The sequence below is a fragment of the Drosophila eugracilis genome, unplaced genomic scaffold (assembly GCF_018153835.1).
Source record: "Drosophila eugracilis isolate 14026-0451.02 unplaced genomic scaffold, ASM1815383v1 contig_2147, whole genome shotgun sequence".
Taxonomy (NCBI): domain Eukaryota; kingdom Metazoa; phylum Arthropoda; class Insecta; order Diptera; family Drosophilidae; genus Drosophila; species Drosophila eugracilis.
Window position 1 is genome coordinate 1208828 of NW_024573030.1, and position 68710 is coordinate 1277537.

Consider the following 68710-nt stretch of genomic DNA (forward strand, 5'->3'; position numbering starts at 1 on the left):
GACAAGTTTCCAAGCCAAATTTCCCGCTTAGCTAAAGGTTTTCCCGCTGCGGAAATAGTCCCAAGTATATTAAAAAAATGCTATCTCGAACCGAAAACAGCAAACAAGAAAATACAAAAAGAAGAGCAAAAAACAAAAACAAAAAAAAAACAGCGAACAAACAGAAAATGGAGCAGGCAAAGGTAAAGGCAAACAAAAATAGATAGAAAGGAAAATATGTGAGGGGGCGGCTGGCGGCTGTTGGGTGGACGATTTACTACCTGTCGCTGGGTTCAGGACAACTGCCAACTGAGAGGACATGCTGGACAGCAGCAAGGACATCCAGCCAGGATTCCATTGCCACTACTCCCCCCCTACCCCCTCCCATCACCGTCACCATTACAACATCCATCCATGCCGTATATAAGGCCCATCCTATGTACAAGAATCACCGCCAGAGCCGCCGCTGCTGCCACCGACTCCTCCAAAAAAAGCACAGAAAAAATATATTTCACTAGGGGAGCGGCAGCAGACAGGTGAGCACAACAACACCTGAAGGATCCCAGTGGCAGAGAAGAAGGAGGACGAGCAGGATGATGAAGGAAGGACAGCAGATGACAGGACAACGGAAAAAAGACGACTTACCGTCGGGGCCAAAATGCACAGATAGAAAAATTCTACGCCAAAAAATTGAGAGGACAATGAAAAAATTTGGTAAAAACTTGAAGTTTTTCATTTATCAAATTTATAATTAAGTTTGTAATTAATGGGTTTTGAAACCTCTTAATTTATCTTTTGTTTTTAATAACAATTTTTAAAATAGTTTTATTATTATTTCAAAGATCTCCGAATTTTAGAATTTACTTTCTGAATCTGTCAAGTTTATCTACAAATTGCCATAAAGGTAATGAGTTTAAGAAATTGATAATCAAATTAGCTCTTTTAACATGATTATAAACCAACTTAAAGTTCTTAAAAACTAACATCCTTAAAAGTATCTTAAAACTTAAATATACAACCCAAAACTCGACCTACTTAAGATCTAAAAACCTAAAAAATCTCCTTAAAATTTAAACCATAAGTTCCATAGATAGACTTCTTGAAAATCTAAATCTGGCTCTCCCAGTGTCTCGAATTCCTGGCCTCCATGGCCATGGCCAAAAATCCGGGTCCAATGAAGCAGGGGCGTGGATAGCAGGAGGCAGGAGGCAGGAGGAAGAAGGCGGAATGGCAAACGGGATCTGAATTTTGGGAATGGGTATCAAACTGAGAAGGGGTGGTCCTTAGCCACCCCAGACACAGAGCCCATATATATAGCATTTACAGCCCTATGTGTACAGAGGGTTGCTATATATATCTATATATATATCTATATATATATCTATATATATGTAAGGGTATATATATAAGGGAGGGTTCCGCCGTTTCGTTTGGTTTTTGGAAAAAGCGAGGCAAAGTAAAGCGCTATAAGAGCAAATATGGCTGCCAACACCCGAATTCGACACGTAAAGTGACGCGTTAGCTGCGTTGCTATGACAACCCAAAAGGCCTCCTGACTTTCCACCATTTCCCGCTGCCCGGAAAATCTTCGCCACTATGCCACTCCCCACTCAGTTACCCCCCAAAAAAAAAACAAAAAAGAAAGGAAAAACGATGGAAAATTGGACAAAAAAAAAAAAGACGAGACGAACCCAAGATATAAGAGCAAAGGAAACGGCTTGGCTTTTCCAGGTTTTTTTTTTTGGGGGGGGGTGCTGGTTTTCCCTTTGAACTGCACGACGGCACGTAAATAAAGTTGATGCGGCGGTCTATATTGGTGGGTCATCGGATTTCGTTTAATGAGATTTTCCATACACGTTGTCGCCGCCAGTCAGTCAGGTGAAAAAAAAAAAAAAAATTTTAAGAAGAAGAAGTTCTATAGCAGCAAGAAAAGGATCCCCTGACCCCGGGGATTGGAAAAGTTCACCATGGTGATGCGGAATTCCCTCGTGGAAAAACAGTCGCCCCTTTTTTCCTTGCCATGGAAAAACCTCTCTCTGGGGAAATTCCCTTTTTGGAGTGCGAACAATTGAATGTATAAAACACAATGCTAGGGTCGGTCAGTTGAATGAAAGTTATTTTCCTTTAATTAGATGGATTTTTGCATGATTATTTGGTAAAAATGTAAATAATATTTGGGGAATTATAAAGTAAACCCTGTTTATGGATTGTTTGGTATTTAAGAAAGTTAAATTGTAGTTACTATGATACAGTTTGATAGTTAAATACTAGTAAAATCAGTAAGATGGGAGATAAAATGTGAACTGCTTCTGTTTATAAGACCAAGAGTAAGAGGGTATTAAGAATATATATTATTATCAGGCTGAAACCTTAACTAATTCTTAAAATAATAATAGCTATCAAAATGTAACAACCTTTAGTAGATTTCTTTGTTATTCTTAAATATTTTTCAAACTTTTAACAACCTAAAATAATACATTAGGGCTTTGTAATTTACATAATTGATTAGTCTCAGAGAATAGGCAAAAATAAAGCCACCCCATATTCTATGAAGTTACCAACCAAAATGGCCACCCTTCTATGCTAGATTATATAACTTAAACCATGCCAGAGAAGAGCTACCTTCACTTTTGACACGGTTTTTTATGTTTTCTTTTTTGTTCACAAAAACTTCCCTCCCTCCCCCTCGAGCGGGAATTAACCCAAATTGCTGATATGTACCAAGAACATATGAAATACAAAAACAAAAAAAAAATACAAAAGCAAAAACCCAACGCAGGGTGCAATCCATTCAAATGAAGCGAATCGGTTGGACGAGTTTAACAACAACAAAAATCCGGACGCATTTCAGGATGTTTTATTTTCCTTCTTTTTATGTGTGTTTCGGTTACCCATTTTGTACATATACATCTCCTATATATATGTCTGTATTTTATCGACAACGCTCATCTGTCTATCTGAATTGAGAATTTCCAACTGCAATCGCGGGACCCCTGGAAAAACAATTGTTTCGATTGCGCAAAACGTGAATTACGTTAGCGATCCGTTGGGATAATAGCTCAAGGCTGTATGGCTCTATTGTATTGCTGAGTAAAAGAGAGAGAGAGAGGGAGTTGAATAAACACTGTTTGTCGGCTAAGCAAACAAAGTAATTGGGTTGCCAAATATTGCGCAGGGATCCTTGATCTTCATCCTCCACATCCACATCCTCACCCTCTCTTCATACATTTAGTTTTCTTTTTCTTTTTTGGAGATCTCAAGACTTTGATAAAAACCAAAAAAACATTCGAAGAGGTGCAGCATCCTTCTTATTTTGAGTCGGCGGAAACAGACAATTGTCCTGGCTTTGTTAAGAATCTGAATCATTTACTAAGCAGAGATCTATGGCCCTAAGCCGAGAAGCTAAGTAGCGATGCGATCCCTGCTTTTAGATAGATCGACTTACGATACGAAAGAGTTGTTGTAAGGATTACATTCCCCAGGATTTGTGATCTGTCAAATTGTGCGTGGGTTAATTTGGGGATCTTTAAAAACGTTTCAAAAGACCGCAACAAGGTGTCAGCCGCCAGCTGTCGGCTCATTCAGAAAGTCGCCGACCAAAAGGATCCCTCACAAATCTTATTTTTAAGTTCTTTTTTTTTTCTTCTTGATTTTTGGGTTTATACGAGAAACGTCCGACGAAAACTTTTGACAAAAGCTCAGGGCCCAGGCATTTGAAGTGGCCGACAATGCTGGCTCACTATAAAGAACACTTTAAGAAAAAGATTAGTACTTTAGATGGCATTTATCATTAATACTAATACCAAAACCCAAAACTTCTCTTAATTTTTCCATAAATTTTAAGTTTTTCCCTTAGCTAAGCTGTCATTTCCCTTTTGCAAAGTGACTCCTCAGCCAAAGAACTCTACAAAATTAGCTCACTTCAAGCATTTCGAACATTTTCCCTTGGGCGTGGCGTGTATGTGATTTTCGGCAGGATTCTGTGGGCTCAAAATGCCGAATGGGAAAAAAGGGGGACGCCTGTCATAACTGCACAATGGGACGAGGGACGCGAATCACAGGGCTCGCAGGACTTCCTTCCTTTGTTTGAAACGCTCACGAACGGATGATTCCCCATATAGATTTCATTCCGCTCACAAGAGGTAACCGATACGGATACGCTTGTTCTTTTAATTGCTCGGGCGAAAACGATAGGCAATCATCATCATCATCATCGTCGTCGACGTCTGAATCTGAATTTGAATCGGAATCTGAATCTTAAGCTGAAACGGATCAGGAATCAGGAATCAGGATGCGGGGCAGCGGCGTCCATTTGGCGTCGACTGTTGGCGGTCGGCGGCATTTTGATTGTCGGCTTTTGCGGCCGGCACAAAACTATATCAAATTACATATCCAGCTAGTCCATTTGACTGACTGACTGACTGACTGGCTGAGGGTCTGGTGGACGAATGGACTGGGCAGAGCGGACAGAGTGTCAACCCAAAATCATGTATTAAAGGTAAGAAATAAAAGAGATTTCTTCTAGTGACATTTCATTTAAAAACTTAATAAAATTTAAAATGAGTTCTTAATGATTGGAAACTCAATAGGACTAACTTTGAATTTGATTTACCATAAAAAATTAATAAATTTTCAGCATGAAATCCTAAAAATGGTAAACTTAAAATATTAAAAGTCCTGTAATGGTTTTAACTCCTTAATTTTAAAGAATTTCCCGCACATTTTCAAATCATGCCCAAACTAACGACCCTGTCTTTCCCCCCTTACAGCACCACCTAGCGGAGCTCAGCATAAACTACACCTTAGCAAAGTTGCAGGCCAAAACGGAAATCCGAAACCGCAACCCAGCTATGAAAAAATGAACTTATCGATAGACAAACTTTTAGTCCTTATTTAAAGGACGATAAGTTATCGGCTGCATATTTTCCATCCTTTTTTAGCCGATTTAAACTTAATAAAAGCTGGCAACACTGTAACGAACGGTCCGAGAACATTGAAACATTGAAAATCAAAAAATCGCAGAAAACGCAGGCGAAAACGCGAAAATCGAGAAAGGCGTAGAATTCAACGCCTTCGCCAGCTAAAAATCGCAAAATCGCGAAATTAAAAACCAAAAAACGAAACAAAATCCAAATCAAAAATATCCTTCAAGCTCAAAAAGAAGAAACATACAAAAATCCAGGACTTCGAGTGTGTCAAAATCGAACAAAGGCGAAAAGTCGGATTACGGATTATATATATATAAATACGTATATACATAGATATATTGCTTGTATATAACGCTTGATAACGGGACACTCGATTTGCCTTTTATCCTTGGCGGCTCGCCCTTTGTTGTTATTGTATTATTATGTAAGCTTTTTTGGAGTGTTGTGTGTTGTTGTCGTCGCAATGAACTCTTTATTGTCAAAGGCAATTGAACGGCCGCAGCTGCCGCACCCCACGCTCCCCCAACCCCCCGTTTTCGTCCTGCTCACCATCCATCCATCCATCCATTTATCCACCCACCGCCCACTTTCCATCCCCCACATAAAAACACACACAAACCCAAACACACACAGGCATAGTAGTAGACACACTCAAACAAATAGAAGCGCACACGCAGGACACGAAGGACCTTTGTCTAAAAAAGCCAAGTTGTTGCTGTTGCACTTATTTGATTTGATGACTAAGTGTGTTGTTTTTTTTCCTTTTTTTGGTTTCGTTTTTGGTTTTTTTTTTTTTAGTTTTTCAACGGACGACAACAAGACGATATCGATCGCCAGGTTGCCAATTATCGATAAGTCGCATGACGTGTTTTCCTGCGAAATTCAGTTCAAGGCAACGCCTCGAGTCCTGTGTGTCTCTGCTTTATGCTCATCCTTCGCCACCCATCACCCATCGCCGCTATCCCCTCGTTTCTCTTAATAACAAACATCTATTTAGACACCCCAACTATAATTGCATTTGCAAAACCGATAACTTGAACGGTCTTTCATCGATTATTTCGATATAACACCTTAATTGAGATTAAGAGCTTTTATGGCTTTGTTAAGTACAAACTATCATTTCGGTTTGATAAATGATAATTGTAGCTTAATATGTATATCAACTTCCTCTTTTTCGAAACTAAATTTAAAGTCATAACCAACAATGCCTTTCAGAATTCACTGCAGGATGTTGTCGCTGTCGTCGCCGCCGTGGCTATTGCTGCTCCTTGTCCTTTTCTTCTTCGCAAATGGCTCGGCAACGGTGATTTCCCTAGCAGAGAATGTGACACTGGCGACGATTCCTTCTTCCTCCCCAGTTTCTGTGAGCTTTAGCACAGCCTCCTCTTCGTTGGCGGTAGCCCCCATTTCCAGTGAATTGGAGAATCAAACAGTCAGCAGTAGCAGCAACCTTAATACAAACAACGAAGCCAGCGATGAACAAACTGGCAATACCAACAGCAACATCAGCAGTCACAGCAGCAACATTAGTTTGCTTAGCAGCAATATCAACACTAGCAATGCCAACAGCAATTTAAGTTCAGTTTCCACTTTGAGTACAACGACAGCTGCCAATTCTGGTGGAGATCAACAACAACAGCAGGATGCATTGATCCTGGCCACGCCCACAGCTCTGAATGGCAGTAGTACGCCCCATGAACATCAGACAATTGGCCAGGCTCCACCCACAAAGGGCGAACAGGAGGCAATTCTGCGAGCTTTGGATTGGTTAAAGGAAAAGCGAGCATCCGATTATGGCTGGGGCAATGATACCCATGTCGTTATCCTGGCCAAAGAGCTATCAGGCGGTCGAGATCCCAACGACAGTGTAGATGGACATGTTCAGGTCATTCAAGACTTGGAGGATACACTATCCGTTAAGGAAATGGAGATCGAGATATTGGCCATGCTGGATCGTCATCATACTTTACCGAAACCCTTGGATCTCGATAAACTGGCTAGATATGTTCTAGCCTTGGGTTCGCTTTGTAAAGATCCAAAACATTTCCATGGCCACGACCTGGTCGCCACACTGCAGCATCATGAACCGGCCCAGGATATTGAATTCGCTCTCACCACTCTGTCGGCCTGCAGTTCGGCTGCTCATGTAAGGAAACGTCAGATCCGAAGACTTCTGGACATTGCCAGTGGTGTTACGGATCAGAGCGTTGATGCCATTGCCATGGTGATCCTGGCTTTGAGATGCATCGTAACCGATCATCGCCATCGACATTTACAGCACTTTGTCCGTCGACCGGCGAGGGGATTGGCCAGTCTGCAGGATCAACGTGGAAGCTTTGGATCGCTAAGGAGTACAGCGTTGGCTATGCAGGCTCTGCAAGATCTGGAATATGATCCGGCAGGACATTGGAATCGCACGGCCGCATCGCGTTACATCCTCAGTCGTCAACGGGCGGATGGCGGCTGGAGCGAGGAACCGCTGCAGGATGGTCAAGAACCCGATATCGGAGTAGGCCTTACAGCGGACATTATCCTTGCTCTGGGCTGGAAGGGATTGGGTGCTGTACGAGCACTACAGTGCGACCATGTGATAAGAGAAAGCAGCGATCCCACGGGTAAGTAAATCTTCTCGATATAGATTTGGGTTACCTTAGACTTATGGTAATTCTACCTTTTTTCTACAGAGAACGGTGAACCCAAATTGGCGGTACCCTTTGGGCTAAGTTCCTCCGCCGAAGAATCGGATGCCAAGAACATCTCCTACACATACACACTATGGGTGGGATCCAATGTGACCGAGGCCTTCTCCCTGTCACTAATCTCACCCAAGAACACAAGCTTCTTTAAGGCCATGACCCAAGCGGCCGAAATGGATCCCAGGTAAGTTGAAAAAATAGCTTAATGAAAAGGCTTCCTAATACCAACTGATATCCTATAACCTTTTAGATTTATTTTCGAGGCGCGGGAATGGCCAAATGGTCACTATGTACACACCCTGTATGGCAAGAAGGAGGAGCCCCGAGGGTGAGTTCTTATTATCTAATTCTTATTAGATTTCAAAATAATAATGAGATGTTTATAAAATCAATCGATTAGGTATCACTACTGGCTGCTTTATAGATTGCCAGAGCTGCCCGATCCCAATAATACGCCCGGGAATCAGCTTATTGCGCCTGTTGGTAAGTTCAATTTAGATTTAAGATCAATGTTAAGACTTCTCTGACTTCAACAAAGATCTCAAGCTATTTATAAGAGTTAGAAAATATAGGAGAATATGTAGAAGTATCACTGTAACATCTGATTATTACGATGTGTGAACTATTGCAGGTGTGGACGAGCTAATGGTCGAGGATGGGGAGCACTATCTGTACTGGTACAAGAAGCTCTAAGCACGCGGCCTTAGACGGAGCTGCAGTTTAACCCACTAAGCAAAGTCGATATAACACCCGGTGCTATTGGACTATATCTAATTATATATATGGCCATAGTAACGTCTCACACACACACACAACACACACGCAACAAGCAACAAAAAAAAAAAAAAAAAAGGCAAACCCACTCGCCCAGGAATAGCTGTATGTATGTAAGTCTTTGGTATGTGTAGATATTCCTGAGTGGGTGTATTGCTTTCTCTATATATATTGCATATATAACTGCATAATAATGGCGTAATCAAAAAACAAAGAGAAAACAAAGAAAAAAAGATATGAAAAAAATAAGACACCTAAAAAAAAAAAAGAAAACCAAACAATACACAGAAAATCACATAAAAGAGAGTGAAAGATCGGTGAAAGGAGGTAGCTGTGGAAGCCCAGATTTCTAACGGATAACTAGGATATAACACCCTAATAGTTAATTGCTCTAGACCTCACAACTGATCTCGATTCGGAGCACCTCAGGCTAATACTTATGCATAACGATAACGATAACGATAACGATAACTAAAAAACAAACGATAACAAACCAAAAAGGGAAGAGAGACAGAGAGTGTGTGATGAAAACCAAAATGTAACGACTTATATGCACTAACAGCAGGCATCGAACGGTTAGCCGTTGACTAACGGTAGCAATCCGTCCGTTTTAGGCCCTCTCAAATGCTTCGCTTCGCAGCTATCGATGCTTATCGATTGTCCGTTATCGGTGGCATATTCGGGCGAATCGTTTGTGCGATAAGCGATAACTACTATTTCGTTGCTCGTTTAAAACACCCAAAACAAAAAAAAAACCAAAAATCCAAAACAGAAAACCAAAAATGCTTTATATGTTATTGAAGTAAGAGAGTAGGGGAAGAAGAAGATAAAGAAGAAGGAACGATCTGAATCGGATCTGAATCGATCTGAAGATAGACAAAAAACGGAAGTGGTGAAGAGAGAACAGATGAAGAGGCCATCGAGCTAGTCCAAGCGAAGCATGTTATACCAAACACCGTACGTAACAATAAGTGATTGAAAATCATCCTTAGACATACACACATACTGCATAAATCGATATATACATCTTGCATATACATTTAAAAAGAAAAAAAAACAAAATGAAATATATAAAAACAAAAAAAAACTAGTTTTATATGAAGTTAAGCGAACGAAGGCCGTGGCATATATTATATAACGAGTATACAGGATAGCGAAAAGGAGGAGAGAACGATTCTACCCCAGCCCAGGACAACACTATATACAAAACGCTCTACTTATATGCCTGTCAAAAACTATTCACTCCCCATTATTACATACATACCATACCCATACATACCCATATACCCATACTACCCGATATATTAAATTAACACATATTATACGTACATGCTATCTATCCCCGCCCTTAAAGAAAAAAAACATACCTACTCATTATACAAACTTATTACTCATCGCCTGATCACACCACTGATTCACCACCTCATCAACATCCAACATATTTCTTCACTTATCAATCGGAAACTTCAAGCCGTGTTGATCTTAAAGCCTAGCCTAACCGAAAACTACAACTACTAAAAACTAACTACTTGAGATCTTTAAGTGCAGCAGCGAATCCAAAACTAAACTAAACATTACTAACCTAGCGATCTAACTAACTCGTTTATATTTATAAGCATGAAATTGAGCTTTTTAATTGTGCAGAACCCAAAATTAGAACACGAAAAACTACAAAAACTACAACAACTACAAATACACCGACACCGACACCTAGAACACTGATAGAAAAAACGAAGAAAGCAGCGTAGGATTTGAAGAATGTGTTATATTGTATGTTTTTGAAACCCCCCAGTATGGTCTAACCCATCTATGATAAAACATAGATTTATTTTTAAATCCCAGAAAATTTCAAGCGACAGCAACAGAAAATACATTTGCAGAACTTTCGAATTTAGTAGATTTTCAATTTGCTTTTCAACTTTGATCCAATAGATCAGATATATTGATTTTACAAATTTCAAACCTTCTAAAGTTTTGAAAGTTTATCTGCATTTCGTATTCACTGTTGCTGACTCCTTATATTCTGTTTGGTGAGTGGAGAAAGTAACAAGAACAAGCGTGAATAAACATCAAAATAATTGAAAACTACTTGAAAAAAGCATTTTTACTTCAAATCAGTGATCAGAAACAGAAAGTTAATCCATTTGTTTGGATTGTCTGTGGTATAACAGGTAAGGCGGCGTCTTTCTCAATTTCAAATTTAAGCTTTTATTTCAGCTTATCAAAGCGGAGATTTAGCTTAGTTCAGGCAGATTAACAGATTTTGGTATATTTATTATTATTTTCTTTCATTTTTTTCTCTCTTTAGTTTGCCAGATTTTATGTTTTCTTTGCGCTGTATATTTTATGAATATAATATATAATATATATATATAGATTCGATATTCGTTTGTCTTTGCTACGATTTGAAGAAGGCCGCATAGAGCACGAAGGCAACAGATTTACAACATCAAACACTTTACAAATACATTTCGATTACTCATGCACACACACATTACATTATACACGCCTAGCTAACTAGGATGGATAGGATTGGATTTGGATTTGGATTTGGATTGGCAACAATTCGAGTTTTAATAAATAATCCAACTCGTTTCATTATCTGGAATTTGTGGTTGCAATTTGTATATAGGAATATTAAAAGCGATAGATTCATGATTTCATGTGTATAATTGGGCGGGGCGTCAAGTAATCCTTGAACGATTTAACAAGTTGATTTTGTTTTTTTTTTTTGTTTTTTGTAAACTAATACTAATCTCAAAGTTGTTGAGTTTAACCATTTGTAAAAGGGAAATGGCAACTCGTTAGTGCAAAATATTTCAGCTGAGTTAAGAATATATATAGAAAATATTTAAATTTAACAATTTCATTTAAGGTTTCCAATAGGAATTTAGCAAAAATCAATAACAATAAATATAGTTTTGAGGGCTTGTGGCTGTGATTACATTTCATCAGTTTTTAACAGTTTTAAAAAAATATAGCAAATAGGTTTGAATTCCAAATTTGAAAATTCGTTCGGAATTTAATTTGACATTATATGATATATGATAAACCTATTGCACTTCCAAAAGTTACATTGCACATTTGATTGAATTTTTTTTAGTTTAGGAATTATTGCAGTAGAGATAGTTTGGAACTAATTCAAAGATTACGTTCGCCCACGCCCTTTACAGTATATATATATATATATAGCTAAATATGAATGCTTAGATTTACGTAGTGAGGCGGCGGCGCTTTGCTTTGTTCTCAGTTGAGTAGCCCTGCTCCCAGGTTATTTCCCTGCTGTCTCGCTTTCTTTCATGTCCAACGATCGATCGCTTACATTGCGAAGCTTAACTGGAGGGCATTCCGTAGTTCGTTGAGCACCATGGATCCAATGACCATCTTTTCACAATTCACCAGCAACGTGAGTGCCTCCTCCGTTTGCCAGTGCAGGGTGAGAAGCACTAGGCTCTTGGAGCTTAGGGTTTGACCCGCAAAACAATGCAGTTGGCCATTGGAAGAGCTGTGCGTATGCGCCACATTGATGGATTCGAAAACCTTTTGCCGCAGGGCAGCCACATCGATTAGATCCCGACGCAGTCCCCGTAACTCGCACTGATGCTCGTTCATGCCACGCAGCTTGGCTCGCTCCTCGCGATGACAGCTTTCGCCAATTTGGACGGATCTAACTAGCTCGCCCACTGGCGGCTTTAACTGCAGCCGTGAACTGCCCGCACTGGAGATTAGCTCCAGATCCACAGCATGCGTGGAATCATTGAAATCCACGCCCAGTACACCACTGGCTGTTTGTTGCGGCTGAAGAATGGTTATAGGAGCAAACTCGTTCAATTGCATGCCCGCCGGCAGAGTTGTTTGGCCCAAACGTATGGCCGTAATCTCTTTCTCGCCACGATTCTGGAATTGCAGCTCAATGGAGCACATGCTTGAGGAGTAGAGATGCGGCGAGCGGGTGAAGCGGTAGGCCAACTGCAGCCCATGGCCACTGACCTTATTAAGCAGCTCCTTGTGCTTGAACTCAATGTGCGAGGGACCCACTAGTTCGACTCGATTACGGGCATGCTGTGGCTGCAGTGGTGCCGCCTGTCCAGCCATCAATGGAGTCCCTGTTACAAAATCACAATAGTAGATGTAATCTATATAACAGTAAGATAATCATTTCATTTACCAGGCGTTAGGAATCCTCCTAGTGAGGGCGTCATCACAGGACCAATGGGCGGAATGTCATCCAGATCGAGCAACAGATCCAGATTACTTTTCGAGGCCGGCTGTTCAGGCTTTTTCTCTAGCTTTTCTTTGATCTTTTCCGGCTTAATTTCTGGCTGCCTCTTTTCCACTTCATTGTCGCTATCGGAATCACTATCATCACTACTACTGCCACTGTACGCCGATGAGTCTTCGCTGTCCGAGGTTCCGGAGAAACCAGCCGCATTATTATTATTGTTCGTCGTTGCTTTTACTGTCGTAGAATCCACTGTCACTTCACTGCTCCCAGCATCAATGAGCTGCTCCTTTTTCGAAGAAACCTTTACGGGCGGCTGCTGTTGCTGTTGCTGCTGCTTCTGTTCCTCCTCCTCATCGCTGCTCCCGCTATCATCGCTATCAGAACCGCTGTCGCTGGTGCCACTGCCACTGCTGCTCCCTGATTCTGAATACGCTGACGATTTGTCCTCAGATTCGGATAGGAAACTCTTCTCGCCACCCGCACCTTTTTCCTTTCCACCACTTCCACCGGCGGATTTTTCCTTAGAGCGCCCCGATGGCGAATCCTCGCCCGGCAGCTTTTCCTGCATAAAACCAGCTATATTACGAACCGAAGAATCCGGTGGAATAACCGGAAATGCAGGCAGTTCCTTATAGCCTGTTGCAGGCATATTCAAATAGTGGGACAATGATCCCAATTGGAAGTTATTGCCATCCCTGTACTTGCTCTCTGGCACCGGAGCCGGTTTACTGGCCAGGAAAACTTGGCGGGCATGCTGACTGAGCACCGAACTCGTTCCACTGGCCGGGAAGATGATCTGACGCAGGAAACGAGCGCGATCACGGACATCGTAATTGGGATCATAGCGGGCCAACGTAAAGACATACTGACACAATAGCGACGTCTGGTCTGGATTGGTCAGATAGAGCTTAACGCCTAGGTTCAAGACCTGTAGCTTAACCACATCCTGTTCGTCGACAAACGACTTGGCCATCTTACGCAGCACATCCGGGGCAATCAGTGGCACCTTCTCGTTGTACTCGCCTATAAGCCATATAATGGCCGCCCTTGCTGCCGGCACATTAATGTAATCAATAAGCTTGGCCATCTGGGTGATGATCTCAAAGTGCTCGGCTGCTTTCGTTTGAAGAAGACGCTTAATCACCACCACGCTCTCGGCCACCACATGTTCTGAAGGGAATATGACATGGTTAAATAACAGATTTAAGAGGAAATCTAGCTAAACCCACCATCGTGGTTGGACAGCAGATGTACCAGGCCACTCAAACAGGTCTCGGTAACCTCCTTAATGCTGGATGCACATCGTCCAATGGCCTGAATAGTAGCCGCCACAAACGAACGATCGCTGCTGGAGATGTAGGTCTGAAATTCACGCAGGATAAGCGAAATACTGCCCGCCGAAGCCAAATTGGTAAGAATATCCAGCTTGAGCAGTTTCAAGTGCGTGGGATCACTGGTCCGTACAAAGAAGGACTTCAGATGCGGTTCAAAGATCGCCTTTCGCTTGGTGGACATCGAGGCAATGCAATTGAGAACCACACTTTGGACTTCCTTATGCGATCTAAGCAGTCGTATAAGCGCCTTGGCAATCAATTGGACTTCATTCTTGGGCGCCACATGATGATATAGCTGTGCCACTGCCATCACCACAGAGGCATTTCGCGATTGAAGCAGCGGTTTCGTTTGCCTCAACAACAGACGATGATCCACATCGATGTGGTAGCTATTGCTTGGAGAACTTGGTGTCCTACTGCCATTGCCACCGCCATTATTGTTATTATTATTAGTACGCGATTTGTTCTTCTCATCATCGCTACTACCATCATCGCTGTTGGAAGATGAGTGCGAGGATTCATCATAGAAGCGTTCGTTAACAGGCGTTTCACCAAGACCATCATTCACCAAGTCCTCGTCATCCGCATTGGGATCGACAAACTGAGTGCGTGCATAGCGGGTAAGCATATTGATGATAATCACCTGACCCCATTCATCCACATCTACGAGAAGATTGCACAGTTTGCGGTAGTTCTTATGGATCAAATCCACGCGTTCCGGGCAAACCTATGAATACAGATCCTTAGTAGTAGATAAAGAAGATTAGCCGAGCTTGTAGACCCACCTCATCGAAGGCCATCACTGCAGATCCCACTACCAGCGTAGTGCGATCCGATAGCAACTTCTCTATGACCATGACCAGTTCATCTTTTTGATCCGCATCCAGAGAATACAACTTGGGAATAGCATGGGCCGCTGTCTTCCTCACATACGGACTCAAGTCGGCAGCACTATCTCGAATTGCCAGCATTACGATCGGCACAATCATGCTGACCCTTATGGAGGATAATACCCGCAAGGCCGAAGCACGGATAAGTTGATTTGGATCCTTGAGTGCCCTTTGAAATGTGGAAATGGAAAGCAGGGCCAAATCCTGTTGCTCCTCGGCATATCTCACTAAATAGACATATACCAACTTCTTAACCTCGATATTCTTTGATACCACATTTTTGACAACAGCCGGGAAAAGATCACTGGCATCTCTTCCGCGGGCAATCATCCCAATGATCCTTTTCATGGCCTCTAGTTTAAGTCCATCCTTGTTGCTGTCCAACATTAGCTTAAGATCATCATGTTTCCGTCCATCGGATTGAAAGAATGCTGCACCGCTGGCAGGGTCCGCACCAAATTCCACATCCAAACCCATTTGGGGTCGCTCCACATATGTGGACATGGCGAACGGATTGCTAGCCGTATTCTGCTGCATTTTCGAGGAGATTACCCTTGATTCTGATGACCACTTGACCTTTTCCTTTTCTTTTTAATTTTTTTTTTTTGTGTGGGAGTTGGCAGTTTTTCCTTTTTCTATTTTTGCAAAAGCGTCCGCTGTGAAACCTTCGATCTGGCTGCCACCTATATATGAATCTCCAATCCACGTGAGGATCGGGGTGGTCAGCTGGTCGTCCTGCCACGCAGTTTGCGAATTTCTCAAGGGAAAACTATTATTTATGTCGAAAATTTGGCCAATTTTGCATTTTTTTTTTAGCTTTCTGTTTTCTAGTGGTGAGCAACTATCGATGGTCACGCCAAAAAAAATACCACAATACACTGTTTAACTTAAAATACCGAAAGTTTACAGTGTTGGAAAATTCGTGAATAAGTTTAAATTTGTACGTTCGCGAATAAATGTTATATTATATTTTTAAACCGGAAGAAATATAACATAAAATATATTATAATATTATAATAACACTAAAATAAGAGAGGTTTTTCGGCAAAATGGTAAACTGTTGGCCGAGCTGCCCCCACTAACAGTATGACCATCGCAATGTATTTTCATGATTTTTAACAGCTTAACCATCTGGCCTTACTGTTTCGCGAACAACTCGACAACTACGTGGCTGCCGTACGTTTTAAAGTGATTAAAACTAAGCCAAAAGTACCCAGAACAACGATGGAAGGAACGGTAGCCAAGGTTCTGCTTGTTATGGGCAGTCTGCTGGTCCTGTGCAGCACTAGCCAGGCCTTCATCGTCAGCGTGGACGCCCACAACGAGGAGTGCTTCTTCGAGAATATCGAAGGCGGCACGAAATTCGGTATGTGGTGATATGGATATTAGTAGTCCATATAGAAAGTATTTAACTGATAAAACTATCATTATCTTTACAGGCGTCACGTTTGAAGTGATTGACGGTGGCTTCTTGGACGTGGACATCAAAATCAGCGGACCCGACAACCATATCATGCACGAAAGTGAAAAGGAGTCATCCGGCAAGTACACCTTCGTGACCCCCGCCAAGGGAACCTACACTGTTTGCTTCAACAACGAACGTAGCAGCATGACACCTAAGCTGGTTATGTTCTCGATCGACGTGGGCGAGTCACCACAACGTGCTCCCGGAGCACCTGGCGAAGAGGAGGTGGGACACACCAAGCTGGAGGATATGATCCGGGAACTCTCCGGCACTCTGACCAGCGTCAAGCACGAACAGGAGTACATGCATGTGAGTGAAATGGGGAAACTAGAGACCAGCAATCAGTTGCCACATACATTCCATACAAAGGCGTGTGGATCTTTTAAGTTATTGAAAGATTAGTATTGCCTTGCAAGAAGTCTAGTAGTTGATCTATCCTTTCCACTTCCTAGATCAAAGACCACACAAAGCAATGCTAGAGTACTGAGATAGTTAAGTAAATATCTATAGTATCATAGATACACGTCAAGAGTGGAGAAGGCGTGTGGCTTGCCACATAAACAATAGTAAAGGTTTTTAATGGTCTTTTTATGTGAACGATGATGAGAGATGATGTCAAGACACCATTAAACACAACCCTGCCATTAATCACAACAAAATCTGTATCAAAGATTATAGAGATCTAGTTCTTTGGTTAATCGTATGCTAATCCCCCAACTTATCGACTCTTTCAGGTGCGCGACAAGATCCATCGCTCGGTAAACGAGAGCACTAACTCGCGGGTGGTCCTGTGGTCCACTTTCGAAGCCCTAGTACTGGTCCTCATGACTGTGGGCCAGGTCTACTACCTAAAGCGCTTCTTTGAGGTCAAGCGCGTCGTGTAATCCCGTCAAGAAGAAACCAGGATTGAGAGGAGCGAAGAAGCGAAGGAGGAAAGCAAGCGCCACACTGAACTGGGGGAAATGTGTGTGTGTGGGCAAAGCGTGTTGCAGTCTCAGAATTAATTTAAACGATTAACATCCTTTTTGTAATTAAAATAAAATACCATGTAAAAAGTAACTAGTGGATGGAAATATTTGTAACTGTCTTGTCTTCGTTTAGAAATACCTTTTAAAGAGATTTATATATATATATATATATATATGTATCTATTAGAGAAATCAATTTTTTTTTTTGTTCAAAAAGACCAAATCTCCTAATAGAAACGGGACAGAAAATATTTTCAGACACACATTCGTTAGGGGGGAAAATGCCACATAGTGTATGTTTCAATTAAATATTATAAAAATCTTTTATGTTATAAAATAAATGAAAATTAACACGAGCCGTGGCCACAACAAAATCAAAATGATATTCGAATTTTCGCAAGTTACGGAGTAGAAAAGATCATAGATGATTGGGTTCCTAATGGAAACTTAAAAAACTTGATTGAGAGAGATTCAAAGAGTTTTGGTAGGTCGACAGTAACCATTTCCATCATTTCAAATAGAAGAGCATATATCTTTAGTTAGAAGTTTCAAATATTGTATATGGTATTTCGAGTGATCTTTTTTAAAAAGACTATATAATATATAGAATATTTCTTCTATCAAATTGTTTTTCGGCTTATAACCATAAGCATCGAAATCAATTTTTAGCTTCCATTAGAAAAGCCAGTGGAAACATAATATAACAAATTTATCAAACACTTTACAGCACTGACCCAAAGCTTTATTTTGTTTTTTTTTCCTTATTCCTTATCAATGGCAAATTTTGGAGCCCGGGGAAGTCTACTGAGATCATTTATTCATCTGCTTTCAATGAGTCGCATGATGGGTGATATTTGTGGAAAATCTGCAGCCTTCTGGCCTGGACAATATCCCATTCTTCCAGAAAGTGATTTTGGCCAACGAATGCTACAACAATGTCGCCAGTTGGAAAAACCCAAAGTGCCGGTGGATTTGAATAAATTTAAAGCGTTATCAGAGAAGTTTCCCGCCAAGGTAAAACTCAGTAGATATCCTAGAACATTCCTTGATAATCCCCTTGGTCAACCCCAATTGAAGTTTAGCATCGATACTTGTCGGGTGAAGTCCCAACCGGTGGATCGGTATAATCAAATCCGTAAACAAATTGCATCCGCCTATCCGGTGATTCATGAACGAACCCTTCTGCTCTACATTAGTTTTCTGGAGCACAAGCTCAAGTTTGGTGGGTAGTAAACCACATTATTTTGCAGTTATAGGTCAAATTTGTAAACCCCAATACCTACAGGAAGCAAACAGGAGAAGGCCATCTATAGGGACATGTCTGTGGTGGACTTTGTGCAGCGCCTTTTGACAAAAAGATGCGTGTGTTTCTATGGCGCTAATGATTACTATCACACCATAGACGGAAAAGTCGGGGACGAAGGCTTCGAACAGGTGGGCACTCCGGCGGAAAAAGATCCTCTAAACATAACCTCAGTGCTAAGCTATGATGAGATCAAATTGTCCGCCCTACTCTACGTTTCCACACACTCTGAATTCATCAACAATGGAAGTAGATCGAATGCTGGGGTGGTGACTCAGGATAAGACTACAATTGAACGCGAAGGCGTGATAATTGGTCTAATTGGTGCCCGTTTCGAGCGTCCCGATGTAATGGAGTATCAAGATATTATGATTACCGAGACCCAAAATACCCAAACTAAAGGTTATGGACCATTAAATGCCTCCAGTGCGACCAATACTCCAACTTCAGATTTACGTAGAATCTGGCGAGAATTTTACGAGGAACCCACGGACTTTATTTATGGTGAGGTACCCTCGGATAAAGACCGTTTTGAAGAGGTCCCTGAGGGCATATTCGATCACAAAGTGATGTGCAAACGATATGCCATCAGTTTTGATACCCTACTCTTGGAGGCACAGGATAGAGCCCGTAAGGTTGGCAAACCCGCCTTTATCCATGTCGTGGGCATCGGTTTGGGCGTTTGGAAAGCCGCTTTAAAACAGGATCGCACCTTTTTTCAATCCTTTGAGGAAAGGTTAAAGGCACTTGGCGATCGACTCACACACATCGGTGTAGTGCACTTTTCTTGGTTTCATTCCCCAGGATTTGGCAGCTTGTACGATGGAGCCATGCTTCCCGTAGCGAAACATCCACAGGGTGGCATTCGTATCCGAATTTCAGCACGTAATCCTGCCGATAAACTAACAGAGGACATGCTGCCCGTAGTTACATATGCCTGGGATGGCAATGCCCTGCCTGGCAATGAATTTTGGTCGGTGAGTGACTAATAGGGTATAAAACTGTATGATTTTTTGAAGACTCATATTATTAATTTAGGGTATGCTTGTCAGCACTGGAGATCCCGCAGCAGCCTGCTCTACTTTAATTGCAGAACTTCAAAATGCCCACATCAATGTGGACTACATGAGTGGATCTAATTTGCATATTGCATCCGTGGAACACGGATTGTTACATGTCGGTGATTACGCCAAACGAGTGATCGTCTAAAACTATGATGTACAATGGATACTTAAAGTGCAATGTTAGCATTTAATAATATTTATATTGTCTTTTGATATGCGATGTTTAATAACTTTAAAGGCTTGTGGATTTCGAAATATATATGTATATTACTCGCTAAATGTGTTATTAAAACTTAAAGAAGAGAGTCATATGGAAAATGACAAATCTGGGGGGGGTCTTAAAATATACAAAGTGAATCAAAATACAAAGTGAATAAGGAACAGCTCTCTTTTTTGCATTGATAAGAATATGATCTTTGTTTTTTCAAGCTGTTTTGTGACTCAATGAGTATGATAGCAAAACCAACAAATGGCAGCTGTAAAAATAAGCCACCATATTCGTCGACAGATGATTCCAAAAAATTGCCCGCATTCTAACAAAAATATGTTTACCATTGAATAAGAAATTGATCGCGTATGTGTGTGTGTGTTAACCATTACTGAGTTCGTTTATTGAAATTGAATAGAATTATTAGCTGCTGTCAAATGACAGAAATGTGATATTATTGTAATGTACTGTATATAGATAGCAACAAGTAACACAAGATCCCATTTGTATTTTGTTTATGTTTTTGTTGTTTTCGTCTATGGGTCAGGTCAAACAATGCGATTCCCTATTCGTACCCTCTCTTACAATCCCAAAATCTTAGTGTTTTTGTGTGTGTGTTTTTTTTGGTTTTTGTTTTTGTTTTGGCATTATCGTTAAATATTACAAATTATTCGTATTTAAAACATTTTGTTCTGTATACTTCTGAAACAGCATCATCGTATATCGAAAACAGTGATATAACATTCACAACAAGTTTATGCTCAAATATAATAATATTATTCTTTATCAACAATAGCCTTCTTCTTCTGTTTTTGTTTTTTTCTTTAACTGTAACGGTGCACACGCCCCCGATGAAGAGTGCGGCATTATATAGCCGCATCTCTCTCGATTTCCCACTTTTGTCTTATCGATTGCACTACGTATGTACAATTTTCTATAGATATATATATATATATAATATATATACGATATAACTAGATATAATATATAATTTCTTTACGTTATTTTAGGTAATTAGTGCGAGAAACAGTACAATAAAATCGAAAAATCAAGCACATTCATGCTCCAAATATGATTTAGTTCAAGGTATATATGCAAGTAGGTAGGTATCGTTAACGTTTTTTTAGGTTTAGTTTTTGTTTACTTCTAGGTAATATATAATATATATATATATAGGTATATAATGATGGCAAACTTCATGAGGATCTAAGTGCTCTTCATTAAAAAAAAAAAAAAAAAAACACCTGACAAACTATACAATCGAACTTTTGTTACTCAAGCTCACCGCAGCAGACTTAAAACTAAATTCTTGCTATTTCAGTACTTACTTTCACTTTCAGTTGGAAATTTGATATTATTATTTTTGTTATTTAATTTTTAACTACTTGACTTTTTGAAAAAAATATATATATATTATATTTTTATATTTTTAGACATTTAAATCTCCGATTGAAAGTGAAAATAGTAACCGAAAAAGCTTACCTTAAATGAACACAGAGAACTACTAGTTTAGAACATGGCTTAACTATAGATTTGCTGTGCAAATCAAAAACAATAATATATATTTAAAATATAATTAACATAATAATAGGTATATAAAAAATAAAGAATACATAGAAAAACCGGAAAATGCCTTAAAGCTTCTTATATCAACAATATTATTTTGTGATCTTCTATCCCAGAACCATAAATATGAAAACATAAAAATGAACCAGCGCAGTTATGGGAAAAATCTTAATCATATTCCCATTTACAAATTCGTTTGAGAGTTTTTTGGAGGGGGGAGTTCATTATTGGGTAGGATGGAGGGAGGGCAGAAATAATACCAATACCAAATATATATAGCATACAAAAGCAGCTGTTAATTAAACTCAATTGAGAACAGAAAAAGTTCAGTTTCCATTTTCAGAAGCTGTTAGGCCAACAAGTTGGCTTGAGTCACCCAAGTTCGACTGCATATTCATATGTATATAGATAGATATATACATATATGTAATATGCTTCTCTTATATAACATATAACAGAGCGGCGATAACAAGAAATCACTCGTCATGTCCGTTTATTGTACTGCGTGTGTTGCGTTGCGTGTACGTTGCACGTCATTCTTTGGTGGATGGGCGTATATATCTATGGAGGCGCCAGCGCTTGTCCATCCGCCTCCGTTTTTTTTCCTCCCTTTTTTATTCTTTTTTGTTGTTGTTTTTTCCGTAACCCGTAACCACATTATCATCATCATCATCATCATCCACCACCCATCTTTACTCATCGTAATCACTGATGAGCAGGCCACGCTTGCCGAAACCCAGCGATGAGACGGCGGCCAGGTTGGGCGTCGTATCGATACCCTCGAAAAGATCACTGGTCGCCGAGCTATTCAGCGAATTAAGAGTCACATTGAAGGTCGATCTGCCGCTGGCTGTGTGAAAACGTTCTTGAAGCTGTTGTTGACGCTTCAGGCGATCCAATTCCTCTCGCAAAGCCTGGTTGCTAGCCCTCAGGCCATCCGCTTCCCTCAGACAGTCGCGTAGCCTTTTGTAGGATAAACATAAAATTGAGTAGTTTTTTTATACATTCCCGATGATCACTGGGGGGGAATATTTTATTTATTTTAGGGAGAAAACCGCAGACGTAGTTTATGGAAATCTCTTGTTCAAGCCTTGCCTTGAATCATACTGGGATACTCGAGAATTCAGCTCATATTGCATGAGATAATCACAAAATAACCTCGACGGGTTTTTTGTTACAAAGATAATACCAGCTTTATCAGCACTTTCAATGCGTATACCTAATAAAAAATGTGAAGAAGATCAAGTTCGCAACTTGATTTCCCAATAAATCTGATACATTATGTAAATAGAAACGAAAGTTATGTTTAAACACAGACAAAAAGCAAACAATTTCTTGGATATCAAATTCCAGACTCGGTTTTTAAATGATTTCGAAGAAGGCATATGGTTTTAAAAGAAGATTTAGTTTGAAAATGTGATTTCCCAAGAAGGATTTACAGATCTAAGTATAAACTAAGATTTCCATTCTAGAATGCGGTGTTCCCCCTGGAATGACGACCCCACTCACGTGTCAATCTCGCCCTGCATGCTTTTGATGTACTCGCACGCCTTGATCAGAATCTGCGACTTGGAATCGTTGGGCGGCGTCCGTCCACTGGAACTGCTGGGATTCCCTTTGGGGTTGTTGCTGCTACTAGTAGTACTTCCACTGGTACTCGTACTTCCACTAGTACTGGGACTCGTGCTGGCCTCACTGAAACTAGAACTGGAGCTCAGACTGGGCAGCATTTCCTTGAGCTTAAAGATCCAGCTATTGATCTTGTCACGTCGCCGGCGTTCCACTTCGTTGTGCGTGGCACGACGTTTATCATCGCGTTTCTTGTACGCCTCCAGTTTACTGTTTGCCGTTTGGCCTGCTGTTTCTGGCTGGGATCTGGCCTGGGCGTGGCCATGGGAGCCATAGAGGACACTGGTTGTGGTGCTAGTTGTTGTGATTTTATTACTTAAAGGAGGAGCAGCAGGATTCACAGGTTGACTTGTTACTAACAAGGGTTTCGTGCAGGATGTTGTTATTGTGGGACGACACGGCTTTTCACTCAACGTATCCAGTTCCAATTTAATGGCTGCCTTGGTCGGTGGCTCACCAATCAAACTGGCTGTATCCTTAACCAGATAAATTTCACAGCCTGTTGGCAACTGCAAATTTGTGGGCAGCAGCGAATGGACATCTAAATCGGAGCCGGGTTCCTGTTTAATGGCATAGTACTCCTGAGAATCATCCGAGTTCTCATCACCGCATATGGTGAGGAATATTTGGGCACCCTGGCTATTCATTAGGGCATTACTCGTGGCGCTGGTTAATATTAAACTCTGATGGCCATTGGCAAAGGAACTGCTGACCAGGGCTTCTGATAAATCGGCCGTGTGATGATTGCCAATGATATTGGTCATGAGGTTATTAGATGAAGCAGAAGGATTGGGATTACTGCTGGTTACAGAGGAAGAAGAGGAGGTGGTGGTGGTGGTAGTGGCGGAACCAAGTTCCATTTCCAGACGTGGCCGCTTTCTCACATTCATCGTGGGGCATCGATGGTAATCTACAGATAACAATCCACTAATTCCAATGCCAAACTCAATCCCAGCCAGATTCGAATCCGTATCACCCGGAATCACGTAACGTTGGATCTACCCGGAATCTCCTCCTCTATGTATACTCCTCCGATCTTTCGTTGGATGATGGTATTCTACTTGGATATGGATGGTATATATCCTTCGATCTGGCCGATTTGCGGTATTATTAACTACCGACTGCCACGAGGATTTGGCTTGGAATCGAGCGCTGCGGCGGATTTTTGTGTTGTCGTGTTCGCACGGCCATTTAACAATACAATTTGTTGATTTTTTTTTTGTAACAAAATTATTTTCGTTTGGTTTAGTGTGCCCGCCGGCGGGCAGCAAATTAATGCCGACAAATACACACAGCAGGTGTTGCGAAACGTAAAAATACTGAATTTGGTATTTTTTGGTTGATAAATTTTAAACTTATATTTTATTTATTATGTTTAAATTTTTGAAATTTATGTGGAATTTTTGCAGATATACAGTAAGAAGATCTATTGCTGGTTAATATAATATTAATAATAATTAATATTAAAAATCAAAAATGAAAACTACACGATGTTAGTCGTAATATCAAGTTTTTTAAACGTATTGAAGAAAACCTAAAAGTTAGAAACTTAATAAAAATATAAGAAAAATAATAAATAAATCATGAATTTTTGTATTATAAACGTAAACCCAAACTAACTGAAAAATTTTCCAATTTCCAAAATACCAAATACGTATACGTAATACCCGGCAGTTCACAGTACCACACTGGTGACTAAAATGTCGTTGACTTCGCAATTTGTTGCGAATTTGAAACGCTTTCGCCTGGTGACCTTCGATGTGACGGACACACTTCTCCGCCTGAATGATCCCCTTCGGCAGTACCAGCAAACGGCAGAGGAGTTCGGGGTCACCGGAGTGGATCGCCGTAAGTTAGAGCAATGTTTTCGCCAGCAGTTCAAGGCAATGAGCAGCGAACATCCAAACTTTGGCCGTTTTTCACCGGAAATGGATTGGCAGCAGTGGTGGCTAAAGTTTGTTGCTCAAACTTTTATCTGTGTTGATCAGGGATTGTCACACGAAAAGCTGGAGAAGATTGGCCATAGGTTAATTACTCATTTTCGTACAAGCACCTGCTGGAATCATGTTGAAGGCGGTCAAGAATTGGTACAAAGCGTCCGTAATGCCGGTAAATGTGTGGGCATAATCTCCAATTTTGATCCTTCATTACCGCAAGTCCTTGACACCATGGGCTATGCCGGAAAATTTGATTTCATTTTGACTTCGTACGAGGCGGGTTTTATGAAACCTGATCGGCGAATTTTTGAAATCCCCTTGAAAAGATTGGATATCCCAGCGGATCAGGCTCTTCATATTGGCAACAAACTGGATTTGGATTACGAAGGTGCTAGGAATTGTGGGTGGAGTGGATTGCTGGTAAATGATAATAGTAACCAGCACTCCTTTGCCAATTTATCTGATCTTCTGGAGACATTGAAAACCAAAGAAATAAAATGGTGATTCACCAAAGGAAATCGACTCAGGAAACCATTGATCTTTGATTAGCTCATGGCTGTTGTTATTTTTATAGATTTCTTTACGATTAAGAAACAGAACAGGATGTAAAACTAGTGTTAAATATATAGTCGCGATTCTATGTACTTTTTGGGACATTCGAGGGAGGTTCTAGAGTCTAGACGAATGCAAAACAAAGTTGTATAAAAACTAACCTATCGGAACCCTTAATGGGTTTCATTATAATAAAAATCAAAGGAATTCAAAGACTTTAACTTAACTCTTATCGAATGTGTCAAAATGTTTTACTTAATGTAACTTAAATCAAATTTTATATGGCCGAAAGAGCAGGTTTGTTTTGTTTAAAATATTTCTTAATTAAAAACATAATCTTACGTAAACAAACAGTTTAAAAATCTAAGAAATGTAATTGTGATCAGCCAAAGAAAGTGAAAAATATATTATTTTTAAAACTTATTGGAATAAAATGCGTAAAAAGTTAGTAATCTATTTCAAACTATAGATTCGTGAAACCTCCGCTCGAAGATCCCTTGCTTATATGCCTAGTCCGTTTAAACTATACCTGAAGACTTATCCAGTATCTTGATTAATATATATAATATATATATATATACACTCACGATTCTCGCACACATACCTAAATACTATATGAACAGATTAAAAGTAAAAGCTAGTTTGTGACCCGAAGTGTTTGGTAGTTTTGTGGGGAATGTGCCAGTCCATCTGGTTTGCTATTTATACTATTTACTATGTAGCCTTGGTGGCCTTAGCGGGCATTTGTGCCTTGGCCGCCTTTAACTGCTCTAGATTGAACTGTTTCCGAATCTCGGTGGACACCTGACGTATAACAGCATCCGTATTGGCCTTGAGATCCCGCTCCAGCACATCAATATCAACATCCTTGCTCTCCAAACGCATTTGCATGTCCGAATAGAAGTCACAAAAGAGGACTGGTTCATCGGAACCATTTGGTGTCCGTGTACTGCAATATTGACCCCTTCGATGGAGATCATCGTTGTTCGTTTGAGGATCCAAACCAAGCAGACGTCTCGCTCCCAATGGCAATTGCTGTTGGATCAATCTCTCGTGATTCTGTGAGATGTGATGCTTTAGCTTTTTAAACTCTTTCACCTCGTTCTTCATGTATTTCACATAGCTATACATTTTGGAAGTTTTCTTGGTCAGATTCTCCAGACAACTTATGAAATTTCGAACCTGTTGGGTTCGTGGCAATGTGCTGGGATCCAATCGCTCGGCCTCATCGAAATGTTGCAGTGATCTATTGAAATCATGCTTCATGGCCAGCGCCGAGGCCAAAACCACATGATTTTCGGCAACATGTGGTGCATGCTCCACCGCTGCGGTAAGTATTAAGTCAGCATCAGCTAATCTGCCCATACGGAAGAGTATGGTTCCCAGACTAAGTAGCGGTATATCCTTAAATATCGGCGGAGCTAGCAAAGTGGCTAATCTGGCGCAGGGCAACGCTTCACGGGCATTTCCTCGCATCCGCCAGTAGTATGAGCTCAAAGTGTGAAACTTCCAGGAGGCCGGATGATGCTGCAGTCCATCAACGGCGAAACGACGAGTTAATTCCACCGTAGCCATGCCCACATTGGTGTCATGTTCACGTTCCAGGAAGGCAGCGGCCAGAACCTCGGGCCGAAAACTCTCTAGATGATCATAGGTAGCTGGACCCACACTTAAACGATGGTAATCACTGCATACTGGTTCCATTCCCATGGCGGAGGCACTCTTCTGTATATGCAATTGCCTCTGATCCGGCAAATTAATCCTTTTCAACTGCTCTGGAGTGATTTTCAAATAGGACATCCTCTTCTCCAGCATATAGTAGTCCATGGCGCACTTGGCCTGCTCAGCCAAATCCTCACCAAAACGCATCGAAAATCTCAGATGCTCTACAATCTGTTCACGTTTTCGTAACAAATCTAAATATGATTTCTCCACATATTCACTGTATCTAATCTGCTCGAGAAATGCCGCCAAATTCTGTGGTTCCCGCATGTGAAAGGGTGAATCCAGTTTGGGAACGATCTGCTCCTCGCGTAGTACCCAGTGATTGCAGGCCAGTAGCAGGTGGAAAATGCCAAGAAGCACAGTAAATGCCAGCGGGAACAGGCGCATCTTGGCGGTTTGAAGGATCAGGACTAGGACGTGGATTCCAGATCCGGAGATCCAAAACCAAAATATTGCGTTCGGTTCGGCAAATCCAAACAAACTTGCCGGCGTGTGCCCAGAGAGGGATACCATGGATATACAAAAACTGACTATGGTCACATTATTTACATATTTTGTTCTTGAAATTGTTCATAACTTTGCCAAATCTTGACCGATTTGGCTGCGGTTTCTTTTTAAATTCGTTATTTTTAAATTAAATAATTTCTGCATTCAAGGAATTAAAATATTTGGAAAAAAATATTTTTTCATTTTTTTGGTCATTTTGATGATGCTACCCATTACAAAAATTTCAAAAATTCGAAAAAATGAAATTTTGTTAGATTTCAAAAATTCAAATCCACATTTTACAATCTTAAAAGTAGCTGTCGAAATGTGTAATTGATTTTTGACTGCGACGTTATATGGCTGAGATATGAGCTGAAGAGTCCCTAAAATATACACAAATTTAGTGGCCCTAAGAAAGTTAAAAAAAAAATAATATTTTATAAATTAACTGCATAAAGTTAGTCCCTATACTTGATAAAAACAGATAAACAAATTCAAAATTTAAATTTCTAGTATTTTTCAGCCTGCTATTTTCGTTGGTATATTTTAAGTAAGGTATTTGAAAGAACCCGCCTTAAGGTCATACTGAACTTGTGTATTTCGAAAAAACGTGCGGATTTCTTGAAGATATTTTGATAATCAAATCGTTTCTCCTTGTCAACTCCAAATCCTCAACAAAATGGGTGGCCAAGGAAAGGCGATCAACAGGAAGCGCAAGTTTGTGGGCCGCAAGGCGGATGATCCAGAATTCGATCTGGACAAGAAACAATTCAAGGTGCTCCATTTGAATGCCACCGAGAAGCGGCTAATAATCGTTTTGGAAGGTGCCCAGCTGGAGACAGTCAAGGTAGGTCATTATAACTAATATAGAGCCCAAGAAAAACCTAACAGTATTCCTATCCTATTCCCCAAAGGTACACAACACCTTCGAGTTGCTGAATTGCGATGATCATGCTGGTATTATGCGTAAAAACCAAAGGGATCCGGGATCATGTCGTCCGGATATCACCCATCAGTGCCTATTGATGCTCTTCGATTCTCCACTAAATCGTGCTGGTCTTCTCCAGGTTTTCGTACGAACGGAACACAATGTCCTGATCGAAATCAATCCACAGACCCGTATTCCTAGGACATTTAAACGTTTTGCTGGTTTAATGGTCCAATTACTGCACAAGTTCCAAATCCGTGCCAATGACTCGTCTCGACGATTGATGAGTGTGATCAAAAATCCCGTCACAGATCATGTCCCGGTCGGTTGCAAAAAATACGCCATGAGTTTCTCTGGTAAACTTTTGCCCAATTGCCGGGATTTGGTGCCACATGGCGAGGAAGGCACCGCCAGTTATGATGAACCCGTGGTCATTGTCATCGGAGCCTTCGCACATGGCGTTCTAAAGACGGACTACACAGAGGAATTGTTCTCCATCAGCAACTATCCACTTTCGGCGGCCATCGCGTGCTCTAAAATATGCTCTGCCTTCGAGGAGGTATGGGGCGTCGTCTAGGTTGTGTTTATAGTTAAGTCATAGCTAGTAGTTAGTCCATATATCTATTTTTTTGATTGGTTCCCATTAAATTTGGAGGAATTTCAAGAACTACAAGCCTGTTGTTTTATCTTCAATATACACTTGGCATGCAAAGTTATTCTTTCCTTTCGCCAAGAGTGAATCTATTTAGTAATACGTTCAGATATAACTTTTTTCTGTAGTAAAGATAATCCATCAATACAGAAACCTTTGTAAAGATCATAGAAACACCACTGATTAAAATTCAATTGAAAACAAAGAAAACCATTAAATATATATACCCCGCAAACCCATTTACACGATTACGCCTGGATGATTATCTCCGATTCCAGATTGTGGGTCATAACCTCAGCGGCAGACAGGGAGCGGTTATTCCTTTTTCGATTTTTACAATAAGTTGTGTTTATTTTGTGTAATTTGCAGTTACAAAAGATAGGCTTAGAAAATTTGATTAATTTTGAATGTATTTAAGTTCAGTGTCCTCGATTTACGTTAATTTTATGCTTAACTAATTGCCATGTAGCCCTGTCGTATTTTTCTCATAACGGGGAATTTCTTTTTATTGCATATGATGAGTGCTCTATTTCCGGGGGAAAGGTATATATATAGGATGGATTCTCTACTTGGCACCTGGCTTTTTGGTGCCCACATCGGCTGCCTTCTTTTCTGCCTCCCTCTTGGCGGCCGCCTCTTCGCGCTGCTGCCGAATTAAGGCCAATCTGGCCAAATCGGCCTTAGCCTCGGTGGTCTTGCCAGCGGCATGGAGTTTCTCATAACGCTGGCGCGCTTTTTGTTTCTCAATTTGTTCACGTTCCCGGCGAGATAATTCCGGTTTGGCACTGCCCTTGCCATCAGTACCGGGTCCGTCATCCAATTTAATGGCCGATAGCTTTTGTGTTGCCTTCTTGGTCACCCGATTGGGATTCTCGATTTCGATGAGCGAGGCCACACCCTTTTTGGCATCGCGGGCTTCAGATTCGGAATCATCTTCGGAATCTTCACCAGACTCCGATTCCGAAGAGCTAGCTGCGCCTGCCGCTGATCTAGCTTTCTGATTGCGATTCACTGGAGGTTTTCGTGGTGCGGGCGCCTTGGCTTTGGATGAACTTGCTCCGGCACTGCCACCAGCCTTATCCTCACTTTCGGAACCCGAGCCGCTAGTTTGATCGCTATCCTCCTCTGATTCCTGTTGCAATTCCTCGGGCGATGTGAAATGGCGACTGCGACCCTTGTGATTGACGAACTTTCCTCGTGGCATGATGATCTCTACGGTGATCCTCTGCTATTCCTGTGTCTCTCAAGATTTCCTCCTTTGTGTTTTCTTAGCCGACTATTGCCGGCTGCTGATAATATTCTCTTGACGGCCTTTTCCGGCTCGTTTATCCCACGAAAATAGGCTAAATTTTATCACGTTGGCTATAAAAATCTTTTTTGCACTTATTTACAGTGTTGCACAGTACCGGTGAAAAGTGTGAACGAACTTTTAATAAGCTTTAAATACCGCAGTCTAATAGGAATGGTATTACCATATCCCCTAAGCGCCCTCTGGCGTTCAAGTTGCGGTTAACCGGTTTTAATAACCGTTTCAACCAAAGTGGGAAATTCGAAAAGGCAACGACTTCATTAAGTTTGAATTTGATACTTAATATGACGTTGGTTTTGGTTTTGAGATTTTACACGATGCCTGCTGTTTGTTGAAGGTTTGAATATTAAACTAGAATTTTTGTTATAATTTATAAAAGGCAAATCTTCAAAATATTTCCTTTTTTAAATTCTTTAACCTATATTTTCCATTAGAAAGTCATTTCAAATTCATTTCAACCCCACATATTTTACATAAAATATTAAAATCTCTTGATCTATAAAAATCAAAACTTGATTTTTCGAATTCATTTTGGGGCGTGTGTTCTTTAAGTCTTGTAAGAAGAAAAAAAAAAGATCTCCAAACTGACTAAAATTCAAATAAATAAGACCCACGTGTTTGGAATTCCTAATTAAGCGCGATTTCAAATTGTAAATTGATGGTAAATTTGGGCTCTTTTCTTAATGGGTCACTTGTAAAAAAAAAAAACAAAAAGAGAGGAAAAATCGATTTTACTTTTACTTAAATGAAGGCCCCGCCATTTTGTTCATCAGCTGCAACTGCAACTGCAACCGAGAATCTCAAGATACAGAAGAAGAAGAAAAAAAAAAATCATTCAAGATGCACTGGGATTGGTCTGCTGCTGTGATTTGTGGGAAAACCAGTTTCCACTGTTCGTCCGCCACAAGTTGCAATAACTAATAAGGCGGCATAATAATAATAATCAGAAATTCGGTAGACCAAAAATCGTTTTGCATATTTGTGTCAGCGCACATTCCACGATTATCATGCATCTCATTAACGGAAACTCTCTCATATACAAAAAAAAAAAACTTATTGATTTCTGCGGCAAATAATAATAATAATAAAAAAAAAAACAAGAACAACAACAACCGACAGAAATATAACCAAATATAATATATACTCGAAAATTTAATGCACGAATTAATTATGAATTCCGTGTATGTTCGCCACGAAAGCGGCAAAGCGCAAACACAAAAATTCATGGTAAATATTACTGCTGTGTGTTCTTCTTCTCTTTCGCCCCCCTCTCATTATCCCCTTTTCATCTAGACCCCCTCCCTTTTTATACCATATTTTGAATAAATGTAAATGAAAGTTCTTTATTTATTACTATTACACCGGCAAGATGCTGGTTTTCTTGTTCATTTCATTCCTATGGCTATGCACTTAGAAAGTGCGCCATGCAAATGAGAAGAAATTAGTTAATGGAATTCTAATTGCGTATACGCACTTTCTTGCTGCGTGCGTCAATTTTTTTATACGATCGCCTCAGATCGTTGAAGATATATGCGAGTGTATATATGTGTGTATGTTGTATATCTATTGCAAGTGGGATATAAGCGAGTGGGTGCGGGATGTTGACACAATGATAATGGGAAGTATGTGCCCAAGTTAGCTATCAACATTTCTGATGATTTTATATTCAAAATGGTTTTGGAGAATGGAAAATCTTTTACAAAAATTACAAATTATACCCTTAAATATTTTTAAAAATTATTTCTAACTTCCCCAATTAAGATAAATCATAAATTTAATTATGAAATTTCTTAAAGTTTGTAAAATAAAAGAATTCCTAACTGCTACTTCTTAATTTCTCTGTTTCTTAACTTCTCACAGCCACTGTACAGCATTTGGACAATGTACAATAATCCCGACACTGGGCAGCACTTCACCTAACTCTGATACACCGCGGCGATACGATCGGAGTACATACATATATAGTAAATATACATATATAGTATATAGTAAGTAAGCTGTATGATGTCTCGCCTTAAAATGGGTCGATGACAGATTGCAGGTGTGTGAGGCTGATTGTGATAAAAAGAAGAAGGAAAAATAAAGTGTACAAAATCGAAACAAATTCCCACCTAATATCGTTTGGTGAACTCGACAACAACAACGACAACGACAACGACGACAACTTCTTCTTCTACTGATTTTGATGTTCATTTTCTTTCATTTTGGTTTTTTTTTTTTTAACCATTTGTCTGAGTTTGTAATCAGCACTTGATATCAGAACAAGAACAAGGTGTGTTGTTACTTGTTACGGCTACTGTTGCTGCTGCTGGTGTTGCTGCTCGTTGTTGCTGTTGCTGCTGTAGCTGCTGCTTCTGCTGCTACTGCTGCTGTTGCTGCTGCTACTGCTACTGCTACTGCTGCTGTTGCTACTTAATAAACGTGCGCGACATACGAATAAAAGCTGCTGGAGGCTCAGCCAGATTTACTGTATATTTCATTGCAATTATTATGCACAAAAGCAACACATATTTATCTCCACAGTTTACCACATCTCTTCATTCTGGCTATTGATTTCTTGGCCAGGCTATACATTTTATGCTCTACAAGCAAAGTTCTTATAGAGAAGATGTCCTTAGCTAGATATATTTTATACTATAAACGAAATATTAGTAACAAATTTCCAAATAATTTTCAAATTAAAGACTAAGCTAGCCACTTATAATTTCACTAAATTTAAAACCCCAAAATTTTGATTTCCTTTCGAGAGAGCATTCTGTCTGCGATCTGTTGGCCAATACCAAAAAATCCCATCAGACCATCTTGGATTCTTTGGCGGACCTGGATCACACCCAACTATTTGGCCTGGGGGCTCCGCTCTTCTCTTGGCCCTGGAAATTTACGATGCTTCATTAGCATTCACACAGAGTGGACAATAAATGGCCGCAGCTCAAACGATGTCCCCGTTGAAAATGTGTTGGTTGTTGTTGTTACTTTCCCCCCTTTTTTTTTTTTTTGCTTTTGTCTTAGTCCAACTGACTAAAGCTAGTCAGAGTCAGACAGGGGGGGTGGAGTGAAAAAAAGAAACAGCACGCGGGTCAAACTGTGATTTGGAATGTTTATTGGCTTTTGTTGGCCATTTTGGCTAAATGTCTCTGCTTTTTGGGCCTTTCATAAGCTGCGTTGCAAAAACAAAAACAAAAACATTAAAAAAAAAACTAGCAAATAGCCAATTCAATAAATTAATTTCATTTTTGACTCAGCGTCGTAGAAACTTTAATCCCGCTAAGAAATCAACTTTTTAAATCGCTTTTTCTTCGGTTTTATTTCCTAACTCTAAGGTCAATTTCGCTTTCTATACTCTTTATGCTAAATGGGGTTTAGGGAATTTATTATGAAAGAATTTGCAAAAAATTTCGGGCAGTGAAAACTTCCATATTACATATTAGATTATTATAATATGTAAAATGTAAATTTAGAAATATTTTATATGATTTTCTTCCTTTTAATATTAAATTAGAGTATTTCCTACTTCAGAACTGCTTTTTCATTAGTAAATCTCCATCATCGTTGCTGAACTTTCGCACCACGTGTGTAAGTTAACCTTTTGTAGAAATGCCAATGCCAAAACTCTGACCGACCATCCTTTGTTCGTTCTTTGTTCTTTGTGCCATAGTAGGGTAAATTATCTCGCTTTGGCTTGAGAATAAATCTTTAAGCAGAGCTCAATTGTTGACAGGAATGTGTCTCGGGTTTAAATTTAGTCAATAGACCATACATACTATATCTATTTTTATGAACTGCGAAAGTTATGCGGAATTCGACACGGGGCCTTCAACGTTCAACTTTCCACTCCCAAAAAGGGTTGTGTTGCATGCACGGAGAAAAAAGTATCACAGGAATAAAGTATAGAGATAGAAATATATTAAAATAATAGTTTTTGAGACTTTAAAATTCTGGATTTTTTCTAGATTTATAAAAGTAAAAAATAAAATTTTAAAAATATATTTCAAACTATATATATTTTTTAGTAATTACAGAAGAAAACTCATCTCATCTCATCTAAAGGATCTTCAAAATTCAAAACTATCTTAAAAACTTCTTGCCGAGCTTTTTCTCTCTGTGCAAATTGATCCCCAACCTAGATGACCCATAAAGGGCCCTTTTTGGCCAAAACTTTCATCCGCATCGATGCGGGGTTATTAATGATCGGTCTATCCATTGACCCCGACAGAAAGTCAAAAACTAAAAGAAAAAACAAAAAAATACAAAATAAAAACGAGTTCTGCGGAAGAAAGCCCAAAAAAGAAGCTAGCTGAGAGATGATGATGCTGAGCTAAACTGATGAATAATTCAGAGCCCTCGGGTTCGTAGGAAACCGTTGGTGAACTGAACTGGCCGATCTGACTGGTAGCATCTTCTGTTGGCGCGTTTTTGATTTTTGGCAATTAACTGTGGGTCAATAGGTCCGTACGTCGTACGAGCTAATATAAGCCGGTTGCCGAACGTCGGCTAGCTCAGTTTTGGCCAAGATGAGAAACCGCTGCTGTGTCTGGGCTTTGCTGGCTCTTGGTATGTGCCTGCTGGCCACCAGGGCCATGAGTGAGACCATGATCGAAGTGGATGAGAATGGTGATGAATACGAACTGAAGCGATTCTACATTCAGGGAAGACAATTGAAGGGTGATGGCAGTCAATCGCAGTGTGTGGTCACCAGGAGAAAGCGTTCGGGTCGTGCCCTTCAATCGGGCGCAGGATCAGCATCAGCTGCAGCAGCCACTGTATCGGTTAGTTCGCAACCTTTGAATGTGGAGAGTCTGCCAGCGAAGGAACATCGTGAAGGAGGAGCTGTTCTCCAGGAGGTGGAGAATAGCAATAGGCGTTATGTGGCCCTAACGGGTGTTCATTTGGAATCTCCACTTCCTCAAGATCTTGTTCACAATCTAGAGGATGAGGAATTGGATGAGGAGCTGAATGATGACGACGAGGATGATGATGATAATAATGATGATGTTCAGGAAGTGCAATCCTCAAAGGGACAGTCGAACTATGTACCCGCTGCCTTGGCTTTGCCATTGCAAAGTCAATCAACTGCTGCCCATCTGAACCAGGGAGTCAGCGTGGTCGCCAATGCTGCCAGCCATGCCAATGTTGCCGAAGATGCTGGCATTGTTGTTGTCCAATCGCATCAGCCACCCAAAGTCAATCCCGATACCCATGCCGTTTTCGAACTGAAACCCGTTCAATCGGATGTCGATCATCATCAGTCATCGAATGGTGTCAGTTTCTATCATCCATTTGTCCAGCCATGGGAGGTGGTGGATCAGCATGAGGATGACTATGATGAGGATGATTACGATGAAGAGGACTACGATGATTTCTACTATGGAAATGGCTACTACAGAGATCAGCCAGGCTTCCATAATCTTGGTGCTTACGAAGAGCACATTATCAGTGAGGATGAGCCCGTAACCACCATTGCCAGTTGGACAACTGGTGACGATGACAGCGATATTCGTCCTGTTCCCAACAAGCGACCCAATCAGAAGAACAAGAATAAGAACAAGAAGAATCAGAAGAATAAGAATCAGAACCAGAAGAATAAGCGTCAGCAGCAGAAGAAACGCAAGCAGGAATCTCAAAATGAAGAACAGCCCGTGAGGAGGAGGCAGGAGCAAAAGAAGAAGCAACAGCAGCAGCATCAGGATAAAGATCAAAAGAAGAAACAGGATAAGGATCAAAAGAAGAAGAAGCCTGAGGAGAATCAAGATCAGGAGGAGAACATGGAGAATCTTACCCCCGTCGAGGTGATCAAGAAGCCAGTTACTACGGAATCTTCAGCTACAGTTGGTGCCTCTTCTACAAGCAGCAACAGCAATACCGTTTCTTCCAGCAGCAATTCTTCGGGTAGCAATTCTACGGATAAGAAGAAAAAGAAGAAGAAGCGCCCCAGCAGCTCTAGCAGCAGCAGCAGCAGCAGTCTCAGCCAACGTAAAACCAAGAAGAAGAAGAAGCAATCTACCAGCAGCAGCAGCAGCCTCAGCATTTCTACAACCAATAAGCGCCGACGACCTAGCAGCACCTCTTCTAGCTATTCCGGCAGCAGCAGTTCCTCCATCGGAGGCTATCGTCGCCGTCGTCCCCAACAGCAACAACAACAGCAGTTGCAGCAGCAACGTCGCCGCAAAACGCAACAGCAACAGAAACGCCGTCGCCAGCAGCAACAACAACAACAGAAACGAAGACGCCAACAACAACGCCGGCGATTACGCAATAAGAATCGTCAATTCTACGGCGATGAACCCATTATAAATTGCATTTACATCAACAAGGATCCACCGACAACAACCACTACGGCTCGTCCCTTCTGGAATATCCTGGGCAGACAATCAGAATCGGAAGTCAAATCCAATCCGGAATCTACTGTAGCCTCTTCGGATGAATCCCAAGTGGATCCTGTGGCCCAGCAGGCTGTTCTTCAGGCAGTGCGTCGCAACTTTGGCGATTTCGGTGGACGAAAGCGTACCAATTTGCGTTTCGTGTCTTAGATGACCAGCTATATATAGTCTCCATAAGTTCACATTTTTTTTTTTTTGCGCCTATTTATTTATTTATTGTAACTATCAAGTATAATTATTTTTTTTTGATTGATTGAACTCGCGATGAAAGTTTCAGTTTAGAGAACCTGTGAGAGTCCTTTGTGTGTGTGGACAACTTATTTGGGGGGCGTTGCATTTGGTTTTATTGATTTCTAACCGAAAAGGGGGTGGAAGGCATTGCAGGACAGGTCAGAAGAGAAAAGAACAGGTGTGTAACCTGAATCTGTCGCCCCCTGAATACTATATTCTACACTGTGAGAAATTGTGTGTGAGAAGAAGAAAGAGCTAAAGAGGTGCTTGTAAGAATCTTTAAGAGTGATGCTGAAAAAGTACAACCTAATCTTCTATATCAATGGTATCCCTTTGATAGAGTCTCTTAAATACTTCTTAAAAGTGTATCAGAAATCTTAAGATCAATATTCTTGATTTCCCTACTTCCTAACCAACAATCTTGTTATCCCTTAAGTACCATCACTTTCTCCAAGTGTAAGAGCCTCCTCTGTTGGTTCATTTTGTCCAGGACAAAGTTGAAATCACCCTCCGGGGGGGAGAAACGAGAAGGAACTCCGGATATATGCCTCACTGCACAGGCCAAAAACAGTTCCGAGGGAAAAGGTCCGGATAAAAAAAAAGGGTTGCGGCCTAGGCCCTGTTTTATGTCTTCCGCCAGTAGATGGCGCTCACTTGGCAGCATTTAAATTGCGCCACCTATAAACCCATACTAGTTTACAAAAAAAAAACACACTGAAAAAATTGCCTTTTCTAAATGGTTTTGAAGTAGAAAACTTGGTTAGTAAAAAAAACTTCAGCCTATTTTTATAGGATTTTTGTATAAATATGAAGTAGATAAAATCCACTTTTTGATAGTAATTTCTTTCAGTGCCCAAGTGCTAGCGCTCACAGTGACTCACGGACGGATATTTTGGATCGATATTTCCGTGTCCAGCAGCAGCAGCCAGGCAGCTGTGTTCGTACATATATCCCTCTATATATATATACATATATAAGTATATATATATATCGTGCTAGGTAAAGTATCCACAAGATACAAGACCCATACTCGCATAGAAGATTACCCGCGATGGTTTGGCTTCCGCCCACTGGGAAAAGTGGAAAGTTGTTGCTTGTTTTTGTTTTTTTCGTTTTCCTTTTTTTGTTTGTTGGACAAATAAAAAGCGTGCGCACACACACAGGACGACTTTCGGACTTGGGGGAAAATCGTGTTTCAAAGAGAGTTGTAGGCAGCAGTACTAGCAGTAGTAGTGGTAGTAGTTTTGACATGGCATCAGGACAGTAGAAAAGTGGGTGTGGTCGGGAGTTAGACTCGGGTGTCACCACCCCCAAAGAAAGCGGCGATTCTCTACGAAACTCCGGGACGAATCAACAATGTTCGCTTTTAGCAAGTCATCGTCCGGCAGTTTGGGGATCTGGGGAGATATTTCCATTCCCTGACTAACGATGGTCATAAAAAAAAAAAAAAGGAAACAGGGATGAAGGAGTCTCTAATCTCTTGGCATATTCTACATATATATATTCTGTAGGCCCAGACATGCAAACTCATAGGCACATTTTACATATGCGTAATTGCGATTCTCTGGGGAAACAAACTCTTTGTTTTTTAGGACACGTAAAGCTAAGACCATATAAGAGAGAGAACTAAAACCTCAATGCTTGTTTAGGATATTCTTTAATAATCCCCCCAAATTTATCTTTAATTAAAGTGCCTGATTATATTGCCCATTTTGCTAAATAAACTTACTCAATTTCCCTTTTTTTTAGTCTAACCAATTGGTTTGCTTTTCTCACGACTCTTTGTTTTCCTCGAAAGGGAAGTTCTATGTGTGCCTTAGTTTGCCGCTTTAAGGGGTTGTGTTATTGATATCCCGCGACATTTTGCAACATTATGGCTGGTTCTGGTATTTTATTTGATTTAATAAAGAAACAGCCTGAAAAACAGCCTGGTAAATAGCCTTTTATCCTCGATCTTTGGATCTTTAAAAACCAAAACGAGAGAGCCACAGCTGTCCGTCCACAAGTTCGTTGGCTCCACTGATTTATGAACACTTATTGGCCAAGTTTTTTCTACTTTATATCTATCTCACTTTCCAATCCCCTTTTTCGAGATCATCAAAGGAAAATAGGAAACACATAAAGAAATTTTGTATAGAAAAAACAAAGTTCCATAGAAAATCATAAAAAAACGAATCAATTTTCTCATCTTGCTTAAGAAACCTCGCCATTAAATCTTAAAAATCTTAAAAAATACCTCATGAAATATCTAAAAAAAATCTTATTTCATTATCTAACATCCCATTTTTTTTTCAATGCATTTCTCACTTCCCACTCTAGTTTTCTGTTCTGACCCAAAACTCCTCCTGTCAAGGTGTGAGACGCGGCGGCGGGTCAACAACAGATTGCCTGGACAGATGTTTTGGCTGATCCCTTTTTTTTTGTTTTCTTTTTTTCTTACCCCTCGTGATCCTCGAGACCTAGTTACGCAATGATTTGTCTGATTGTGGGCGTGCTGGAACCCTCCACCACCACCACCACTCTAAAGTACCCATAAAAACACACTCAACCCACGAGGGTTGGAGGAGAAAGGTGCGCCTATTTAGTCATAATTGGTTGCCTAATTGGGCCATTGGCACGAGGCAATGATGAAGTGGAGCCCCAGACACCAGTGCCCATTTTCAGCTGTCCTTTTTGTTTTTTCCACAAAAGGGATGCTGTGGTCAAAACCGATCGCCAAGTTAATTACAAACCCTGAACTCAGCTGTCCATGCACAGTGAAAATCTCGATATAGATAAAGCTAAGTTTTGTCTTTTTGGCTGACTTACAGTGTAAGATTTCTGAAGTTAAGATGGCTTACCTAAAAATAGAAAGAAAAAATCGGTTAAAATGTGTATAAAAAATTAAGAAAACTAAAATTAATATTTTAAGACTGTAAAAACTTAAAACTTTCTTAAAGCCCATCATAACAGATCATCTCTGCATTTTTCCCCCAGTGTTGGCCCAAATTGGAGCCAAAGTTGGACTCTTTTTCGAGGCCAGGCACGAGCCAAGAAACCGCAGAAATGCAGCTTGCATCGGGCCAAAAGACAAAGGCGAGTTGTGGAGTTTGTTAAGGGTTAGGGGGATTGACTACCAAGAACAGGTACCATCGCATCATCATCATCATCATCATCGTCGTCATCCTCATTCGGGAAAAGGGAACAGAAACAAAAACAGAAACGAGAATGGGAACGGGAACGGGAACGGGAAAAGATCCTGCAGGAGGACAATGACGTTGCCGATGATGTGCTGCAGTGCACTGCAGATAGAATGGCCAAAAAGGGGGAGATCCTTGATCCTTGCACATTGAGCGGCACGTGCCCCTCGGTTTTTCGTTTATATTTATTTACGAGTTGCGATCATATGTGGCAGGGATGCAGCAGCGCGTGTTGAGGATCCTCTACTCCTCGTTTCATGGATGCACCTGTTGGCCTGGACGTGGCCCATTAAACCCAAGGGTAAGGGGGGGGTTCATTACTTTTCGTCGTTTTCAAAAAGAAACAGGTTCAACGATCGCTACCTGTTAACCGCTCTGTGTTGCAGCATCAGGATATCGCGGCAGTTGCCAAGGCCAGTTGCAACTGCAGCAGGATGAGCAGCATCTTTTATGCCATTGAGGGGGCAGGGGGCAGGGGGCAGGGTAGCAGCAGCTGAAAGGAGTTCTTTTTTAAGGGGTCCACATATTCAAGGCTTCAATGCGGCAAGCATGAGTCACTTTAAGTTGTAAAGACAATACGCGGAGACAATTTAAAGTGCATCTTGCAGACTTCTTAAAGAGTTTTGGTTGTAAGAAATGTTAAAGAAAATTGATTGATTAAAAAGTTTTCTCTTAAGAAAACCAAGGAAAAGCCTCTAGACCAACATTCTTGCCAAAAAGCTGTGGAGTTTCTTCATAAATCTATCAAAGGACTCCCCACAGGCTCCTTCAGAACGATCAAAAACAGTTCCACGAAAAACCTTGCAAGTCAATTCCAATCCAGATCCTTCGACTCTGACCCCCCTCCCTCCATCCTTGAAATCCCACAAAAGCAACCTCACAACTGACGCTCCAGAGGGCAGGAAAATTAAAGGCAAGGCCTTGCAGGGAAGACATGTGCATGACTGCTTAATCTAATTTAACTGCAATACCGGGGACGTTTTAATAGGAAAAAAAAGAGGAACGAAAAAACCAAACTAAATGCAGCCAGAAGTCAACCCTATATAGCGACTACCTTATAGCAACTACCAACCATTGTAATAGGGAAAGAAGAAAGAAGGGCCCTGAAGAAAATAAGGAAAAACCTGCGGGAATGCCAAGAGCCAGGACAGTACAAAAGCAATTAAAGAAAAGATGATAATGATGATGATGATGATGTTGATCATGATGTTGATCATGTTGATATATGCTATACCATACTATAAGGTACCATAAAGGCAAGAGCACACTCAACCGCAGCGCCGGAAGTGCACACAAGGAGATAGAGATAGCTAGATACGGGAAGATACCCAGCAGATACTACAGATACCCCAGATACTTCAGATGAGCAGCAACATATATATATATATATATATATATATATATATATATACACGAAGAAGAAGAAGGAGAGAAAAAAAATGGGAAGGGCGCTAAAGAAGATCAAGACCAAAGTCGGGGGCATCTCTTGACGTTGCAGTTGCAATTGCATTTCGCGCTTGAGAGGGCACGTGCCCCTGCTCATTCGAAGGGCGAACCCACATGACATTTTTTTTTCTTTTTACCTCCTAAACCTGAACCCATTTCCATTACCATTCCCATTCCCATTCCCTTTTCCCCCTTTTCCGTTTCTTTTTGTTGTTGTTTTCCATCTTCAGACCATCAGATGGTGGCCACGTCTTGGAGGCATTGGGTCCAGCTGCTGGCCCTCAGAAGTTCTGGGAATCTAAAGGCGGCTTTTGATAACTTCTTCGCCAGCGACTTTGTTGAAAGTTTTCCTATGCTAAAATTGGGAACTAACTATTTTGTAAAATGAAATAAATTAAGGAAACGTTTTAGTAATCTTAAGGCTTTTCCAAACGGCACTCGAAAAAGATCTCTTTCGAAGCTCCCCCTCACAAATAAACCCAAAAATCGAACTCCTAAAGTTATACCCAACATTAAATTTGATGGTTTTTGGTGCCGGAGACAAAAACAAGGACCATGGGGCTTCTTGTCCTGGCTTAATCAGCTTAGACAGTCCGGGAAAAAAGAGAGCCGAGAAGAAGCCTTGAATCGAAAGGAGGAAGGAAGTTCCACAACTGCCCCCTTAGGATGCGACCCACATGTAATATGGCCAAGTTCTTAAGTTGACGTTGCACTATCAAGATGGTGACGAATGCGGCGGAATGATGTGTTATGGCAGCTGGTCATTTGGTCAGGGTTCCGTAATTTCCTTGGCTTCCTCCTCGTCCTTCTCCATCTCCTTGTATTTTCTTTTCTTTTTTTTTTCTTTATGTTTTCTATTTTCTCTACCTCACTCCCTGTGTTTGTTTCACAGGTTTGTGGGCAACGCTCGAGCGCTCAAGTTGATTTGGCATTCGTCCTCTTAATCTCGCCCGTGCCACCGTATGACCATAATGTCAGCTGGAAGAGTTACTCCTAAAAGGGATCCCGAGATCCTTTGCGTGACATTGGCCATCATGACACCGTGAAAAAAACTCAGCTTCTTTCTTAAAAAAACTATCTTGGGAAAGGCTTTATAGATCTTATACGCCATCTGTTGGTCAGATTCTTTTTTCCTTTATCAAAGTTTTCGAATGACTGAAGTCAAGATCATTTTTCTTATTTTTAAACTGAAATTAATTAATATCAAACCTTACTTTTTATATCCTTATTCTTTGTGATCTCCTAAAAATAAACTCATTTTTTCTGTCAGTGCCTTAGCCGTTACAAGACGTCAATCGACACACGACAATTCCCCTTCCCCCTTCTGCTCCGTTTCCTAAATATCCACGCCTTATCGAAAGAGACCTCCTTCCCGTACACATTCCCATTACCATTCCTACTACCACTTCCATATCATTTCCACCTGGGGCGCACAACTGTCTTGGTCTTGGGCGTCCGCTGTCTTCGGTCCGCTGAGCAAATGGCGGGAAAACAATCCCAACCAAGTCCAGCGCCCATATGGCCAAAGATATAGACCTTCTTATCAGAAACTCTCAAAACTCAGGAGGACTAACCACTATAGCTTCCATTTGGAAACTCTGCTTGAGATCTCCAAGGTTTTCTTGTCTTTTTTTCTTTTTTTGGAGACCCATGCGGGTCCCATGAAAAGCTTCAATGATAAGCGTCGTTTACTTGGGCGTGGGAAAATGCCAGGAAAACTCGTCTTATCGGCAACGTTAGTGTTGTCATTTCGAATTCACATGCAAATGTGGGTGGATTATCACCTACAAGTTGGTGTTAGGTTTTTCCAAGGAGATCTAATTTCGAATTTCACGGATCTTGGTTTTGTTTGCGATTTCCGTGGCCTTAGCTAAGTAATTAACCCTTATGGCAGCGTCTTAATTAAATTGTAATAAAAAAAATGTTTACTTTGTTAATTGTGAAAGATAATTATTGGAAATTAAATAAACTTAAAATAGTTTCATAGTAAAATCATAAAATTTAGTTTAAAACTTTTAGAAAACTTCAAGAAAACAACTGAAAAATCCCAACAATTAGTTAACTTTAAGCTTAATATATCTACCCAGCCTTTTACTTTTGATATACTTTTGCTACCTTCTTGCCCACCCCCCCCTTCTCCACCTCTTTCATCTCCTCGTTGGTCGGCCTTTTGCTTTGTACCAGTTTCATGGCTTGCACGTGATAATTGCATCGAATTCGGATTCGTTTTCAGTTTCGTTTTCGATTTCGTTGCCTTTGGCATTTTTTCTTCTTTTAATTTTAATTTTTATCTCATTTTTATTTACACGTAATTGACTTAAGCACATCAGTTAAGCCATAAAAAATATATATATATAATGCTCTGGTTATATATCTAAACTTTATACCCAGTTTAAGCTGAGATTTAGGTGTTTTGAATTGGCAGACTCTTCGTGTCTGGGGAGATATATATGTATGTAAACTTTGTATCTAATAAATATATATTAATGGGGAGCTGGGCAAAAGTCTGTCTAGCGTAAAACGAAACTAAAGCAGGAAAAGCATTTTTCCTGGGCGGAAGGAAATACGGATATATGTGGTACAAGCTAAAAATGCGCCACACTTTCCGCTGACTTGATATTTCAGCTTCTGCAGAGTGAAAAATAAGTTTAAAGATCGAAATGGAACATATAGTAATATATGTTTTGAAGAATTTTCCTAAATAAAATGTAAATATAGTCAAGAAAATTATAAAATATTTATTTAAGAACTTTTAAGTTCTTTTTTAACATTATTTCTATTTGCAATTTAACTTTCTGTGTAAATCTCTTTCAGGATTTTATGCATTTTCTCAGATCCTTTTTTGGCCAAATGTCAGTTGTCTGGTCAAAAAAAAAAGAAGAAAACTGCGTGCCAAATGCAATTATTCGACGTCTGCCATCTAAAATGCCAGAACCTCTGGGATTACGACCTCCACCCCCCAAAAAAAAAAGCATCTGCTTTCCCGCTGGGCGTGGGTGGGGTTAGACGCAGACCACACCCTATAACCTTTAACCTCACCTTGCTGCTGCCCATCCTCTGGATGTTTGTGCGTTAAAAGTCACGATTAAGCGCCGCATCAACCCATCGAAATGGGAAAAAAAAATGAAAAACCTTACTACATCCCCATAATGATGAGTGGCCTTTTTTTGGTCTCGCATTTTTGGGTTTACCCACTCTCGGGGGTGGATGTTGGCCTGGGCTTGGCTTTCGGGGCATAAACTGCATGAAATTAAGTAATTAACTGGATGAACTTCACTCCACAGGTCATCGGGGCAGGCGGCACAAAAGGTCACAATCAATATGCCAGCGTAGACATGATGAATGTGCGCTGATTTATCAGCAGTCATAATAATGTTAAAAATAAGGCTTAGCTTATTAATAGATTTGGGGAAGGGAAATCCAAAAATCAATACTAAATGTTGGTTTCTTGACCTTTCTAGTTGGGAAATTATATTCTTGGAAATCCACAGTCTCAAAATGTTGAAGATTAGTTGATCGTTAAGATGACTAACTAAAGTAAAAATATTATTATCAAAAACCTTCCCAGAGATATTCTCCCAACAAGAATCTTCCTTAATCCTATTATACTCTTAGATTCCCGCCCAAAAACGTTGCTTCCCAAAATCGAGGCATATAATTAGTGACTTGATCTGGGATCGTAGTTCACGTTCACAGCTGTTAGGTACCGAATGATTGCCGCGAAATATGTGTTATATAAATGTCTCACTTGAACCCCAGACCCGGGACCTAAACGAGTTTGGCCCCTGAGAAGGAGAGGGCCTTCTTAGTTGCCCCAGCAAAGTTCTTGTCGGACATGACATAGGAAAACAATAGTCTTTGGGCACAATGGACCACTACATTCTATATCTAGAATATATATATATACCAGAATGGCCCAGAACAAAAGAGGCCAGGAGTGACCAACGGTCAAGGAAAGTTCCCATCTAAGTAAATGGAAATGTAGAAGGAAAATACAATGCAAATAAATAAATGGACGAAGGCGCAACGCGAGAGATCGCGAGAAAAATGCAAATTAGTTTGGTCGAAGTAGAACAAAAAAAAAAGGGACATTAAAGTAGCCGTCCGTCCACTGACCATTGTCCAGTTTTAAGATCAACCCCGTTTTGGGTTGCTCTTTGGTCCCATTTCGGAGGTCGCGTCTTAAGGTGGGACAGCACACGAACACACACTAGAAGTGCAGTTTTTCCTTTTGCATCCCTATGGAAATGTTTCCTGTTTCTCGTTGTCCTGCTCCCATTGTAATGAGTTTGCGCTCGTTACTCACTCACACACACACCCCGTTTCCCGCTTTTAAAGGACCCCTCCTGACCCTATATCCTATATATAACCCTTCCCCTTACATCTTTGCCCTGGCAAAAGTTGCAGTTGGTCAGCAGTCATCATATGGAGAGCAAGAGCAATAGCATTAGCAGTTGCCTTAATTTACGGGCCCTCGGGCCTTGCGCGACCTCATTTGAATATTAGTTGGGTTGGTCCTTCTTCTTGGTCAATGATCTTGATTTGGGACGGACCTCTGTGAAATTGCCACCGCCAAGATGTATATATATATATATTCTCACATCCTTATGCATTACACGCTTGACCAGCCGATCCTCCTTCCATCCTTCCCTCTGAACTCATATTTCATTTTTAGCTGACCAGTCAGTCAGCCCATCTTAGGGATCATCTTTTGGTCATACCAATTCTCGTTTTCGGAGCGGTCAACATGCGTATTACAATTTGATCCGGAATCCCTTGATTAGGAATTTATTTTATGACGCAGTCACTTCTGGCGACCCTTTGGCTCTGGCCGTTAAAATGATAATTTATGGATCCGCGGCCCAAGGTCCTGCCGCATCATCTTTTCTGGGTTAATGAGAGTTTAAACTGGCGGCGATTTATCTCTGGTCTTTGGTCAAAACGAGAAAAGAAAAAAAGGAGGGCAAGCGAACTATCTTATTGATGGGATTAGCTGAGAAAAGGGGTTATCTAAGGGCAAGATTTTCTAGGTCATAGGAAAGGAATTGAATTTTTGCTTAACTTATTCTTCAAGAAAAGACATTTACTGAAGGGAGAACCCAAATAAGCAAGCTGTAGCCTTAGGAGATACCTCCACTTTCCAGTTCGCTCCATTTTAGTTATGATCCTGATCCTGATCCTGTTTTTTTTTAGATGTCCAGGGCTCCCTTTGGCCATTTAGTAGCCTTAATTGCAAGTTGTTTCTGTTTCAGATCTAGGGGATATCCTGAGACCAGGATGTGGACGAAAAACGAACGATGAACGATCAACGAGGAAGGACCTACCGAACCCGATCGAAATGAGGTCAGTGACTCAAGAAACAAGATCGGGATATGGAAAAAGGACAAGCTGGCAGGACCCTCGAGCATTGTGCCAAGGCGTAACGGTTTTCGCTGCCTTTGTTTTGTTTTTAATTTTTTTTTCTTTTTCTTTTAGTTGAATGTCCAGGACGTGTCCTTTGAATGGCGGGTCAAATTAAAGCAGGGCAAGTTTTGGTCAAGGATTAGCAAGGAGAACATGCAACGGTCAGTTGGGAATTTAAGAAAAACCAAAAATTATATAGAAAAGCTAAGCATGTAAAAATGAGATTGAAAGTCTAACTCTTAGATTATCTACCAAAATATATAATAAAAATGGTTTAAAATGAGAAAAAATCCATGTTTTCTAGACCTAAAAACTTAAGATTTATTCCAGATATATCTTAACTAACAGTAGTCCTAAGAAAGAATCACAAATGCTCCCCTTAAAACAAAGAACAATTTCCATTGGTTAAACTCAAAACCCCAACTCCTTGCCCAGCTTCCATAATGGATGGCAAAATCTGACATTTTCTAACCCAAAAAATGGCCCTTTGACTTTGGTCAAATAACCCCTGATAAATTGGTACGTCGTAGCCAACCCTTAGCATCCTCCTCAGAACCCAAAAGTTGAAAGTTCAAAGAACATTTTCGGACATTTTTAATGAAATTGACATGATGGGACCTCCCGCCCCTTTGGTCTTTGGGTTGCTTAAAGATCACATCACATCGGTAGCAGAAAATTCAATTAGTTTTTGGGTTGGAAAGTTCAAGATTTTCGTGTGCCTGAGATGGACATTGGTCATGGGAGATCACAAGGAAGGGGAGGTGAAGATCAAAAGGGGAAAGGGTAAATCTATCTGGGATAACGAAACAGGATGTTGTCCAAGAAAAAGGAAAATAAAAAAAAAAAGTGGTTAAGTCGCTAAACTGGTTTTTGTAGCTCATCAAGCGTTGTTGATTTATGGGTTCACCACCCCACCACCCCGTCGTCGTCGTCTTATTTAACCCCTTTTCCTTCTTTCTTTCTTTCTTATTTAGCAAAAGGTGACAGATCAGATCCCTGGGGCGTAAGTAGAGCAGCATCCCGAAACGGGATGATGATCATGATGATGATCTTGGCCACTCGTCTGCGTGTTAAAATCCCAAAAACCTAAACCCCTCGTCGATTGTCCTTCGAAGGTTATAGACGACAATCTGCAATCAGCTGCCTGACCAATTAGTCAAATGTCCTGCATTTGATTTTCCCATAAGATTTCTTCTCCTTTGGGAAAATGCGAAAACCAAAAAAGTTTAACACAAAATATATTTCAACATTCACTAGCAGCAGCAGCAGCAGCACCAGCAGCAGTTCAGGTGAAACAAGTTTCAGTTTTCCACAATTTCAGCATCATTTGACGGCTCGTTCTCAGCACCTTTTGACCCCCAAGACGAGTGTCGTTTTAAGTGCTCCCAAAAAATGACAACAAAAAAAAACCAAATCAGAAAAAAAACAAAAACTGACTAAGAAACACCAGCAGCAGCAGCAGCTAACAACTCGTAATATGTTTCTTTTATTGCCATAAAAGATATGGTGCTGGCAACTTAGATGAAAGCTGACCGAACTGGATAGCAGTCAGCAGTCAGCAGCAGTTTCCGTTAACCCTCTGGCTGTTACCATCTTTCCCCCCAGACATTTCATTTTATTTCAGTTTTAACAAAGGTGGTGTTACCCAGGTGTACCTACAGCAAAGCCAAAAATGGTGTACCAACACACTAGTCACTTAATTGCCCGCCCATATCTGTCACAACCTCAAGTTCGAGATCTTATGTCTTCTTTCAGCTGGGAAGGGGGGGAGGGAGGGAATATGACCTGGGAATCAACAAGACTTTGCTGCTAGACGGTGGTTAAGTCTTTTCCAGAATAAAAATGTACTTTAGATCCTCAACTATAGAGAAAAACTCTCTCTTATAACCACAAAGTATGAAATTTATATTTCAAAATCTATGAAACAAACAATTTTGGAAAATGGAAAATGCATAACAAAGATTAGCATTAAAAAAGTATGACTCTCAGAAATACTCCTTATTAGGCTTAATCATGTTTTTCTCACGATTATAGATACCCAAAAAGTTACTGCATTTTCGGCAATATAAATACTCTTGATTATCGGAGGACATCAGGCAAGGTAGAAAACATATTGTCCAGGAATACCATCCCGAATTCGTTTCCGAGGCATATTTGATTATGGGACGTTTCTTATAGCTGCAAGCTGGACAGAAGAGTCTTCCGTCCAGGGCAGACCAATGTCTTACGGAAGATCTATAGGATTTCTTGCGAAAAGTCATATCAGGGAGAGGATCCTTAGTTTTTAAACAGGATTCCTTGGGCTTCGACAAAAATTCCTTGGGTTTGGAAGAAGTTTCCCTGTTTTTAATATGTATACAATCTTTGACTTTGCGACATGAAACCTCATTGGGACATTTAAGAAACCTGACTTTCGGTGGAGAATAGTCCTTGGGCTTGGGCTTCTTATAGGCTTGATTATAATTTATTTTCCTTAATTTGATGTCCCACTGTCGCTCCGAAATCTCTTTGGCAAAATCTATTTAATTTTATTTTAGATTTTTATGTTTTTTTTTTAAACTTTTTTTGCAAAACTTTCCAACTTACAAAACACGATTTTCTCCTTTGATGGCGACTTTGCAACACAAATCAATTTGATAACTTCCGAGGCGCTATCCTTGCCAATTTTTGGTGCCGAAACGAGATCAAACAAATTCTTTCGGTTCCTGGCACCAGTCGAGGCAAATAAATCCGAATGCTGTTCTTCGATGTGACGGACTAGACCGTCAGTACCGTGGCGGGGACATCGAACCTCATTCATGCAGTGCAGGCAACGCAAGGATTGATCTTCATCTTTAGATTTCATATCATAAGACATCCTGGATTCTTTTTGTTTTTGTATTTTTAATAATTAACTTAAATATTTTGTTTCTTAAACTTTAGCAATGTGAACGTTTTTGTTGTCGAAACAGGCACAAGGAGAAGTGAGTGAGTAGTTTGTGTTTGGGAAATGTGACAGGGACTTGTGGGGATTAAAAAAAACAGCCTGCTTGGGTCTTGTTAGGATTTTTCCCTCAGACCTTTAACCATGAGAACAACCTTTTAGAAAGCCACTAGAAAAGTTAGCAAATCCCTCGACAAGAAACCGCATCTAGTGGCTGCATCATGCAATTTTTCTCTTTCAATTTCCATTTTCCATTTGCCGCATTCATAAAACAAACACAAACAAAAAGCCAAGAAACCTCGGCGAAATCATAATAAATATCTCGCGTAAATGCAACAAATTTGTGGCGCATGCGCAACCAGCAAACAGCAAACAGCAACCAGCAACCGGCTGCTGCTGTTGCCGTGTAATTAACAAAAACAACAGAAGAGCTCACCAACCACCCACTGCACCACCGCCCCCCGCCCACTTTGCCACCTTCGATGAGCTAACCTTTTTTTTTTTTTTTTTTGTATTTTTTGTTTAACTGACGGCACGCGCTGAGCTAGCTAGGCGATGCAATTTTTGGTATCTGCAAGATACATTCGCCGCTTTTATGATTTACGCTCGCTTCGGTTTATATAATCGGATGGATCGCCGGATTGGGCCTGCACAAAACCCACTGCAAAACAGAAGCAATTTCATAATTGAAAATGTTGCAACTATTTTTTTTTTTTTTTTTGGTATAGAGCAGAGTTGTATAGAGCTCCCTCCATGCATCCATCCAATCCATCCATCCATCCATCCATCCATCCATCTGTTTGGTCGGCTGACTCTTGGCTGAGCGTTGCATGTTTGATTTCTGCTAATGCAATGCGGCATCTTGTTGCTGTTGTAATTAACAGCCGAGCGAGCTCCTCTTCTTTTTCATTTCTCGTATATCTCTAAGCTTTTAAAATACAAAAAAAAATAAAAACAGGCCTGCCTCAAAGGCATCCAAAACTCCATTCAGGAGGAAGTGGCCGCATATCAATTGCCTGGAAATGCGATCAAATCACTGCCGGGTTGGGTTTTTGTTTTTATATTCCCAAACAGCCAGCAAATATTTAAAAAGTTTAACAAATCCACCAGTAAAATCAGCTGTGATTTTAAGTTGGTATTTTCCTGCATTTTACTAAGTAAATCCAAGAGAAATTCCTCTTAACTTTTGCTTAAAGTAATCTCAAGTTTAAAATTTCAATTATTTATCTTTCTTCCCTTCAGAATGTCTCTAAATTCCCTCTAAAAAAAAAAAAACTCCCAAGAGCCTGCCATTAGTCACATTGGAATATGAAAATCGTTTAGAGATCAGTTGACAAGGCCAAAACCTGCACAAGCTTTGGCTCTCAAGTTCTTCTGGCAAAAGAAGAAGAGATAGCGCGCGCGGCACCTTTCGTGATGGGTTAGTTCCCAAAGGTATTCGCTTACCATGTCCGTGATCCCCTATCGCATGTCTAGTATCACTTTCGATAGTCTTATCATTGCTATCATTTCTGCCAACTCAAAAGGGGGAGGGGGGGCCGAGAGAAAGCCAACTTTTTGCGCACGCGCAGCTCATCACGTTTAGCAAAAAAAAAAAAACACCCGAAGAACAGCCATGGCTGGATTGGATTGCTAAATGGATGGATGGTCTAATTGATGGATGGATGGATTGTCCATGGAGGAACAGGAACTCAGGTTTCGCCATTTGAACGCAGACTGGCTCCAGACGGTCGGGTTATTTGAGACCAGCAGCTCTTACATAAGGAAGAAGCTGCTATTGCTGCTTCTTCTCCTCTTCACTCCATACTGCTCACTCAGCTTATCCGCTGCTTATGATTCCCAGAAGATTTTCTGGTTCTTAACAGAAAATTGCTTACTTAAGCTTACATTATTAATATTTATTAAGCTTAAGTATTAATAATCTGAAGTGAAATTGAAAAGATAAACCTAATATGATCAAGAATTACGAAGTATTTTCCTAGAAAGTTGTAATATTTAGTTTCTGATTACTTTATAACTTTGATCAGCTAGAAAGATCATCAAAATTAAACAAAAAAGTAGAAGGAAAAGCCTTTCTCTTGGTCACGCGGTTTGGATTTACCGTAAATCCACCATAAACAGTCATCATCGTGATGATCTCTTGCCCTGTCTCTTTCGCTCCCTGAAGATCGATAAACGATTGGCAATGTGTGTCGTTGGTCGATTTCCTGCTTCACACATTAAGTAGTCGCTGGGTGTCCGTAACCCCATCTTTATCGATTGATTAAAAACCAAGAAGAAGAAGAATAAACACAACAACAACAACACAAAAGAGTTCTTCTCTCTTTCTTTAGTGTGTGTGTGTGTGCCTTGGTGGGTTTTTTCGACGGTCACGTCCCCTACATAAATATCCATAAAAAGTAATGCTCACATCCGTCCGGATGAAATGCGTTCGTGTTTGGCGCGAGAGTAAGAGAAGTGTGACAGAGAGAAGGAGGAGAAGATATCGAGAGTAGAGCGAGACAGCTAGATAAGGGGAGATCATTGGTAAGGGGGTTGGTTGGTTGGTTGGTTGGAGATTAATACTACACATAGAACAAAAATTCATCACAAAAGTATCAATTTTGCAATGTTTTTTGATAAAGTTAAACTATAATTCAGAATAACTTCCTCGCAAAAGATTCTAAAATATTGCAAAAAACGTTATAAAACGTTATTTATAGTTTAATCATAAACCACATTTCTCTCTCTGTTCCATAGTTCGAAAATCTTGCAACACTTTCGTTCATTCTCAAGCCTTCTCAGGCCTGCTCTATCGTAAATCATCAGCGATAAGATAACAACCATAAAAATAAGTCAAAACCTTCACACGATCAGAGCGAAATCAAACAAAGATATAGACACTGGCATATACCTGAGATGTCCGCATCTCAGCCAGCCATCCCATAATATTCGATGGAGTTATCATGCCAACAGGCGCAGGTGTCCACCAACACATCGGGGCAAACAAACGGGTATATATATATATATATAGATATCACATCCCATCCAGAGAGGGTCCAGACAAAATATATACATATGAGAATGTTTTGATTTGTTGCCTCATTGGTTTTGGTTTTTGGTTTTGCTTTTTTTTGTCGGTTTTTGTTTGGATTTATTGCGGTTCAGTTGATTCAATATTTACTCTGCTTATCGAGCACCCACAATCCAGAAACCCAAGGCCCAGAATCGGGATACAGTTTCAGATTCACAGCGTGTCCCATATATATATATATATAGAGAAAATGTGTCCGAAGGGGGAAAGTCAAATCAAATTGGGGGATCCTAAATAATGATATAGCTTTCATTATAGAGAGAAAACCCTACAAATATTAAGTAAACAGCAGAACTAAACCTTTAACAAAAAGTTTCCATTTCAATGGGTTAAGAAAATCTATAGATTTGGGGTTTAGTTTTCATTGTATCACAATAATCGGGGTCACCAACTAATAATTTCGATCGAAATACATTAAATCCTATTCCCCTGATACACCCAAAGCTTTGTAATGGATAAAATTTAACAGATTTTAGAGTTATTAATGATATTCCTGACTATTTTCAATGAAGGCTCATGTCGGGGTCACCACTAAACCAACGCCAGTAACCTCCAATCGAGTCTCACTTCTAGCCCAGACCTTCCTCGTGGAACATTCGATCGGAGGCTTCTGCTTCTGCCTAATTAACCAACTCTTTAGTAGTATCGAGTATCGAGTACCGTGTGGCAAGGCCAACGGATTTTTCGTAAACAACAAACACCTTGAACGCAATTTACCGGTGGCCATTCGAATATTTACAATCCAAGTCCACATCCGTCTGCTGCTGCTGCTGCTGCTTTGGATTCTACTTCTGCAACCATCTTGGGCCCCATCATCGACGACACCTTGGTATTTGGCCAACAAGCTAACTAATCTACCCAACCAACTAACCAACCAACCAAGTCAACACCCATCGCACCAACACCCAGTCAAGGCCATCAATGTCGTGCTGAGCGGACTCACATCCTCCCGCTTAATTATTATTAGTTCTTAACTTGTGCAAATAATTCAATTAGCCAATTATCGTGGTTAAATTTAAAGTTAACAAGTCGATAAAGTAATACTCTTTAAGAGACTCAACCTAATATGTGTTAATTTTGTATAAAAAGCAATCTCAGGGCATTAAAATCCCTTTTTATTACAACAGATTGATCAGAAAAAGTTCCTAAAACATATATATTAAAGTATAAACCATAAATAGAGACATCCTTATAGCGAACATAGCCCAATGTAAGACCAATCAAGGTGCCGATATCAATGTTGCAGTTATTAGAGTGCAAAAGTAAAACGGAGTCATTGCTAAACTCGCCAAAAGACAAATCAATTAAGCCCGGCACCCAAGTATCTACATATCCAGCTAAGCGTTATATATATATATGAATATGTTTATATAGATATATCTGTGGGGGCCAACAAACCCATTTAACCCACAAGTGGCCAATGTCTTCTGCTGCGTCCGTTTAATTATGGAAAATGATCATGACAGAGAGCATTTCCTGTCCCTGTCTGCGTTTACGTTTGCGTTTACATTAACGTTATGTGGCCAAAGTGTGTCTTTCTCTTTTTCCATTTTCAAAGTCCAGACAACAGCAGACTTCGAGACCTCGTAGTACCAGTACCAGTACCAGTACCAGTACCCGTACCTGACCACCTCCCAAAAGACCCCAAGTACCCCTCACCCTCACCCTTCCCTTACCTTTCATTCACTTTGATAATTTCTCCGCACTTTGGCGGCACACATCGGACATCGTACATCGTACATCGTATATATCGTGCGGACCAATCCGATGGCTTTTATGAGCCCGTTGGGCCCAAATAGTTGGGCCTCCGGGCTGCATCGATCTGCTCTCAGAATTTTAAGTACCTTAATGCCGATCTTGGCTGGCTGCCCAAAGAGATCCGCAGCTCTCTGGTTTACCCGTAGGGGTAAACCTAACTGTGCTCAGCTCGGCTCACAGATCGAACGATTGATCGATTCTCTGATCGTGTTGGGCCCCCATAAGGATTTTCACAGATCCCCTCAGCACACGTGATCGCACTGCTGATCATTGTTTCAATTATCCCAAAAGACTGTGATCACTACTTAAGAGTTAACTTTTCTATTGTCCATGTTTAATGGAGAATCATAGAAGTGAAGTGTTATTTAAGAGATGTTTTTTTTTTAGAATATAAATCAGAATAAAATTCTCAAAAAGATCACAGAAACTTATAATATCTCCTAGAAAAGTATTCCCTATATATATGCCAACCTATCTTTCAGATTCTTTAATTGATTTCAAGTTAATCCCTATTGATTCCTAGACTATCGTGTAGACAAATAAAGATATCATTTACAGCTAAAGACCATTAAATCTTACAAAGAAAAACGATTCTTTCAGATTTTTTTCTTTTTATGGACTTGCAGCAACGATCAATGGACATTCGTAGAGTTTATTATCCTGTGGCTTCGATTATGATCAATGCCATGGGCTTTACGACCAGCAACTTGGATCGTTAACTGAGGAGTCCATTAAACCAAGAGAGAGAGAGGTAGCCAAAAGAACGTGTCAGACATAAAAGCCGAGTTCAGGAGACCATTCGAGCATCATTCATCCGGAGACGCAAAGATACTGAAAATGGGAATGAGAATATGATGATGGAGGCATTTCCTTCACTTGAGTTGGACTCTTGTCGATGGATCCGTTGCTGGAATACTAATATTTCACACAGAGAAAAAGCAGATCAAGAATTGGAATTGGATTACAACTACAGGATTTTTCTAGATTATCATATATATTGATATAAAGATTACAAGAAAATCCCCTTGAAAATAGATCTTAGGACATCCCTTTCTGATCATAATCATCATAACCCCTAGACACCCCTACTTTTCTCCCCGTGCAGTTTGTGATCCAAGTTTGAGCTGAGGAATAGCTGGCCATTAAATTGGTACTTGATGGGGATGCGTTGTGGTTGCTCATGCTGATGTGTTGTTGCTGCTCCTCCCTCCTCCATGGCAATGGATTTCAATTTTCAGATTTTGGACTTCGGATTTTGGATGGAATGTATGCTCCATCTGCAAGCTCTCCAGCATTCCGTCACTCTGACAGTTTTTTGCCATTTTTGAGGTCGTCGTGTCTCTCGCACATTTAATGCCCGATGTCGTCGTCTTATGCGATGAATACTAATCGGAAAAGGGGCTATATGTGTGTGGATGGATGATCTGGGCATCCGAATCCGTTGTGATCATGATGTAAGTAAGTGTGTAAGTAAGACGACAGATGATGATGATAATGATGATGATGATGTGGCTGCCAGTATATCCAGTATCTCCATCTCTATCTCAAAAGTATCTGAGTATCCGCCCACGCAGTAGCGCGTCGGTTGTGTCGCTCCGTGGGAATCGTTTAAAAGGCAACTACCACACGGCTACCAAAACAAATTTCGGTCGAAAACGTATTTTATGGTTGAAACGTGAGGATGCCTAGGCCGGGGATGTCGCGCTTCTGCTGGGCCGTTTTCTGTTTTTTTAACTGGGCTTATTTATATGCCAGCCGGATCATCATCAATGGCCCTCGCACAATGCGCACACTCTCCGCTCGGACTTGGCCAACTCCACCCGACTCGACCCGGAGTCGAACTATGCACTTGGAAAAATCCTTTTTCTTAAATCCTTAATTATTATATATGATTTTTAGAAATAATTGCTTGCTTTTAAAGCTTAGTTTTAGCTTTAGTTTATATTCCAAAAAAAAAAAAGTGCATAAAGTTTGTAAGAAGATTTTCCAGTGTATGCATTCACATTTGTCCACGACGGTGACATAATCCACTGGCAGCAGCCAACACTGGAGACGCACTTGAACCTTCACAGCAACAGCAACAGCAGCAACAACATCCTGAAAGAGGTCAAGTGATTGGCCATCTCATTGTGTTTTCTCATCAGGTGCGTGTTAAGAGAGGGCCTAAAGTCCAAAAAAAACACTCCGTGGCCAAAAGAAATATGATACGCAACATTGTGTATGCCCTGATCGTTCGTCGCATCCACAAATCCACAAAACACACACACACACTCATTCGATGATCATCCATCCATCCTATATCCCACCAGCTATATACTATATATCCCACATCCACACCTGAATGGGAACGTGATCGGTTACAGTCTGCATCCCGTTTATTTGGCATCCTGAGGAAGTCAGGTGCCTAATTGTTTCCGTCGTCATCATCCCCCCCCCTTTCAAAATCCCTCACTTATTGATTTCTCCTCCTTGGCCCTTGGTCGCATTGTGTGGTTAATTTTTGTCACCTGATCTCACCTGATAAGCGGAGTGAGATTTAGTCATTGTTTCTTTCTTCTTTCTTTTTTTTTTTCTGTCTTAACCTCTTGACATGAGAATCAGCTTCCATAGGGTTTCCCTACTGACTTTTTTTTCTTTGTATAGTCTTCAAGTGTGGAAGCACTGGCGGAGAATCCTTCGTTTCATAGGAAACTCTCTGCGGGAGAATTGCAGTTTTATAGGTCAGAAGTGAGGATATTGAGAAGTTGATTGATTTTTCGAGAATTTATTTCAATTTATTTGATTTGTTTTAGAAAGGCTTCCTAAGGAAGTGTCCTATTACCAGATTCTATGATTACTAACCCAGAGAAAATCAGGAAAATTCCCTAATTATTTCCCAAAGATCTTCAATTGGAAATGCTTACAAGCTTTTGCGCCACCCCAAAGACATTTCAATCCGAGTCTAGTTAAAATTCAAGCAAGTGCTCATACCAAATGGAATGCACACACGGGCCAATGGGAGCAATGATGATATGTATCTTTTGGGCAATTGGAGCACAACCAACCAACCGCCCACTGATAACCAGGTGGTGTGGATGGAGTTACCACCAATACTATCAAAAAAAGAAAAAAACTTTACCTATGAGCGCCCTGCATGCTAATTGACAAGCAGCAGCAGCAGCAGACGCATTTCCACCTAATGAACTCCCTCGAATCGGGTTTAGGTTTCCAGCTAATTTGCATTTAATTAACTTAATAATCTCTGTGCCAATTGCGACGACGAGGATGAAGAGGAGGAGAAGGAGGAGGAGGAGGAGGTGGAGGAGGCGGAGCAGCTGCTGCTTCTGTTAGTAGTTAGGAGGTGGTGGTGGCACATCGTGGGAAATGTGTAGATTAAGTTTATTTTCAATTATTTTATCAGAGAAACGTTTTGCGGCTGCGGTTTTATTACATGACATATTTGTTTTCGTCTTTCTTTTCCTTTTTCTTTTTTTTTTTTGGTCTGGTCTTTTGTTTATCAACAAAGTTGATGGGCTTTGAAAGAGGGGGTGGTGGGGAGGTAGATTTGCTTTACTTTGGAATCGCTCCGCTTCTTGTCACATAATGTGGCGCAGCAATTAAACGAAACGGCCTTAACGTTCAACAAGAAAATTAAGCCAGTTCGCGTACTTTGCATACCAATTGCTACGATTCCGATTCAGATTCCCCAGTTCCCTGATTTTCTTTGAGAAGAAGAAATATCAAGATCGGGATTTAGGGCTATAACAAAACGCATATAAAAACGAGAGTGTTTTATGATAAATGCTAACATTTCTTGGCCTAAACTAAACTAAAAATATAAAAGAGGGACCACCATCATGGAGTCTCTTTGGGCCCAAAGCAAGTTCCTCGGATCTGACCTCGTTCCCTGGGGTAGGTCGGTCATAACACTTTAATGATGCGCGGATTTGTCTCTTGATCATCTCGTTGGTCATAAAAAAAAAAAACAACATATATAGAGGCGGCAGTGGGCAAGGGGTAAGGTCAGCAGCCGGGTGGCCAAAAAAGGAAACACACAACACACACACACAAGGTGTCGGTCGCTCTCTTTGGAGTTAAAAATGTAATAAGCGGAGACTGTTATCGTCAGCAAATATTAAACATCTTGTTCAGAGCTTTAACGCCGTTTTACTTGGTATCTGTATCTTGCCACGATATTTATCTTTGCCTTGTCTTTGTCGGCGTTTTGATGTTTTTTATCTCTATGTCCCAACCGATGCTCCATATACATCACACATACTGATGATCTTTACGATCTTGATCTTACAGGAGGGAGGGGGGGGGGCCAAGGGGAACCGGAACTTGTCGCATGCCAAGACGATGGCGTGTCACTACTTCCTCTCACAAATAGATATGAAAATGGATGATATCTATTCTTATCTCGTAAACTATACCTCAATGGGTTATACTTTTGGTATAAAAAAAGCTGATTAACTGAGTAAGGGAAATCCCTGATCTCTACTTGAAAATCCTGCAAATTTAAGAAATTTTATAATGATAAGGCTTAAAGTTAAATATTTAGAGACAACCAGTATATGGATTATGTACACATATAGCTGTTTATCCCCCACCCCAGTCCCCCCTTTCGTGCAATCGACAAAGTAAACAACGGCTCGAGCTTGACGCTCGATCGCAATTCATGGACTACACACTCGGCCGGAGTCAAGTGGGTCAAAATCAGCATAAAAATCCGCAACTGATGTCGCTGATTTTGATTTTGATCGCACTGGCACTCTATACCTATACAAGGTATATATGGGTATGGTATGGTATATATAGCGTCTATATAATACCAATACTATATCGCATTGGATTGATCGGATACGATTGGATCGATCGCGCGATGGGATCAACTAAGTTGCCTGGGGAACTTATTGCAATTGTAATGCGTTGAATATTGATGAGAGAGCCCAGACCCAGCCAGGCTTGCTCTTGGGGTTGAGATTCGATCGGATTTTTGTCTTTTTTTTTTTTTTTTTTTTTTTGATTTTAACACGTGGAGGAAGCCAATGCCAGAATGAACCACAACAAGACCTATTTAAATTGTTAAACACACAAGCCCGGAATCCGATTGAACTAAGTCGTTTGTATATGCATATATATATAAGATATATATATATACCCCAACCAATGATCTTTCATTAGATTAATGAACTAACAGTTGTCTCCGAATAATGTTAACTTAGACTTAAGCAACTTTGAACTATGTTAAATAGGTTTTTGTTTCAGATTTAGTTTTAGTTTTTTTCTGAAAAAGTTTTCGTAACTTGAAATACATTCTTAAAAAGATGTTTATAAGTTTCCCAAATGATAAGAAACTTATTTAAAATGCCGATTAACTTCTGGTTAAAAGCATTCTCTCCCCCGTCTTCTTTTTCCCAAGAAATCTCCTTCAGCTACTTCCGCTCTTAATGGATATATCAGCCACAAGAACAAGGGAGATATCGGAAACATAGGATGACGATGACGCTAACGATGACTATTGACTAGCAGACACTTCCTTGAACAATCCATGCATAATTAGCCCAGTCCTTGTTGACCTTCTGACGGGGAGATAACCACAGGAATTGGTAGCAAATAAATGTCACAAAAGTGGAAAATCAACTACCTGAAGAAAAAGGGGGCTGGCTACTCATTAGGCAATCGAAATTTTCACTTCCACTTCGGATTTCGGTTGACCATTTCCGTTTTGTACGTCCAGCCATTTCTGATAATTGAAATTTTTGTGTTTTTTCCTATCTCGAAAACCAAAACAAAAACATTGAAACCTTAAAAGGCGATCTATATAGCCTGTGTCTATATATACGAGTATATACGAGTATTCTGCCAGTCAAAGACAGACCCACAACAACAACAACAACAACAAAATTACGTATTCAATGGGCAATTAAAACGCGCCAGAGAAGATCGAGAAGATCTATAGCTATGTCTCTTTCTAGCCATGGCACGAAGATTGGGATTGGGATTGGGATTGGGTTTTCAAGAAGAAATCAAGCCAGCAAACTGACAATGCCGAGGCATGGCAAAGCATTTTAATATAGAAATTTTCTTGCGGCCATTATTTTAGGCCAACGGCCTACAACGGCCCCAAGACGAGAGGCTCAAGTCAGCAGCATACAGAGAGATAAAAATTTCTATTTAAAATTTAACTAAATATAAAATTATTGAAGTTCAAACATTCTTACAGCTTTTCTTTTCAGAAATTACTAAAAAAAATATTTATTTTTTTCTGAAATTTAAACTTTTAAAAAGCAACTTTAGTTTGAAGTTCAAATACTATTTTCACATTTTATTTAAATTTTTAAGTTTAAGAATTCAAAAAAAGATTTTTCTAAGTGCCTGAGCAGAAGACTCCGAAGACAGAAGACAGAAAACAGAAGAAAAGACACGGCCAACATCCAAAGCCATTGAACACAGCCATTGAGTGACGATCCATAGAAGGGCCTATAAGGTATGAGTTGCCCCCATCCGCAACACCCAATCCCCAATCCCCAATCTCCGATACCCATACCCATACCCATACCCATACCCTAAACCACGATTTTGGTGGCTGGTCAAAAAGAAAGTCGCCTGCCCATTTGGCTTATTGTATTGGCTTTTGGCTTTGGCTTTGGCTTTGGCTACAACTTTGCCTTTAACTTTGGCTACCATTGAAGATTGGCGCAGCAGCAGCAGCAGCAGCAGCCACTGTCGATGCAGTTGGTCGTTGACAAAGACAAAAGGAAAACACTCCATGAATCTTTAATGAAGAATCACCAGCTACCACAGCTACCAGTTACCAGTTACCAAGTTACCAAGCTACCAAGTTACCATGTTGGGGCCCATAAACGCGCCAACCGCCAATCGTCGCCATCATAGCCGTCGTCGTCGTCGTACATTTTCTTTTATTGAGCCGTAATCATGGTTGTACTGTAGTTTTAATACCCTCTAAAGGAAATCTCTTTTTAGATTTTTAAAAGATATTTCTTGAGTTTTTGTTTAGTTTTTTTTAAGATTTTTTTATTATGAAATTACAAGGAAAAGAAGAGCAAAACTCCTAAAGCAATGACTAATCCATTCTTAGTTTGTGAAATATTTTATGAATCATTTTCTTGGATGGTGAAAAATTACTTTTAATTTAAGTTAAGCTGACTGACTAATACCAAAAGTATTATCCAAGACATAAATTTTGATATAAAATTTCATTTTAGCCAGGGTATAACCAACTTCGTTGCCCCCCCTTAAAGCTCATTTATCGTTTCTGGTTTTGCGTTTGGATGTGATTTCGTATTTGGCGCGGCATTTGAAGTCTGAAAGTCGGAGAAGAGAAGGCAGCAGCCATGGCTGCTATATAGCTATATAGCCACACTATAGTCATCAGCCATCGGACAAACGGACAATGGACAACGGACAACGGACACCTTGGACATCGGACTTGGATGGCGTGTCCAATGGCCAATGCCCAATGCCCAATGGTCGAAGCTCAAGAGCCCCCGATGCCCCATCGTGCACCCATCGCAATGTTAATGTATTTGGAAATCGTGCCCAGACCCCAGAGCTACATACTATATGCTTCCCCATCTCTTACTCTCCCACTCTCCCTCTCCTCTCTCTGTCTCGTTTACTTTCTGAATGTCTCTTTCGCACTTTGTCTCTTTGGGTGATTTGAGAAAACCAGAATGAAAAGCTTTGTCAAAAGTTAAACGAATACAAAATGCTCTTTGGATTTGGGGAAAATTGTTTAAAAAAAATATAAGAAATATTTTTGAAAATTGTATATCTCTTAAGGTTTAAGAATATTTAAGGTTTAAGTTTGATTTCTTGATTTAAAAGTTGAAAGATTTGCTATATGAGGTTGAAATTTTTCCACAACTAGTAAAGATATATTTCCTTTTTAGCAAGGATAGATTACCCATTATCTTTTACTTCCTAAACAGCTTTGAAACTTCTTGTTAAACCCCCAAAAAATCAACCCAACTGATACCCAAAAAATCAACTTCAACTTCAACTTCATATCCAAATAGCTTTCATCAATAGTTTTCAATTTTGCTTATATACTCTACAAGAGAAAGAATAAAAGAAATTTATGGACAAACTATGCATTATTAAAAAATGATGTGTACATGCGGTGCGTGGCTCGTTTGAGATTTGTTTAATAATCAAAATTCATTAAGCGAATGCCGGGTGTATCGGTGAAATTAAGCACCCATAGATACATTATAAATATATCGCAGAGATATGGTCAACGAACTGAATTGACTGGCCAAACGTGGACCGTGAAAGTTTCCAGCCACGATTCTGACCCAAAAACAAAAAAAAACTAAAGTGGAGGTTAGGAATTCCAAGATAATTATGAAAAATATGATTAGAAATATAAATAAAATTTTAAACTAGATTAGGATTTCCTAACCATAACTGCTAGTAACAAAATGCTGCATCCTTTTTGGGCCACAAAGGGGGACATTCGATATTGGTGCTTGTAAAGCTTCCTGGCCAGGTTGGATGAGGCAGAGGAAACAAACTGGCAGAGGAGCATGTCCACTGAGCCATTACATCGCCACGTTTCCCAGTCGGACTTCCGATTCTCGGATTACATGTCTCTGAAATGTGATCGTTTGCCATTGGAGAGGGGGAAAAGAAGATCCTTTTCGGCGGCGAAAGTTTAACTGCCGCCTTCCACTTGATTAAACCCTTTTAGCGAAAGTAGCCAGACTGACGACGAGTTGGTAGTTTACAAAAAAAAACCCCCCAAAAAGATGGCCAGGAGCAGCAGAAGAACTATAGACTCTAACCTGGCGATTCTGTGAACTGTGTGTGTGTGTTTTTGGCCAGGGTAACCCGATCCCAGTCAATGATCCGGCAACTCGGGGATCTCTTCGTTTTTTTTTTTTTGGCCAGGTTGCGAGAGCGCGAAAGGCCACCGCAGTGACAGGTGCAGCAACATCACCGACACCACCACCACCAAGAGGAGTAGCAAACACAACACCACCACCATCAGAAACTGTGGATGGATGTTGCAAGGATGCACCTTTGTGCAACTGCAGGGGTTGCTGCTGTCTAACACTGAGAAATAAGTTTAGTAAGTTAACTAAAAGAACATTGTTAAGAATATGATCCTTGACTTTATCCTTTAGACTTTATCTTTTATTATAAGAAATTTCATTAAGAAATCAATTTTTTTTATACTATATCCATTAATCTTCCCAGTGTAGTTGTGTGTTTTCCTGCTGGCACTTCTCCTGCTGTTCTGGCCCAACTGTCGGGATGCAAAGCGTGTGTCTTAGCCGTTTAAGCGAAACAAACACCGCAACATGGCCAGAAACAGAATAAACGAAAGGGGCTCGAAATGCCAAGAAACAGAGAGCGAGAGAGAGAGAGGAGTTTTAAGGGGGGGCGAGTTGAAGACAGGTTCTAAAGGCACAGGTCAGGGTAAAAGGAAGCTGAGTGGCTGCCGCGCCTGGCCACGTTCATTCAACTGCTGTCAGGTTACCCGACACACAGGACACAGGACACAGGACGCAGGACACCTGACCAGTTGCCAGCCATTCGAATAGGCCAAGATCCAGGATCAACGCTCGACATGGCCAGCAGTTTATTGAACTATTGTATCATCATCATCCCTTTGGACATTCTGGAGTTCAGCTGCCTTTAAGCAGAAACAGCAGAAGCAGCAGCAGCAGCAGCAGCAGGTTCATCAACTTTACCCTCAACATTGAATTAGAGTTGTGGAAAAACGGTAATTTGGTGTCATGCTAATTTAATGCTATGTTGGCCAAAATATAGGGTTTATATGATATCTCTTTCAAGGCTAAAAACCATCAGATAAGTTCGTCAAATTATTTCTGTTCTGTTTCTGTGAAATTATTATTCTGGGTTTTATAGTTTTTAATGAAACAAAAGTTCAGCTTAGAGATCATTGGCACTTGACCCTTCTTCTCATCCTTCTTCACCTAAAGAACCCCCAAGGATTCTGTAAAGACTTTCTCCCCATCTCAAAAAACCAACATCCCATCCAACGATCCATCTGGCCTGGCAAACAGAGGAGCGCTACAGTCAAATATCGATTACCAGACCACATAAAAAAAAAACAAACTCAAAAAATGAAGAGACAAAAAAAAAAATAAAGATATAGGAATATGAAAAAAGCATTTGCAACAAGGTGTGTCTGCTCTTTTGGGTCTCTCTGCTGTCTGCTGTCTGCTGTCTGCTGTCATCACCATAATCATCATCAACCATCAACCATCAACCATCAAACATCCCATGTATTGGAGTTGCAACGTCGTGGCTGTGTCAACAAATTAATCAGTTCAAATATGAGATACAGATACAGCGTTTACGGTTACATTTGAATATGCAGCCGTCATCGGAGACAACATTCCCCGGTATCTGAGAAATATCTGTTAACCACTTCCACTTCCACTTCCATCTCTCTCACTCGCTATACTATACTATACTATATGATACCCACTTCCTATACCAACTATCCCAGTCCCAGTTCCATCCCAGTCCCTGTCCCATCCCATCCCATCGGTTACGATCCTGGTTCGTGTGTTTTAGTTTTAGGGTTGTACGCCGGGGTTGAGTCAATATTTTCATTGGCTTTGGCTGCTGATAAAAAAGCGAAATCCAAATCGAAATCGAAATGCTAAGGCACTGCAGATGCATTTTACGCGCACGCTCCGCTTGTTTGCGTTGCGGGGGTGGGGCGGTAAATTAAATTCAAAGGTGGGGGTGGTACACAGAAAGAAACAAGAGGAAACGCTATAGTCGAGTGCCGCGACTATAAGATACCCGTTACTGTTTTACATAATTTTAAAATATTAATTTTGCTAGTGGAAATTCACAAGGCGCCACCTATTGTCAGAGGAAGTATGTTGACTATGCTTATAGTGACGTCACTGCCCATGTGGAGCCTTATAACCTTAATTTCTTCATAAATAGCGAAATAATGTTCCGATTTGAAAAATCTTTTGTAAATCGATAGATATTAACAGAAATAAGTTACAAAAGGTCAAACGAAGGCATTCATAATAATATTATAGACTCCACAGTTTTCCGCGGTTAGTGGGCGTTAGAGTGGGCGTGGCCGGAAGCAACTTCGTGGCGAGTTGCAGAGGCATCTCCTAAATACGTGTTCCTAAGCAAAATTGTGTAGCTTTTATAGTTTTCGAGATTTTTGCATTTTTGGTTTTTCGGGTTTTGTGGGCGTTAGAGTGGGCGTGGCGTGATCGGAATAAAACTATTCGCATTGGGAGCATCATAGAAACATACATGCTTGATCCGAACATTCTATCTCTGATAGTTACCGAGATATCAGCTTTTCTAGAAAATCCGAAAACCGTCTTTTGAGCCTTGTGGGCGTATGGGTGGGTGTGGCCGGATAGTAGTGGCACTATAAGATGCGCTGTCATCTAAAGATTATACTTTCTGAATTTCAACTTTCTATCTGCAATAGTTCCTGAGATTTCAGCAGTTTTAGTTTTTTGCGATTTGTGGGCGTTAGAGTGGGTGTGGCAGGATGCTGTAATAAACTTGCGCTGTCCCGGGACCTCAAGAATCTTCATGCTTAATCTCAACTTTGTATCTGCTATAGTTCCTGAGATCTCAGCGTTCATACGGACGGACGGACGGACGGACGGACGGACGGACGGACGGACGGACGGACGGACGGACGGACAGACGGACATGGCTCAATCGACTTCGCTATTGATCCTGATCAAGAATATATATACTTTATAGGGTCGCAAAAGCTTCCTTCTATCTGTTACATACTTTTCAACGAATCTAGTATACCCTTTTACTCTACGAGTAACGGGTATAAAAACTCCAACCTTAACTAAAAATATATTTTTAAGACAGTTTTTTCTTAATATCCAAAGAAGTAATAGTTCGAATATGGAATGTCATATATCGTTGAAATCCTAATTAATATTCCAGAAAAACTGCATTCACACAAAAAATTGTAAATTTTTATCAATTTTTCACAAAAGAAAGATAATGATGTTACCCCTTAACGAAAATGCAAAATTTCTTTCATCCCGATTTTTGCCTCAAAGTGACCAGTATTTAGCTCATAACTAAGCCAATAATGGTCCAAATATGGAATGGCATACCTCGTCGGATTCGTTATTAAATTTCTAACAAAACTGCATTCACAGCTAAAAATCTTAAATTTTATCCACTTCTCGCAAAACAAGACAATGTTACCCCTTATCAAAAATGAGAAATTTGGTTTATGCAGATTTCCCCCCAAAAGTAGAAATATTTTTGCCATTACTCAGCCAATAATGGTCAGAATATGATATGCCATACCTCGCTAAGCTCATAATTTGATTTCCAACAAAACTGCATTCACACCTTGAAAAGTTAAAATTTTGAAGATTTTCGCAAATTTTGATGAAAAAAAAAATTAAACATTTTTCAAAAATTTAAAATTTTTAAAATCGTTTAACGAATGATGAGGAAAGTTTGTTTCGGTCGTTAGCTTTACAAAATTGTCTTTATCTTAACTGTACTTCTTGTTTTGGCTAAGTTACGGACATAAACCCGTTAAAAAAGATCGCTTCTTCTGTCAGAACTTAAAATCCTGATTTTTGCCCCAAAATATTCAAAATTCTTCCCACAACAAAGTCAAAAATAGTCCGAGTATGGAATGTCATATATCGATGAACTCGTAATTAAAATTCCAACAAAACTGCATTCACAGTTTAAAATGTGAAATTTTATCAATTTTTCACAAAAAAATGATGATGTTACCCCTTATCGAAAATGGGAAATATCGTTTCTCCCTATTTCCTCCTTAAAGTGAATGTATTTTGACCATAACTAAGCCAATAGAAGTCCAAATCTGGAATGGCATACCTCATTGGATTTGTTTTTAAATTTCTAACAAAACTGCTTTCACAGTTTAAAAAGTAAAATTTTAGTCATTTTTTGAAAAAATTATGATGTTACCCCTATTGAAAATTAGAATTCCGATTTATCGCTATTTACTTCACACATTGTTAGTATTATGTCCATAACTAAGCTGCGAGAATAGTCCAAGCTTGGCATATTAAAAAATAGTATATTCTTATTCCTTTTTCGACTTACCTAAAAGAAAAAAGATATTAAAAAAAATAATAATTAGTTAGTTTTTAAAAGGAAATGAGATAATGTAAAGATTAATTTTAAAAAATATTTCAAGTTTTAAGAAATAGAAAATCCTATTTAAGTCCTAAATATACTCTGAACTTTAGAGTCTAAAGCATCCTTTAGTTTCACATTCATTTCCTAATCCGTCTTACCTAAAAATAAAAGAAAAAGTAATGAACATTAATTAGCTTTTAAGTTGAAATGATATAATGTAGAGGTTAACTTTATAAAATATTTCGAATTTTTAGATATATAAATCCCTATTTAAATCCTAAATCCTTTCCTTAGTTTCACATAAGTTTCCTTTTCCGTCTTACCCAAAAGAGAAGAGAAAGTAAAAACATCAGTTAGTTTTTAAGTGGAAATGAGGTAACGCAAAGATTAATTTTATAAAATAATTCAAATTTTATGAAAAATTAAAACCCTTTTTTACTCCTAAATATACTCCAAAGTATCCATTAGTTTTACATTCATTTCCTTATCCGTCTTACCTAAAAAAAAAAGTAAAGAACATAAATAAGTTTTTAAGTTGAAATGGCAAAATGTGATGGTTAATTTTTAAAAATATATT

The 68710-nt window shown here is 40.1% G+C and overlaps 11 protein-coding genes across 12 annotated transcripts; 6 read left to right on the top strand and 5 right to left on the bottom strand.

Annotated features, from left to right (window-relative positions):
• The first annotated feature begins 4935 nt into the window (after positions 1 to 4935).
• LOC108110302 (uncharacterized protein CG3556) lies at positions 4936 to 10465 on the top strand. The gene is made up of 6 exons (XM_017219310.2): positions 4936 to 5331; positions 6123 to 7522; positions 7592 to 7787; positions 7854 to 7931; positions 8004 to 8086; positions 8235 to 10465. Exons 2-6 carry the CDS (start codon positions 6136 to 6138, stop codon positions 8294 to 8296), a joined length of 1806 nt encoding a protein of 601 aa, XP_017074799.1. The 5' UTR covers positions 4936 to 5331; positions 6123 to 6135; the 3' UTR covers positions 8297 to 10465.
• A 563-nt stretch (positions 10466 to 11028) lies between these two features.
• LOC108110301 (AP-3 complex subunit beta-2) lies at positions 11029 to 15701 on the bottom strand. Its single transcript, XM_017219309.2, has 4 exons — positions 14722 to 15701; positions 13832 to 14663; positions 12546 to 13772; positions 11029 to 12483 (listed from the first exon to the last, which is right to left on the bottom strand). Exons 1-4 carry the CDS (start codon positions 15361 to 15363, stop codon positions 11696 to 11698), a joined length of 3489 nt encoding a protein of 1162 aa, XP_017074798.1. The 5' UTR covers positions 15364 to 15701; the 3' UTR covers positions 11029 to 11695.
• A 252-nt stretch (positions 15702 to 15953) lies between these two features.
• On the top strand, positions 15954 to 17350 carry LOC108110305 (transmembrane emp24 domain-containing protein 2). The gene is made up of 3 exons (XM_017219315.1): positions 15954 to 16192; positions 16266 to 16600; positions 17026 to 17350. The coding sequence occupies exons 1-3, from the start codon at positions 16051 to 16053 to the stop codon at positions 17173 to 17175; spliced, it is 627 nt and encodes a 208-aa protein (XP_017074804.1). The 5' UTR covers positions 15954 to 16050; the 3' UTR covers positions 17176 to 17350.
• Positions 17351 to 17474: 124 nt separating this feature from the next.
• On the top strand, positions 17475 to 20104 carry LOC108110303. 2 transcript variants are annotated; one of them, XM_017219313.2, is made up of 4 exons: positions 17475 to 18273; positions 18337 to 18481; positions 18545 to 19539; positions 19601 to 20104. In XM_017219313.2, the coding sequence occupies exons 1-4, from the start codon at positions 18034 to 18036 to the stop codon at positions 19769 to 19771; spliced, it is 1551 nt and encodes a 516-aa protein (XP_017074802.1). In that variant the 5' UTR covers positions 17475 to 18033; the 3' UTR covers positions 19772 to 20104. The 2 variants fall into 2 exon arrangements, with proteins under 2 accessions (XP_017074802.1, XP_017074800.1); XM_017219311.2 differs by having other exon boundaries at positions 17475 to 18481.
• Positions 20105 to 20211: 107 nt separating this feature from the next.
• LOC108110304 (putative GPI-anchored protein pfl2) lies at positions 20212 to 24297 on the bottom strand. Its single transcript, XM_017219314.2, has 2 exons — positions 22910 to 24297; positions 20212 to 22363 (listed from the first exon to the last, which is right to left on the bottom strand). The coding sequence occupies exons 1-2, from the start codon at positions 23917 to 23919 to the stop codon at positions 22093 to 22095; spliced, it is 1281 nt and encodes a 426-aa protein (XP_017074803.1). The 5' UTR covers positions 23920 to 24297; the 3' UTR covers positions 20212 to 22092.
• Positions 24298 to 24686: 389 nt separating this feature from the next.
• On the top strand, positions 24687 to 26171 carry LOC108110334 (rhythmically expressed gene 2 protein). The gene has a single exon (XM_017219364.1). It carries the CDS (start codon positions 24730 to 24732, stop codon positions 25468 to 25470), a length of 741 nt encoding a protein of 246 aa, XP_017074853.1. The 5' UTR covers positions 24687 to 24729; the 3' UTR covers positions 25471 to 26171.
• LOC108110333 lies at positions 25507 to 27763 on the bottom strand. The gene has a single exon (XM_017219363.2). The coding sequence runs from the start codon at positions 27754 to 27756 to the stop codon at positions 26233 to 26235; it is 1524 nt and encodes a 507-aa protein (XP_017074852.1). The 5' UTR covers positions 27757 to 27763; the 3' UTR covers positions 25507 to 26232.
• Positions 27764 to 28296: 533 nt separating this feature from the next.
• On the top strand, positions 28297 to 29309 carry LOC108110329 (ribosomal RNA small subunit methyltransferase NEP1). The gene is made up of 2 exons (XM_017219360.2): positions 28297 to 28576; positions 28644 to 29309. Exons 1-2 carry the CDS (start codon positions 28409 to 28411, stop codon positions 29232 to 29234), a joined length of 759 nt encoding a protein of 252 aa, XP_017074849.1. The 5' UTR covers positions 28297 to 28408; the 3' UTR covers positions 29235 to 29309.
• A 322-nt stretch (positions 29310 to 29631) lies between these two features.
• Positions 29632 to 30736, bottom strand: LOC108110330 (28 kDa heat- and acid-stable phosphoprotein). Its single transcript, XM_017219361.2, has one exon. The coding sequence runs from the start codon at positions 30511 to 30513 to the stop codon at positions 29875 to 29877; it is 639 nt and encodes a 212-aa protein (XP_017074850.1). The 5' UTR covers positions 30514 to 30736; the 3' UTR covers positions 29632 to 29874.
• Positions 30737 to 35087: 4351 nt separating this feature from the next.
• Positions 35088 to 37442, top strand: LOC108110283 (putative uncharacterized protein DDB_G0289963). The gene has a single exon (XM_017219277.1). It carries the CDS (start codon positions 35130 to 35132, stop codon positions 37143 to 37145), a length of 2016 nt encoding a protein of 671 aa, XP_017074766.1. The 5' UTR covers positions 35088 to 35129; the 3' UTR covers positions 37146 to 37442.
• An 11696-nt stretch (positions 37443 to 49138) lies between these two features.
• On the bottom strand, positions 49139 to 50491 carry LOC108110288. The gene is made up of 2 exons (XM_017219284.2): positions 49841 to 50491; positions 49139 to 49772 (listed from the first exon to the last, which is right to left on the bottom strand). The coding sequence occupies exons 1-2, from the start codon at positions 50109 to 50111 to the stop codon at positions 49240 to 49242; spliced, it is 804 nt and encodes a 267-aa protein (XP_017074773.1). The 5' UTR covers positions 50112 to 50491; the 3' UTR covers positions 49139 to 49239.
• Positions 50492 to 68710: the final 18219 nt, after the last annotated feature.

What these genes read in the sequence shown, in the direction of transcription:
- LOC108110302 (XM_017219310.2), top strand. Translation starts at nt 6,136, where the DNA reads ATGTTGTCGCTGTCGTCGCCGCCGTGGCTATTGCTGCTCCTTGTCCTT. An exon ending in AGAAAGCAGCGATCCCACGG is followed by an intron (nt 7,523 to 7,591) that starts GTAAGTAAATCT and finishes TTTTTTCTACAG; the next exon opens with AGAACGGTGAACCCAAATTG. An exon ending in GCGGCCGAAATGGATCCCAG is followed by an intron (nt 7,788 to 7,853) that starts GTAAGTTGAAAA and finishes ATAACCTTTTAG; the next exon opens with ATTTATTTTCGAGGCGCGGG.
- LOC108110301 (XM_017219309.2), bottom strand. Translation starts at nt 15,363, where the DNA reads ATGCAGCAGAATACGGCTAGCAATCCGTTCGCCATGTCCACATATGTG. An exon ending in CAGTGATGGCCTTCGATGAG is followed by an intron (nt 14,664 to 14,721) that starts GTGGGTCTACAA and finishes CTGTATTCATAG; the next exon opens with GTTTGCCCGGAACGCGTGGA. An exon ending in TCTGCTGTCCAACCACGATG is followed by an intron (nt 13,773 to 13,831) that starts GTGGGTTTAGCT and finishes TATTCCCTTCAG; the next exon opens with AACATGTGGTGGCCGAGAGC.
- LOC108110305 (XM_017219315.1), top strand. Translation starts at nt 16,051, where the DNA reads ATGGAAGGAACGGTAGCCAAGGTTCTGCTTGTTATGGGCAGTCTGCTG. An exon ending in CGAAGGCGGCACGAAATTCG is followed by an intron (nt 16,193 to 16,265) that starts GTATGTGGTGAT and finishes TTATCTTTACAG; the next exon opens with GCGTCACGTTTGAAGTGATT. An exon ending in ACGAACAGGAGTACATGCAT is followed by an intron (nt 16,601 to 17,025) that starts GTGAGTGAAATG and finishes CGACTCTTTCAG; the next exon opens with GTGCGCGACAAGATCCATCG.
- LOC108110303 (XM_017219311.2), top strand. Translation starts at nt 18,034, where the DNA reads ATGGCAAATTTTGGAGCCCGGGGAAGTCTACTGAGATCATTTATTCAT. An exon ending in GGAGCACAAGCTCAAGTTTG is followed by an intron (nt 18,482 to 18,544) that starts GTGGGTAGTAAA and finishes CAATACCTACAG; the next exon opens with GAAGCAAACAGGAGAAGGCC. An exon ending in CTGGCAATGAATTTTGGTCG is followed by an intron (nt 19,540 to 19,600) that starts GTGAGTGACTAA and finishes TTATTAATTTAG; the next exon opens with GGTATGCTTGTCAGCACTGG.
- LOC108110304 (XM_017219314.2), bottom strand. Translation starts at nt 23,919, where the DNA reads ATGAATGTGAGAAAGCGGCCACGTCTGGAAATGGAACTTGGTTCCGCC. An exon ending in ATGCAGGGCGAGATTGACAC is followed by an intron (nt 22,364 to 22,909) that starts GTGAGTGGGGTC and finishes ATCCTACAAAAG; the next exon opens with GCTACGCGACTGTCTGAGGG.
- LOC108110334 (XM_017219364.1), top strand. Translation starts at nt 24,730, where the DNA reads ATGTCGTTGACTTCGCAATTTGTTGCGAATTTGAAACGCTTTCGCCTG.
- LOC108110333 (XM_017219363.2), bottom strand. Translation starts at nt 27,756, where the DNA reads ATGGTATCCCTCTCTGGGCACACGCCGGCAAGTTTGTTTGGATTTGCC.
- LOC108110329 (XM_017219360.2), top strand. Translation starts at nt 28,409, where the DNA reads ATGGGTGGCCAAGGAAAGGCGATCAACAGGAAGCGCAAGTTTGTGGGC. An exon ending in CCCAGCTGGAGACAGTCAAG is followed by an intron (nt 28,577 to 28,643) that starts GTAGGTCATTAT and finishes TATTCCCCAAAG; the next exon opens with GTACACAACACCTTCGAGTT.
- LOC108110330 (XM_017219361.2), bottom strand. Translation starts at nt 30,513, where the DNA reads ATGCCACGAGGAAAGTTCGTCAATCACAAGGGTCGCAGTCGCCATTTC.
- LOC108110283 (XM_017219277.1), top strand. Translation starts at nt 35,130, where the DNA reads ATGAGAAACCGCTGCTGTGTCTGGGCTTTGCTGGCTCTTGGTATGTGC.
- LOC108110288 (XM_017219284.2), bottom strand. Translation starts at nt 50,111, where the DNA reads ATGTCTTATGATATGAAATCTAAAGATGAAGATCAATCCTTGCGTTGC. An exon ending in AAAGGAGAAAATCGTGTTTT is followed by an intron (nt 49,773 to 49,840) that starts GTAAGTTGGAAA and finishes AAAATTAAATAG; the next exon opens with ATTTTGCCAAAGAGATTTCG.